Source organism: Arvicola amphibius, chromosome 3 (assembly GCF_903992535.2).
Source record: "Arvicola amphibius chromosome 3, mArvAmp1.2, whole genome shotgun sequence".
NCBI classification, from domain to species: domain Eukaryota; kingdom Metazoa; phylum Chordata; class Mammalia; order Rodentia; family Cricetidae; genus Arvicola; species Arvicola amphibius.
Window position 1 is genome coordinate 158,889,808 of NC_052049.1, and position 72,089 is coordinate 158,961,896.

The window sequence follows — 72,089 nt, forward strand, 5'->3', positions numbered from 1 at the left end:
TCACGGCAAGAACCTAGAAGCAGGAATGGATGTAGAGAGGAATGCCACTTACTGGCTTGCTTTCCCAGATGGCACCCCCATCATAGGCTGGACTCTCTTACATCTATTAGCCGGCAAGTATATATTCCACAGACATGCTCATCTGACAAACTGAAGAAGAAAAATTCCTCAACTGAAATTTCCTCTTCACAGATACGTCTAAGTCCGTGTCAAGTTTACAAAAGCTACCCAGCACTGTGGTTCATAGGATTTCATCCCACTCTTAGCTATTGTTTAGCAAAGCATCCTTTCAAATGTGCAATTTTCTCAATGATTTAGCCCATAAATAGCACAAGAAATAAATAATAAACACGTGCTGTTAAACATAAATTGACTCTGGTATGTTTTGCCTATATATTTAATGCATATTTATTATAATAATTACCCTATTTTCATGAGAACTTTGCTCCTGGGGTACTGAAACTCAGGGAAGCTATTTTTAATGCTAGAAAAAGGAAGAACGTGTGCTGCACAAAACAACTGGTCTAACTGGCTGCCTCTGAACTGCAGCTGCCCTGGCTCTGCGTGGTACAGATTCAGCCAGTGAAGTCAGCTCTATACAGAGATACTGGGCTAGAGGCTGCAGTAACTGAAGGGCTCGTTGCAGTGTTTTGGTGATATTTGTGAAGATGGAGACAGATGTTGAGAGGAAAAAGTAGCCACAAGGTAAATATAACTCAAATAATGACCCAATGAAAGACATTGAAACGACTAAGGTGTTCTTATTTCGGTAGTTTGAAGTCTCTGGAGATTCATATATTTTGTTCATCTCTTCATTTGCTTCGTGTCTCCAGCCCTCCCCCTTCTTTCTCCTCTCTCTCTCTCTCTCTCTCTCTCTCTCTCTCTCTCTCTCTCTCTCTCTCTCTCTCTTTCTCTCTCTCTTCTCTCTCTCTCAAAAATTTTATATAAACCAGAGGTCTCAAAATGCTCTCTTTCCTTTTAGACACTCAGAATAGCATCAGAGATGATAAAATTTTCATTGTGCATAGCAGGGAGTATTAGAACAAGGCCATGCAGACAGATTTATGTTCAAACAGCATCGCACCTGAGTCTTGCTGATGTAAATGTACAAGACTGAGACAATGTAAAGAGCAATAAGCCAGGTAAATGTCTGCTTCTTCTGTGGGATTTGCAATCTACTGGCAGGAGATGATTTATCCACATGGACAAACTAAGACACTGAGCACAGGTCTTCCAATTCAATCTTTTTTTACTTCATCCAAGTCAATGTGAACTCTAGGTAAATGGGGTGAAGAACCACATCAGATCTATTCTGCTGAATGCCTAGGGTTCTTTTCTTTCTGGTCCTTTGAATTGTTATCGTTTGTTTTTCCATTAGAAAGAAAACAGATTGAAACATTTCTTACTGTCAGCAAAGAAGCGTGATACAATTTACTATTCTCATTACTCACAAATGAATATTGCAATAGCTTTTACTCTCCTGTTGGAAAGTAACAGAAAAGGGGGAGGGTGGAATTTAACGTCTGAGTGTGAAACAATTAATTGTCCATCTCATTTGAAGACACATCATTGATACTAATTAAATGGTTTTTCAGAAGGGGAAGGAGTAGTGTCATTTTATTTTCAGAAGGTAGAAATTGACTTTTAATTGTCAGAAATAAGTAGATTATTGAATTCTGTTGTGATAGTGCATTAAGGTACACATTCCCCATGGTGGGGCCATGTCATTAGATGTCTGTATTCTTCATGATTCCATGAACACAGTGATGTTAATGAGTGTTTCTAAATGCATACATTAACAAAATGCTGTGTCAAAAGAGCAGGTTTGAGTAAATAGTAAATAAATGCACTCAGGTGTGATGTTTATTCACAACTGTGTAAATGAATAGTAGTGTTAATGATAAGAAACATCGGTTTACATGAAAAGGTTGTTTTTTTAAATTTTTTCAAAATTCATGGATAGCTCTGTACCTTACAATTCTGGGAAAAAACCAACAATGATATTTCCCCATATCTGTTTTTCCTTTAACTTATTTATTTATTTTTATTTACTTTTTTATATCCTGTTTGGTTCCATAATGTAATTGCCCACATGGAAAAAAATTAAAGATTAGATTTATGAGTAGAAATGCACGACTCAGGTACTGCTGAGGAGATGCTGACGGTTTCATCTCTTGGGAGATTAAGGTGCTTGTCACCAACTCCCACAAGTTGTCCTTTGACCTTTATTATGCCATAGTACACACACACACACACACACAATAATCAAATCAATAAAATGAATAAATCTAAAGATTGACAGCAGGCCACATAAGTGAGGGTATGTAGGGGCCCAGTTATTGTTTAGAACTTCCTTTTATGGGGTTTGAGAGGAAGAATAGCTGGTTGCTAGGTAATAGAATTTGCATGGGTCCTCATTTTAACTGATAGAAAACAGGTGCCCACTACACTTATGTATGTTTTTGTTCCCATAACGAGTCTTATTTTAGTCATATCCATATGCAGTTATGCATAGCATGGTAAATAAAAGGTTGTCATCAGATGTCCACTTGAGGACATAATTTTGCTTCATTGTTGTTTTGTTGCTTGTTTTCCTGCCAGCTCATTATTTGATTTTCCTATCTGGCAGTATTTCTTCGTTATTATTGTGGGTTTTTTTGTTGTTGTTGTTGTTGCCATTGCTGTTTTTGTTAGACATGGTCATCTTGTAATAGCTCTGCTTAAAAGAATCAAAATTGAGAATGAGAAAACACATCACCATAGCAAGAGAAGCCACTGCCCCTGGTGGAGGGTGTGGCCATCTTGAACTATCATGGGGACCTTGGTTCTACTATGAATACAGCACTCTTAAAACTGGTAGGCATTGAAGGTGAAATTTGGGCAGCAATTCCTCCAGAAGGAGACTAGCTGCAAAGCCCAAAGCAACAGTTGTTGATTATTAGGACACTTTGAACCATTGGCATATTTGAAACAACTGAATTTCACAAAAGAGAGGCCAGTGCATCTCCTTGAGGACGAATATGAATCCAAAAAGAGCATAGAAGGGAGCGCTGAGGCAAGGGAGGGGAATCTGAAAAGAAACAAACAAGATTGGACCCGTGACTGGCCACGAAGAGAGAATGCACAAGAAAAGAAATAGGCAGGGCACACTGCAAAGAGCCATACCACATTTGAGCAGGTAGAAATGTCAGGTTGCCAAGCATGGTATAAAGAGCTCAGTTGTTGGTCACGTGACCGTATGCAATTGCAGGGACGGTGTGCCCTCTACAGGTCAAATATTTAATCCTGGGTTTCTTTTCATTTCAAAGTTGATACTCTTTAAAATAGTCTAAATGACTGTTCAGTTATGATCACAATTTAAAACACTTTGTCAGATAGTGTAAATTAATTTCTTTATATTAACTTTTTTTGCAAATGCCAATAAAATTTATGAAGTTTGATTTTTAAAAAAATGTACAAATAAAGCTTTTCTGTGGAACAGCTTAAATAAGATAATTAGATTCAGGCTCAGACTTAACAAGCCAAATAAAACAACAAAAAGTAGCCTATCAAGTAAGAAAATCTATGCTTGTAATATGGACCCTATTAAACTTTATTTTTTTTTTTTTTTGTCGCTATACCTTCTGAGGCAACTGTATGACTTAGAGCAGATGGTGCCCTAACATATCCAGTGCTATAGCACTGAGGCTGACAAGGTGAACAAAGTCCCACGTCCTCCTAGGATGCTGCGCTCACAACCACAAGCTGACTCTTGAATCTTCATTTTCAGTACCCGATGAGTCAAGTGTCTGTAGGCTTTGCTTAGCTCCATCAATGTCCTAAAATTTTGTGTTTCCCAGTCCCCGTGATTGATCACATTTCATTCACAACTAAAAATGAAGAATTATTTACGTGCATAAGAGCTTGGGGATCTATCCTCTTCTGGTTTCTTGTTTGTTTTGTGGAGTATGGGTCAGACAAAAATTACATGACAAAATGAGGAAAAATGTGGCTCTAACGTTTGAACAGATCAGGAATTGTATTTCCATCTATGACAGCCTTCCAGGGTATAGGATGACTTACACAGCCTCTGACTCTGAGAATGTAACAGACCACATCTGACTCCAGAACACATCACACACCTAGGTGACTGCACGACGATATAAATGCTGTGCTTTCTTTTCTCTTTGCTATCTAAGTAACTCTTTTAGCTACCAAGCTATATGGCTTCTTCCAAGTAGGTCTTTTACCTAGGGTGATGGCTTCATCTCCTCCTGTTGTCCGAACAGATAAAATCAAACACTCTAGAACCAACGAGGCGCTGTGCCTCTGTTGTCTGTAAGCTGACATGAAACGGACAGCAAGTGCGGGAGCGTTATTCCTTCTGTTCTCTCCGTGTTGAAACAGGAAAAGACTTTCCAGCTGCCTGCCTTTGAAGGGTACTCAGACTGCCATGGCCTCTAAAGGTAAGGGTGAACATAGCCAGCGTCTAAATTTGGCCTCGTATATGTTATAACGACAAGTGCATGGATATTGGAGCATTATAACCGGTCTGGTTGGTACTTTAAAAAGCTGTTATTTATTGCTCTTGAACACTGGAATTTGAATTACTTGAAGGTTTACTTTGTCCTAACTGAAAACACACACCCCATACTTTTAGCCAAAAGAATGTAAAAAGTCTGGCTGTGAAATGTGTTTTTGTTGCTGTAAACGCAAACCTAGCAATTTAATAAGAAAAGCTGTAAAGCAACTTTGAGAGTAAGGAGGTTTAATTTAAACATAGAAATGGGATGGAATTCTAAGTCTAAATGAATCTGAAGGAAGGATTCCACAACATCTAAAAAATGTTATCCAAACATTCATAAGTGCTCATTTGTTGTTCAAAACCACGAGGCACTCAGCCCAGTGAAGAATAGAACATCAGTGAAGCCTTAACTTGATGCAGCAGAACTAAACATCTGTGCTTTATAAACTTAAAATATTTTTAAAATACTCTGGTAGTAAATTCAGCATAAAAAATCAATCAAAATGATCAAAATATCCAATTAAGCATAAAGATCTATTAGGGACATTAGGAGAAAAGGGTGCAATTCACTTAGAACCTTAAAACTATTGAAATATGTGTTTTAATTGGGACAGATTTCAAAAGGTGAGAGATAAGGTTTTATCAGGGCTAATAATATACAATCACAGTAAGTTATTTCTAAAAATAAAATTTTAATCCACTTGTATTCAATTATCAAAACAAAGCACCATTAAGCTCTATAAGGAAAAGTTTCAGAATGAGTAAGTTTGATTTGTAAAACTTAGGGAAGTATTTAAAACTAGTCACAAGTGTAACCTCCCCTAAATTATTTGTATAGATGACTCAATCCAAATAATGTGAGTCCATTCTTGTTTCCTTCGTGAACACATCACTGGCATCTATTAAACAAATTAAGTAGTCTTTATATTTTTCATTCTTATTTAATGTGGGTCTGGGAATCCCTGAGAAAGCTTGTAAACAGATGAGAAACTTCATCAGAAAGAGAAAAATCGTGACTTGTAACGCATGTGTGCAGAACAGTCTCTATGCGGACGACAAATAAACACAAACCGCGACAAACATTATTGAAGACTGAGACTATCACCGGCCAAACACCTCTCGTTGTATAAATTAAGAGCAGCGACGGAGCGGCCTGGAAGGAAAGAGTTGCAGAGTGTGTAAATTATTTATGGTTTAGTTATACATTTTTAAAAGAGTAGATAGAAATTCAAAGCCCGATACCAATTCAAAGGAGATTTCTATTCATCTGGTGGTCCGGGTCTTTGAAGAAAATGTGACCGGAAAGCAAGATTATGATTAATCTGCCAAAAAGATGTGATGTTCGTTAATGAAAAAGCAGCACTAAACCTAGAGACAAAGTTTAAGACAAAAACAAACATCCCTCTGGCCAATTGAAAACATTTAGCCCACGGTTTGGATAAAACATTTTTTTATAAAATCAAAGAGACAGGAAGATATTTTTTAAACAGAAAATCTTGTTTGAGAAAATCTAATTTTTACTCAAAAAAAATGTATGAGGGCATGTTTTTCAAAAATGTTTAAAGCTATGACCATAACTCCATAGTGGTCTTTGGCCTATGAAACTGTATTGTCCAGTAGCATCTTCTGAGAGACTCAGGGTTAACGGGACATTTCATAGACAAGTCCAAGGAAGCATGAGCTCGATGCCATAGAGCCAAAGAAATGTGTATCATTTGAAACCTCTTCACGTGGTAAAAACAAAGACAAGGAAAGGCATCCTCTGAGCCTGCTGTAGGGTCAGACACCTGGGAGCCCAGGCCAGAGACCTGCAGCCCCTGTCCAGGCATTTAATAACCTACTGTGGTGTGTGGAAGCAGCAGAGTTTACAAGATAAACTTGAAGTCACTGACCAATCTTTTTTTAAAAAAAAGAAAATGACAGTAAGAGATAATGCAATATTCTAGTAACTTTTGTTGTTAATTAAACATGCTTTTATTGTGGAATTTTGCATGTTCACAATAAGGACCAAAAAAGGGGGGTATGTTGTTGTTGTTGTTATTGTTGTTTTAACAAAGAGAAACTCATGAGACCATCACCAAGAGTAAGAGATGGAATGCTTCCAGCAGCTGACGGTGCTCGCTTTCTGGCCCATAACCACACATCTCCATGCCCACATGCGCTACTAACATGCATTTTGTTTGTGACCTAGTGTTTTCTAGATCATTATTTTGTCAGTAGTTTGCTGTTGGTTTCGTTTTCTGCAAAGCGATGATGACAGTTGATATTGGCACTAATGCTGGACAAGGTGTTTGTTGAATTCAGTTTTCCAGCCCTTGCTCTTGTCATCAATAGCTCCGCTTTGATTTTAAGACAGTTTAACATAGTCTTCCTGGTTTTTGGGGGTGCCCCCTGGAGTTCCCTTGCAGGGTCTTTTCCTAAGAATAAGAGCAGCTACCCTCTTCCTTTGTGTCTGCTCCTGAGGTCAGAACAGTTCTGGATCCTTGGCGAAAAGCAACTGCAGCCTCATCACCTACAAGTTCTACTATAGAGGGGCCAAAGGACAAGTTTCTTCGTTTGTTTAATTCTCAAGCAAGCCCTGTAGGGATGTCAAATGCCACGGACAAATGCAAACTAAGTAACCCACATCAATATTAATATAAACCCAGCCAGTTCCTACAACCTTAGGGGTAAATAAATAAATGAGTCATCTGGCAATTGCCCCTCATTAACACTTCCGGTATGCACAAGCTTAACAAGCTTGTCATTACTAGAATCAATTTATTCCTCTGTCCAAAGGGCCATTTGTCTGTGTTCCTTCATCCCTGCTCCCACTTGGGTTTTCTTAATGATAAGATAAGCTTATTACCTTAGAAAGGAGCCTAGTGCATTTTTAAACTGTGTGATTACAAGATACAGAAAAATACCTCAAACAACAAGAAATTTTTTATAAAACTGGGTATCATTGTCAAAATAAAACCTTTATAATTTATATTAAGTATTTATACAGCACCCCAGTTTTACTATATGCTCAATGACAGCAATCACTGAAATTTTATGCAACTGCTATAAATTTCTTCTTTGTATCAATCCAGAACCAATTCCTTCGTCTCATTCATGTGCATGTTACTTAACAACATTTCAGTCTGTCCATGATGGACCACAAAGAGCATGGTACATAAAATGTTGCTACTCAATAATATTAGAGACTTAACTTTTTTTTTCCTTTGTTTCTTTTTTTTTATTAAAGATTTCCATCTCCTTCCCTCCTCCTCCCCCTTCCCTCCCCTCTCCTCCACCCATACCCCCACTCCACCCCTCTCCAAGACAAAGAGCCATCAGGGTTCCCTTCACTATGTTAAAACATACTCCATGACCTTCACACATCAAGGAAATTACCTAATGATTGATATATTCTCAGAAAATGTTAATGTTGTTAAACAATGTGATACTTAACTGTGCTTGCTTTCATGATGAACCCTACTACAGTTTTAAAAAGAAAACTTGGCCATTCACTTTCTTGTGAATCAACAGCTAAGATAATGCAACACAACACTGAAAAACAACTCAAATTTATTCACATATTTTTCTTTAAAAAAAAGAACCTTGACACTCTATGAGGATGAGAATCATGAACACCAGTGTCTATGGGAAAAAAACTTAGCATCTAATGAGGGAAATAACACAATGACATTTATGAGAATGAAATAGGGAAACCAGTAGAAAGCTATCGTTTAGAATTTTAAATAAAGATTCTCCTGTCTGGGGCGGATGCATAACATCACATAGACTAATACACAATAAATAAGAAACTCACAGAGTCCAATGTGAGATGGCTGAAATAGAAGCAAATGGACTCAGCAGTAATAGTGATAGCAGTGACCTAACAAAGTGACCTTTATATGATTATACTAAAACACTCACAGATAAATCATGAGCTTCTTTAAGCTTACTCAGTTTAACAGTGGGTTTTCAGAGGACATCCTCATACTATTAGGACTATTAGCTTTACCTAAGACCTCATCAAAATGCAACTTTGCAAACCTTCCACCCCAATCTCTGAATCAATAGCTGGAGAGAGGCCCAACACCTATTTTGATAGGTCCCCACTCCAGGTGGTTCTGTTGAAGGCTGAAATACGAGAGTCATTCAATTAAACTGGGCTACAATACTATGACTATTAAATTGGGCAGAGTAACTTCATAAAGTACAAGGCAGCCCCATAATATTCAAAGAAAGGAAACTCTGACTTTAATCCCAGCACTTGGGAAGCTGAAACAGATGGATCTCTTTGAGTTCACGGCCAACCTGGTCTATAGAGCAAGTTGTAGAATAGGCTCCAAAGCTATAGAGAAACCCTGTCTACAAACAAACAAACAAACAAACAAATAAATAAATAAATAAATAAATAAATGGTAATGAAAACTTTGAGGAAAAAAATTCAAGTCTAGGCTATGAGTACAGGCTAACAGGTGTTACCTTGCACTTATACACAAACATATTTATACATGCAATGTATCTCCAATTATTTAAGTCAAGTCATTTAACTTACTCTCACAACTACCAACAGTCTTCTATGTTCCTTTTTCTCTGGCTGAGAAGTCAAGGGGTGGTGGAATGGAGTAATGAAAACAAAGCAAAGTGCACTAACATGAGAGAGGCATCAATCAAGGAGCAACCTCAATCTAAATCAAAAAGAGAAAAGAAAGGGAGGAAAGGAGGGAGGGAGGGAGGGAGGGAGGGAGGGAGGGAGGGAGGGAGGGAGGGAGGGAGGGAGGGAGGGAGGGAAAGAAGGAGGGGAGGGAGGGAGGGAGGGAGGGAGGGAGGGAGGCAGAAGATTACTTACAAGCAAAAGCAACCTAAATTTTAGCACACATAAAGATATTCATCTCTTGCAGATTCCCCGAATCAAAAGGCTGGGAGACTGCCTGGTTTTCTTCCAGGATCTACAGACCCAGATCAACACTGTTGGGCAGCTGCTTCCCATCCCAGGAAACAAGCAAGGCAGCAGCCTGATGACCCTCAGCCAAGTCGTTTCCTGCCAACAGCCAGTCTCCCCCCTGGTCTAGAATATTTAAGCCAGGTTTGCATGCCTTTCCATTTCTACTCTTGTGTTCCCTTTAAAGGCAATTCAAACTCAGTTTCTTGTTGTTCAACCAATAGTTTAATGGAATGCAGAACGCATTATAAATCATAAAGTTATAAAGTAGTGACTTTATATCTGTTATGTAGATGGGATTTTCTTCGACACTATTGCCACCTATCCTTATTTACTTGACAGAGTAATGAGACTAGAGCTTTGACTTTGCCGTTTCGCATGTTTGTCTACTTTCTGTTCATTGCTCAAGGTGTGGAGGCATTCTCAAGGAATTATTAGACTAGGCCACCTATGGCTATTAATTAGACATGTATTGAGCACTTGGAAATTCAAGGTACATAAGAAGCACAAAACCTACCCCCATCACTCAAACATTTTATTAGTTAATGATCAAACAAAAAACGTTGATTAAAAAGTACAAAGCAAGGCATGAAAGCCAGGAAAACACACATCTTTAAGGGAGAAGGCAGTCGTGGAGACTTCGGCAAGGAGTTGAGACTTTTCAGCTGCTCTCAAAAGCGATGTGAAAATCCAAGGGAAAACAATTGACCAAGGCCACATTACTCTCTTCCGATGTTCCTGAGTCTCCAGGCCAACCTGTTTGAATGATATCACACCATTAGGTACTGTTGCGGTTCGAGCTGAGGCACTTCAAGTCTTATAAAACTTTGTCATGAGACACATAAATAGAAATTGTTGTTCATATGTGAATGTATTATTGTTGTTTTAACACATCACCCTACACAAGATAAGAAAGACTCTAACACTAATATTGCGATGTCAGTACATCTGCTACCACGCTCCCTTGTTTGGCATTCCTTCAAACATAAAGTCTATCTCTTTTATCAAAATCAAATCTCTGTGTTAATTCCCTTAAGGAACAAGAGATTTCTGCTATGCCTGATAGGGTTTAAGCTGCATGCAGCATATGTTCCTGGGAAAATGTTTAGAATTGCAGATGCCGTCCCCAGAAACCCACTGGCAGACAAATGTTCTACAGAGACTGGCGAGCTCAGGGAGCTACAGAAAGGAGCAGGAAAAGCTAACCTACCATCTTCCATCTTCCATCTGCAGAAAGGATCAGCTGGAAGAGCTGGCTAGAGTTGATTAACTGCTGCAAGCTGTTTGGGAGTGTTGTCAGGCAAGGTTTTTGCCAAATATAAAAGTGATATACCAGCGCCAGAGGGCTGAGGTTTGATGATCACATATGGTCATCGCATATTCTTCTTCCACCCATGAAAGATGACATACCGTGGCCAGATGCTTGACGTGAATACATGTTCTAACCTTCAATAAACAGGCAGAAGAACTCAGGAGCTTCAGTTTCAAATGCAGTGCATTTTCTAAAAACATACCTCTGCCAATATTTTTTTCAGAAAACAAAATGTGCCATAAATTGTCAACATTTTTTTCCTAAAGGAAATGACTTACTCATTTTGTACTAAAAGAATATGGGTTCACTTTAAGCTCTGTACATATAAAAAGATATGTGGGGATTTGAAAAGTATTTCATGTAAGTCTGTAGGAGAATGCCTGTTAAATAACTTTGTGTGTGCTCTTTTTCCTTTTATTGAAAATACGCTTTTTCTTTACATCCTATATCTTGATTCCATTTTCCCCATCCTCTTCTTCTCCAGGTCTTACCCCACCTTCCCTCTCTTCCAGATCCGCTCCTTTTCTGCCTTTCATTAGAAAATAAACAGGCTTCCTAGGGACAGCAATATAATTATAATACAGTATGATATAATACATAATGAGATTAAAAATCCCTACCACATTGGAACTGGACAAAACAGACAGAAGGGAAAGAGCTCTAGGGAAGGCACAGGAAACATAAACCCACTCGTTCACACATTTGGGAATCCCAGAAAAACACTGAATAAGTTTATAACACTTTGTAAGCCATAATTTGCATATAAAAATTTGTTGTGTTAAAAGGGGAGAAGGAAAACAAAACACACACACACACACACATATATAATAAAAACTAAAAATATATAACTTTTTAAAAAGGGAAAGTCCTGACATTACAATGTGAGTCAAGGAACCTTCAAAGATGCTATTGAGTTCATTTTCTGTTGGCCATCTATTGCTGGGCATGCAGCCTACCCTAAGAATAGTTTGTTTTCCCAGTGATACTCCATTGGAGAAACCAGATTTTCATTTGCAAGTGACTATCAGTTGGAGATAGCTTCTGGGTTAGGGAAGGGGCATGTGTCTAGTTCTCCTTTCAGCCCTGGGGCACCATCTGGTGCAGATACTGTGTGTGCTGCCTCGGTCTCTGTGAGTTCATATGGTTTTGAGGATGTTGATTTAGAAGGCCTTGGTTTCTTGGTGTCATCTCCTCTTGCTCTTAAACTCTTTCTACCTCATCTTCAGTAGGGTTTCCTGAGCCCTGAGGAGAGGGATTTGATGGAGACCATTCAGGGTTGAGTGTTCCAAGATCTCTCATTCTACATAATGTTTGTTTGTGAGTCTCTTCTGTATTTGTTCCCATCTGTTGCAGGAGGAAGTTTCTCTGATGATGACTGAGTAAGGAACTGATCTAGGAGTATAGATCCCCGGGATATCTAGTCTCAAGTTGTTGGTTACCTAGGCAGTGTCTGGTGTGGTTCAGCTCATGGGCTAGGCCTTAAGTCAAATCAGATATTGGTTGGTTATTTCTGCAGGCTTTGTGGTACCATTTCACCAGCATATTTTAAAGGCAGAAAAAGCTTGTAGATCAAAGGGCTTGTGGTTGGACTGGTGCTTATATATCTACTTTGATAGAGTGCAGAGTGCCTGTCTGTATCTAAGGTGCTAGCACATAGAAGTGAAGGATCTGTGTATTTCACTTAAGTCTGTATAAGAATGTCTGCTAAACAACTTTGCATGTGATAACTTTCAACTGAAAGACATACAAATTAGTTAAAACTATGAATATTTGGAAATACTGCATAATTCAAGAAATAAACCAGGAAAATATAAGAAAAACCTTTCTATATTAAAAACTAAAAGTTTATTTAAACTATTATTATATGATTTGTGAATAAAGTCTTCCATCTAACTCTCAAGAACATTGTGTTAAACAATTTGAAACTAAATATATGTATATATAGTAGGATCTGAGAAACTAGTAGATACTTTCTAGATAGATCTACACATTGACAGTAATGACTAATATTTATTCTTCTAGTGTCGTAGTATAAATATTAAAATTTGTTCAGTTATCAACAAAAGGGTAAAATCACACACAAACATTCTATTCATTTTTAAATTCATTCAATGAAATAAATACTTGTAATCTTTAATTTTAAATTTTAATTTTAAGTTATAATATTAAAAACTGTCATGTTTCATTGACTCATTATTTTAAAACCACTTTATTTGTCCTGGTATCTGGAGTATATTTTAATCTGTTTAAAATTTCTACTGATTCCTAGTACATCAGCCAGCAGGAGACAATGGAAAGGGTCCATTTAGGACAGTTTATTAGTGGCTCAGGACTATTCAAAGGAAAGTATAATAACCAGATCAGCATTGTCAAAGGAAGGATGCGTGCCCACAGAAAGAGATTAGTTCACTTCTTATTACACAGGATGACAAAGATGAGAGCGAGGAAAACAGGGAGCAGTGGTGTTATAAGTTAAGGTGTCACTGTGGAATTGCTTCCTTTGTCCCTAAAGTTTGGTTAGCCATGACAGTGAAGTAGGACTGGTGGCTAGCCACATGCTGTGTTACTAGAGCCGGTTCCCTAACTTCTTGGAATGTCCATCCAATACACATTTTCATTTATTCTTAATGATCCAATAAGACAATATACTAAAATCTATAGTTCAACAAATACTTCATGTGCATCACTCAGTTAACATCTGGGAATTAGAGATACAGTCTCCCTTTTCATTCTATAGTAGATCTCTATGGCTTCAAAATTTAAGACTAGAGTTGGATCCATGACACCAATATTCAAAGATCATAAACTCAGACATCTTATCCCTAATCTTAGTGTTTCAGTCCTAATTTGATTCTTCTCAGAGCTAATAGCCACAAACTTTCTGAAGGTCTTTCCCCATTTTTTCCCAACAAAGGAAATCTCCATTTTCTGCAAGAAAGCAAAAGTTATGTGATACACTCAAAATCTCACTCCACGTCAAAATGCTTTACCATGATTGTTAATATAATTTTAGAAAACTTCAAGTCATGAAATGACATCTATAAAAAATATTTGCAATTTTAAAAAAGAGGTTACATTGTACTTTTTCATTATCAGTAAAACAAGAGGAAATGTTTCTCTCACCTCAGGATATACAAGGATAACGAAAGAGCGAGTACAGCTTCAAGTTTTCTGGAGTTGTAGAATTACAAGCAATACCAAAGTTGATGAAAAAAATACCTTGGCTTAAAGAATCCTGCGGGGGAATGGAGAGATGGCTCAGTGGTTAAGAGCACTGACTGCTCTTCTCAAGGACCTGGGTTCAATTCCCAGCACCCACATGGCAGCTCACAACTGTCTGAAAATCCAGTTCCAGGGGATCTGACACCTTCACACCAATGCACATAAAATAAAGTTAAATAAACAATAAAAAATTTTTTAAAAAAAAGAATCCTGCAGAGTTTACATGCATGAATAGGGCATACTGTGACAATAATGTTGATTGGATTAGAAATGAAGCATTAGAAACGTGGCGATCAGCAATGCAGTCAAGGCTTGTGATTTAGCTTTAGTAGGTCTATGAGCTGATTCAACTAAAAATACAAAACCCGAGGCTGTTCTAAATCACATATTACATATTTCCTTTGCAAAGGTCGTATATGGGCTGACAAGATGGCCAGGGGGTAAAGGTCACCTACTGCAAGCCTGGCAACATGACTTGCATCTCCAGAGTGCACACAAAGTAGAAGAAAAGAAACAAGCCCTAAAATGTATCCTCTCGCTACTGTAGGGGTGCTGTGGTATGTACAACATACATCACGCACACAAACACACACGATAACAAATAAATCTGTAAACTGCTCATTTTTTTTTGCTTAATTTCTTTTTAATTACCTAGCCCAAATGCTGTGGCGGGTATTTGGTAACAGAACACTTATTCCGCTTCAGTTGACGTTCTGTCGGTGTCTGAAAATTTTCTGTCTTCCCTAGCCTGAAGGAAAATAAAAATAAGAGCTATTTATAAAATGTCATCTTCCAACTTAAACAGATATTTCCTCCTTGAGAGGTGCATGGTGCCATCTGAAGAAGTCAGTGGATAAATAGGCACTGGAAGAAGCTGGATGCCCATCCTGTGGCTTCATTTCCTCACAAAAAAATTTGGGGACATTTTAAAAATGTCTTCAATATTACTATTCAGAGGTTATTTTTAAAACGTCCTTAAAATAATGTTTCTCATTTTCAGAAAGTTAGCATAACCAGTCGTTTTTCTTGTTCTTGGCAAATCTGACTTGGAATTTTAAGAGTTCTATAAATTATTAGTTGGACAATAACATTTGGTGAAGACAGGCCATGCATCCTGTAAGTGAAACATAGCCTCATAGAGGAAAAATAGGGTGATTATTTGAGTAACAAATTCTTCCTTATCAAATTTGTTCTTTAATTGAAATATAGTACAAATATGTTTGTTCATAGATTCAAAATAAAAGTTAAATAATTTTCTTCTCAGAATTTGCTTTGATTCCTGTGGTTAAGTCTTTGCCTTATAAATTGTGAATGTTTGGAATGTTTTAATGAAAATGACAGATTTCATGCTGCATAGTAAGGGCTATGGCAGAATGGTTTCACTTTCTGTCTATCATCCTTTGCAGCTGGACCTGATAATCATCCATCAGCAGGTGGAACTTCTCGGGAGTAAGTACATCAGAGTTTGCATTTATTAAAACTTCTGAAAAGGCTTTACTCTTCAAAAGAAAGTGTTATAAACAATGGATAGAAAGATCGAATGATTGCTTAACCTATTTTTAAAACAAAATTAAACTTATTGGTTTAAGCACAACTAAAGTATAAAAGTAAGTCCTTCATAACAGTGACATCCACATTCTAATAAAATTAGTCTTAAAGTGACAAGCAGTAATTAATATCCCATTGAAATTTCCTAACATTCTGAGAAGGGATATCACAGTTGAGAGCATATTAAAATTTAATCAACACAAATGCTATCATTTTATTCCTTCACAATCAACTCAATAAAATAGGCACACAGCTTATCAGTAGATAGATGTAAGGATAATTAACAATTTCAAATTACTTGAGTGTTTTCTGTTTATAAGATTTTATTTACTTCAAAATATGGCAGAATTGAAAAAGTTGGCCAGTACCACTACTGTGAATGCTAAAATAAAATTTAGATACAGTAAAAAAAAGTATTACTGTAAATTGTCCAAATAACTTGCAGAAGAACAATAAGGTTATTATTTGAGCAATGATTTCTTTCTTACACAATGTTATTTGGTTGAAAGGTGTCACAACATGTGTGTTCATAGTTCTAGAATAAAAATTAGTTATTAGTTTTGTTCTTGGCTCTTGCTCTGACATCTGAACATGGAAAGAGATGTGTATGAAGATGAGACTATCAGTTCAGTATTTCTGCAGCAACTCTACGTTCTCTTAATACTCCTTGACTTCTGACAAGTGGTGATGCCAATCAAAGCATGCCTTCATATGATGTGTTTTCCGATAGTGATACTCGGTACTGAGACTTCTAACAAATACGAGATCAAAAACAGCTTGGGACAAAGAATTTACTTTGCAGTGGAGGAGAGCATCTGTTTTAATCGTAATGTGTGTTCCACGCTGAGAGCCTGCACCCTGAGGATCACAGACAACTCGGGTCGAGAGGTGATTACAGTGAACAGGCCCCTAAGGTGTAACAGCTGCTGGTGCCCTTGCTACCTACAAGAGGTTGGTCACCGCCCCTAAGCATCTTTCCTTTTTAAGATTATTCCTTTAAGTGACATTCATCTGGAGCTATGAGACAGTCAACATAACCGTTGTTTGAATTTATATCTTCCCTTTTAGGATAAGGAAAACATGAAGATTTGTTGAGGTACTTTTTCCATTTGTAACCCAAAACTACAATAGCTAGCATTAGATTAAATGCTAAATGGAGTTCATGCTTCCTGTAAAAATGAGACATGACCTCCTGAACTAGTGTATTAAGCAAGCAATTGCAATATCTACAGGTTCCCACTACACAAATACAGTCATCTTCTCTAAGAGTAGCAATGCCCAAGAGGTGCTATGACACTTAACCTTTTCTAGATGCCATCTTCCCTGGGTGTTATTCTCCTCAGAATTACATTTACCAACCCACAGTATGCAATAGAGTGATGTTATTTAATTGTTTTGTTTTAGAATATAATGTCATTGTCATTGTTAATAAAGTTGTAACGATAATTTTTATTGATGTAGAAAACTACTCGATTTGATATGATGTCTCTGTACTCTAATATTACTTCATCCTCTATTCAGCAGATTATATATATGTGTGCGTATGTGTGTTTTGAGATCTAAGATATTAAATATATAATATTTATTTCTATATATTACACATGTTTATGTATGTTTATACATAAATGTCATATATTTATATATGTTTGGCAAGGTTGATTCATAGGGAGTTAAGGTACTGTGGGAAAGAGTGAATTTGTGTGCTTTTATTATATGTGTCATATGCATGACTATGACATGTATGCCATATGCATGACATATGCCATATATGACTATATGCGTCACATATATATGAATATATATGTATATCTTGTTTCCTTCTAAAGAAGCATTTCCTATTGCCCCCATTTTAAAGTATCTTACAAAAGGATTCTACTTGGCTTACACTCAAATGCTGAAATAATGTCAGAAATAAAAAATGTGAACACTCAACAACTGGTAAAAAGAGGTTAAAAATGGATCTGTGCTATGGATACAACTGAGAAGTAGTAATTGAGTTTGTCCATGCTAAAAAAGTTATGATTCCATAACAGATACTATGTAGATGTAAATTGGGATTCTTCTGTGACTGATGAACAACAACCTTAGGAAAATGTCATTTGTTACGATTTTCTCTTACAGCTAGAAATTCAAGCCCCTCCTGGTACTATAGTTGGTTATGTTGCACAAAAGTGGGACCCCTTTCAACCCACATTCACTATCCAAAATGCAAACCAGGAAGATATTTTGAAAATTGTTGGTCCTTGTGCAACCTGTGGCTGTTTTGGCGATGTGGACTTTGAGGTATGAATGACAAAGAAAGTTTTACTTAGGTCCTGATTTCTTGCAACATAATTCAATTTATAAAACATCCAAATCATGGGGCTGGAGGGATAGTTCAGTGGTTAAGAGCACTAACTGTTCTTCCAAAGGACTAGTGTTCATTTCCCAGCACCTACATGGCAGTTCACAAATGTCTATAACTTTAGTTCCAAGGGATTTGGTATCCTCACCCAGACATACATGCAGGCAAAACTTAATGTACATTAAGCAAAAATTCCAAATCATGATAGGCAGTTGTGGCAAATGCCTTTAATTCTAGACCTTAGGAGGCAGAGGCAGGTGGATCTCTGTGAGTTCGAGGTCAACCTGGTCAACAGAGTGAGTTCAAGGACAGCCAGGACTGTTTCACAGAGAAGCCTTGTCTTGAAAAACAAAAAACAAAAAACTCCAAATCATAATGTATCACTTAAATACATTTTAAGAACTGCATATTAGTGTAATACTTTAATAAATCATGTTTCCATGTCAATAATAACTAATAGACATTAGTCCAGAGATTCTAAGTCCATGGACTTTTAGCCAAAACAATGCTATGACAATATACTGATTGGCCATTTTATCTGTCATAGATAACTACACATGTAATTCAAAGAAATTTTTTTTTTTGGGTTTTTCGAGACAGGGTTTCCCTGTAGTTTCTAGAGCCTGTTCTGGAACTAGCTCTTGTAGACCAGGCTGGCCTCGAACTCAGAGATCCGCCTGCCTCTGCCTCCCGAGTGCTGGGATTAAAGGCATGCGCCACCACCGCCCGGCAAGAAATTTTAACAAATATAAATGAGAATTATAAAATTAGAATTCTTGTCATATTTGCCAAATATAGTAGATATCTATTGTAGTTCCTTACCTAAAACAGTAAATGTCTTGTTATTTTTAACTTCAGCCTCTGAGCTGTTGAACATCAACATATATATATATATATATATATATATATATATATATATATATATATATATATACACACACACAGAGAGAGAGAGAGAGAGAGAGAGATTGTGCTTTTTAGATACCCAATATGTTCAATATTTTGTGACTGTTAAAATTCTTGGTAACCCTATATTTGATGAGGTTGATTCATAGGGAGTTAAGAGCACATGGGCAACAGAGGGCATATGTGCATTTTGATCATCAAAATCACCTATGCCCTTTCCTGTTGGCCTGCTTGATGGAAATTTAGCCCCATTCAGGTCTCATTTCAGAAGCGTCCTGCACTAGAGTGTCACTATATAAAGCTATATTTGTAAGACTGTATAATAATCCACTCTCCAATTTCTGGAACTGAATACTTTAAAATGAGCCATTGAAAATTCAACCTGTAACTACATATGCTCTTAATAGATTATTGTACACATACATTATATGAGAGAAAACCATTCGGTTTTAAAGTATCTACTTTTCTTTATTTGTATATGTCTCTTTTCCAGACTTCTGGAGGAACCTATACACACCAAGAAAACAGACTTTGTTAAGTGACTTGTCCTAGATCCAGAATTGTGAAGGGGTGTGATTTTTTTGTTGTTGTTTTGTTGTTTTTTTCAAGACAGGGTTTCTCTGTGTAGCCCTGGCTGTCCTGGAACTAGCTCTGTAGACCAGGATAGCCTCTAACTCATAGAGATTCACATGCCTCAACCTCCCAAGTGTTAGGATTAAAGGTGTGTACCACCACCTCCTGGCTACATGACTTCTTAATAATATGAAGTGAGTTAAAACACCAGGGTTTAGTTTCCATGCTATAGCTACATCCTAAGAAACCTTCCCTATTTTCAATTTTCTATCTCCATAGAGAAAGGGAAGGTCCATATTAAATAAATGTATCATCACAATAAACAGGATAAAGAAATAAATATTTGATGAATCAGATGTGGATCCCTTACTCAGTGGGCGTGATAGATTTCAATGTCAGACTCACCCCACTCTCCTGTTTACACACTAGCTCAAAGTGATTTCTAATACTTATAGTTGGTTAGAAGGGAATGTGTTGACAAACGTCAGAATGTAACTTAAAAGCGTAGTTTGACAATGCATTATGTTTAAAAGCTTTAATAATTACAGAATTAATAAATATTTAAAATTTATGAATTATACCTAGAAAATATTGAGTGCATCCAAATAGAAATTTTCAATATCTCTGTGTGGCACACACACACACACACACACACACACACACACACAGTATTGTCCATATACATACTTTATGATGGCCAATTCAGGTTTAAAATCTGAACACAGGTACCTTCATACTTAGCTACATAACTAAGAGATGTACCTGCTGCCATCTTGTGGTTGTGTAGCCTTGATTAGTTACTCCATCTACATAGAAAACGAAAAGGAAAGCAAACTAGATTGATCTACAAACTGTGGCAGTCTGAAATCCTTGAACACTCTGGAGGTGAGTATTCACACCTGTGCTGATACACAGGCGCAAACACCATAGAGCTACTTTTTTGGGGTGGTGAACAATACAGCGGCTCAAATTCACCGTGAAGGAAACAGGCTGAGAGACGGCCACCGTTCTCTTTTTTATCTGCAAAACTCATAGCTCTTATTTTTCTTTTCAAAGGTGCAAACTGTTGACGAAAAGATTCCAATTGGGAAGATTTCCAAGTACTGGTCCGGATTTGTCAATGACGTGTTCACAAACGCTGACAACTTTGGGATACATGTGCCTGCAGATCTCGATGTGACACTCAAAGCAGCAATGATCGGTGCTTGCTTTCTCTTTGTAAGTTTGGTCTAAGCTGCACGGATGAATTCTGTCCTTACGTGCCAACCTCTAAAGAGCTAATCCTCCTCAACCCAGTTTTGACCCACAGAACATGCTTTTTACACAGAAGGCAGTTTAAGATAGGATCATCATCCTTTGGAAATCAGAATTTAGAGCTTTACATTTTGCTCAGGCTGATAACACAAGAGTCAAGTAACATCTTTGCCAAAATGCTTGACTAGCTCCTGCCTCGGGTCTCCCCCTATCATGAATATTTAGAACTCACAGAAACCTGCAGGCTTTTTTTTATAACATAAGCCAACATCTTCCCTCTTCCTTTTGTTGTTGCACAGAATTTAAGATCTCAAACCTAATGATTACATCGATTGATGATGCTGTTGAATAAACTCAGCCCATTTATTGTGTCTTCACTAAAGATGCTTATAAACAACATTAACTAAAAGTAATTCATTCCATAGTTATATTTTCAGTGGACACAGGGTATTAAGTATAAACTAGGTAATATATATATATATATATATATATATATACATAAAGAGAGATATATGTCAGAATTAGTTCTTCAAAATCTCTTGAGAAATAGGCTTAACTGTTTCCTACCATTAGTAGTTGGTCCCTATCTTTATCTACAAATCAAAGTAATTCCAGTTAATTTTTCCAACCATAAAAATATTAATTCATAGTACTTCATCACTTTCTGTTTACTCTTACTATTTTTGGTCATTCCACATATCAGCAGTAAACTTTCAACACACACACACGACATACATGCACACAAAACAATTACTCACAGAAGCATACACTTATACACACAGAGAGAAAGAAAAAAACACATTCTCAGACAAACACACATTCACATACCCTTTCTCTTGTTCATTAGATCGATGATCAAGTTGTTCACTTTATTTCTATATTAAAAACAGTTCATCTGTGATCTTCTTTATTGACCTACTTGGCAGACAGACTGGTGGCAAAATGGTCCTGATAAACAATAGATGGTTTTTGGATCTCCCTTGTTGATTTTCCTTTTTATTCACTTTCTGAACCCTTCTAAATATTTGTGCTTTGACAAGTGTGTTTTCCGTCCTTGACTCACATTCTTTGGGAGATTAATATGATATAAGCAGGTTGTTTAGATCCCATCAATATGTAGTACATCATACATTCTCTGTGTGGCACAAAAGATTGTGGAATCTCAGATTTCACCTTGGTGCACCAGGGTCAGTTCTTGAACATGATGTCTAATCAGTCCTCTGTGCTCAATAAACTCAAATGAAGACTGATCTAGATAGTTCCCCAGTTGTATGAATGGGTAATGCTCCAACAACTAAGAAAGACACATACTTAACTGACAATAGAAAGAACTCTCATCCACTTCTTGGACCTCATGATAACTCCGTGATCTTGCTAGTATATGTTTTGAGACAGCTTCTTAGATGTGTCACCAAGGTAGGTCATAAACACTGCAAAGGTGATGACTGTTATCATTTCTTCCTCTGCCGTATTCTGTTTACAACTGAATTTTACAGTCTTGATAATCCCCCAAAATTTCGATTGATGATATTAGGATTACTTAGATAAGGATTTAAGTTCCTTACAATATGAAAATTCAACATTTGAGAATCACGAAACTTAAAACATTATAGTTTTTTTCTTCCAATAAATCATGAACTGCTGAAACACCATTAGGAACGTCACTGACTCACATAATCAAAACTGGCATGTCAAGCTCTTGATCCTAATTGTTGCCTCTTTTATAAATTCACTCATATTCACTTTATTTGTTTGTAGGATTTTATGTTCTTTGAACACTCACTTGCTGGATTATAGCAAGCATGATGTTGAAAACAATAAAATATGCAGAATGCATTTCAGTAAGTAAAAGGCAAGTTTAGATGATTTCCTTCCTTTGAAGATGTCTAGGTTTGACACTCTCTAATTCTTTTTCATTTTCTTCTAGATGTCCCTTGGGCTCTGAATTTAATTTCTGAATGGCTTGAATATTCTAATTTTTATAACTAAATGTTAATTATTATATTTATTAAAACACAGTATAATGATACAATTACCTGGTTGTGAATGTATGATAGCTAAATACACAATTACTAGTATGAATACAAGGTTACTTTGAGAGATTTCCATTCTCTTTTTATCCTTTTGAAGTTACCGCAATGGTAAGCATGAAAGATGAGAGCTAAGGCTTGCAGCATCACTGATGGGAATTCAATGTTTAGAAAACGCTTTGAAGTATCTCTGGTACTAAGGGTGGTTACTAATCAAAGGGCTTGAATTTCTAAAATATCTCTTCAAAAGTAGTTCCTTTTGACTTTCTTAATTTTATTTCTTTTTAAAATTTTTGCACGTAGTCTTAACAAGTTAAAGTATAAGCATTATTTTATAATGCATTTTTCACATTTTTGAGAGAGAATCTCATGCATCTCAGACTAGGTTAATTTTCTTATTACAGTAAAAATATTTTATTTATACTGGAAAAGTTAGAGATCAAGTAAATGATATGTGTAAAGATTTGGAGGAAGATCGATAGCTTCTATTTCTTGAAGTTGCAGAGGTACAATTATATTCTGTAAGGCAATTAACTAAAGTACTGAGCAGACTCATTTCAGAGATTTAAACAGTCATAGAGATAGACTCTAAATTAGCAAAAGCAGTCTTATCAACAAGTGTTTACGAAGTTTCTGCCAGTTATAAGATCAGAGACTTCAAAATGAAGAATGGACAGCTCAGGAATTAAAAACAAACAAACCAAACCAAAAGAGTCAGACCTGGATCCGTGCAGCAGTGCAGAGAAAAGAAAGCATAGCAAATGCCACTGATTCAGGATGTGCATGGTGCTGAGTAGCAGTTCTGATTCCTGTACTCTACTTATCCATATGCTTCCAAAGCCCTTCACTTCCTGAACATCCCAAAACACGGCATCAACTGGGAACCAAATCTTCAAATACATGAGCCTATATGAGACATTCTCATCCAAACCACCACCTGAGTCCAAGGCCATACTTGGCTGCAAAATCATGCCTCATCTCAACCTCATACCCCCCAAAATAAAAACAAAAAAAATCTTAATTGAACCAATGTTCTGATGTTTAGTAATTTTATGAACAATAGCTCACATTGCCTTGCAAATGTACATACTTTTGCAAAAAAACAGTCTTTGACTAAATAAGTTATTGCTAGTTTTAATTGTTATCTATTGGGATGATAAGGTATTAGTCAGCTCTCTCCTAAAAGGGCCAGAGTTTTGTATTTCCAGGCCCAGGAAGAAAGATAATTCAGGATAAATAAACAGACATAAGTAGAGCTGTTAACTTGAACATAGAGGAAAAGAAGTCAGCAAGAGATAAGAGCATTTAGAAAAGAGAATTCATTCCATTTGAAAAAGAAAGTGCCAAGTCTGTGAGTCAAACATGCTGGACAAGCTTGATAAATACAGAAAGACTGACTGGAGTGGGGTCATCAAGAGGAAGTCCAGTGCCAATAGATTTTAACAGAGTGTTCTTTGTGAGCCAGAGAACCTTGAAACAAAATGCTTAAAGCTTCCTGTAAGTCACCAGTACTTCTCTATGAAAGAGAAATTTGAACTGGTGCTGTGACAGGCACCTACAATCTTTCTACTTGGAAAACAAGAGAATCTGAAGTCTGAGGCCAGTGTATCACAGAAAACTCAAGATGAGACATGTCAATCACCAAAGCAGTTATCATGATAGATAGGGAGATGCAATCACACAGTGCTAAAGGTGGGGCACAGTGCAGTGATGGAGAACTCCCGTAGCATATGCAAGGATCTGAGTGTGGTCACGAGGACTGAAGATGAAAAATGAAACTAAGAAGGAAGAATATTCGCTAGACAATCTGAAAAACCACGTGACATATTAACAGCTCTCTAAAATTTTGACTCACTTGAAACTCAGTTAGTATGCATATAGATCTTTATATTTGTAATTTTTACTACCAAAACAACAAACTTTTAATGCCTTCATAACTTGACAGAATTACTATTTTATTTACTTTATTACTTTACATACATTGTTTTTTTCCTATATGCATAGCTATACACCACCTCAGTGTTTGATGCCTATGGAGGTCAGAAAAGAGCATCAGATTTCATGGAATTGACATTACAAACTGTTGTGAGATGCAGTGTGGTTGTCTGGAGCTGAACTTAGGTCCTCTGGAAGATCAGTTCATGTTCTTAACCTCTGAGACATCTCTCCAGTTTTTAAACATTTCTATTTCAGTAGTTTTATATCATTATTTTTCTGTTAAAATTAGAGAGTCTGGAACTATTGTTTATAATATTTAACTTTTCAATTTACATATTTTTTCTTTCAATAAAAATTTAAATTTTTGAGTTCTTTGTATATTTAGGTTATATTTAGGAAGTGGTCTCCTGAGACAATGCGTTCAAGTATACTTTCCACTTTCTCTTCTGTGAAGATCAGTGTGGTTGGTTTTATGTTGAGATCTTTGATCCATTTGGACTTGAATTTTGTGCATGGCAATAGATATAGATCTATTTTCATTCTTTTACATGTTGCTATCTATCTATTCTTCAACTCCATCAAAGACTCCAAAAGGATATAATATTACCTAAGTAAACAAGAAATAAGCAACTTCCAAACTCTAGAAATGACAGAGACATCTCGCTGCCTGGACAGTCACCCAAAGTTCTTTTGTACTGTTGGGGCATCCATCTTCGGCCTACAGGCCCATAAATATCCATCAGACATTTCTATGCAGCAGGAAATTTCGAAGGCAGTTCATTCACTATCTGCTGTGTCCTTCAGAATGTATTGCAGACTCTTTCTTGAATCAGGAACCCCGAAAGATCATCTCATATTTAGTCCTCTCTCTGTGGGTTCTTCGTGTCCAGTTCATGCCAACAGTCCAGGCAAGAGCAGTTTCTTGCCCAAGTGGCTATCAAACTCCATAAGGATCCTCTTCGATGCCCATCTTCCTCTTGAAGTTGGTGCTGCCAGGAGCTGATGTGTCTCATTGTCATGAAAAGCCTTAAGTTATTAAAACATCTAAAATGCGATATTCTGTAGTCTTTGAAAGATATGAAGAATGCCTATGTAACTTAAATAAATCTCTATATAGCTAGAAAATCTAACTAACATAACTACAAGTTTTACTAATATTGATAACTATCCATTAACAACCTATATACATTACATTTTTAAGTGAACTACACAATCACAATACATTAATCAGTATCAGAAATACATATACATATAACAAAATTGACCTTAAATTTAAATCACTAAAGCTAAATCCATATCAATGCAAATTACTCATCTCCATATTATATCCCCCTTTAAATGTAAAAGAACACTTATAAACAATATTTGGGAATATGGGCGCAGTTATTTCTCTCCAAACTGCTTCCTGCTGAATGGGGGCGCTGTTAATCAGATCTTCATGGTGTAACGTGTGCCAGGTTCATCTCAGTCATCAGTTGGGTGAAGTAATTTTCTGAAGGTGTTCACTGCAACCTTTCAGGAGGGCGTGGTCTATCATACCATATTGGGATAGATGCAATCCATAGGGTCTTATTTTCTGTAAAAACAAAAGAAGAATCTCTTTTCCAAAGTATTATATCCTTAGATCCAAATTCTGAAGTCAAGGTATTTTCAAAATACCTATGTTGTATTAGTTCAGCAGCATTTACAAACAAATATCTTTTAGCAGCTGTTGCTTCTTCCTCAGCATTCAAACAATTCAAAGAGAGCATAATAGCATACAGTATCAAGATTCTCTGTGTATTTTCCATCTTATACGACTTTATTTTAACCTCTATTTCTTTTATTTTTACTTTTATTTTTTGAGACAGGTTCTCTGTATATCTTTGTCCTGGAATTACTCTTTGGACCAGGCTGTCCTTGAACTCACAGAGATCCACTGTCTCTGCTTCCCAAGTGCTGGGATTAAAGGTGTGTGCTACAACACCTTGAACTGTCTGTCTCTGCCTCCCACGCATTGGGATTAAAGGTGTGTCCTGCCACACCTTGAAGTCACAGAGGTCAATCTACCTTTGCCTCTCGAGTGTTGGGATTAAAGGTGTGTACTATCACACCCAACTACTTTCTTTCTTCCTTTTTACCCTAAGAACTTTAACCTTTAGCTTGAGTATATTTTTAACACACTGTAAAACATTTAGAGGTTTTCTTTGTCTTTGAATCTTTCTTTACTGTATATTTCTCTTTTTCTGACCACATGAGTCTTTAATTTACCAAACAATATCAGTAGGACTAAAGCCGTGACTTTGGCGGCTGGATCCAGCCCATTCCTTGGCTTTCCAGCCTCATGGCAGAGGTACCAGCTGTAGCCATGTTTATCATCACAACTCTGTGGCGGTTCAAGGTCCCTGCCAGCAAGCAAGCTGCAACAGTGTTAAACAACACCCCAAAGCTCCGTAGTCAGGACTGCCTGCTTGAAAGAGTCAGAGTTTGCCCTGGCAGGATGGCCCAGAAAGCTGGCATTTTAAAACGGCACAGCTTTTTTTCCTGCTACGGCTAAAAAACAAAAAACACACGTTCAGCTTTTCATCAACACCATTTAAGTGTTTCGTGGCAGGACCTCTTAAAAGAGCTGCACGGTTTTGCAGCTAAAGCTGAGTCAGGAAGCCTCTCTTAGATGAGAGCGCATGCTAGTCTCTAGCAAGCAGAGCCAGACCCGAGAAATTGCTGCTATCAAGAAAACATGCTTTACTCTATTCTTTCCCAAGCTTTCTCAAGCTTTCTGCGGATTAGATTATCCACGTGGGCGCCATTTTGTAGTGATGAGCTGTGGGCCGGATTCCCTCCGCCCTGCTCCCTCATGCTTAGCTTTACACGTGAAATAACATCACACAAATTGTATTCTTTTAAATACTGCCTGGCCCATTATTTTCAGCCTCTTACTCACATCTTGACTAACCCATATCTAATAATCTGTGTAGCACCACAAAGTGGTGCCTTACCAGGTAGATTCTAGCGTATGTCCATCTTGGGCTGGAGCTTCATCGCGTCTCTCTCTGAGGAGAGGCAAGGCAGTCTGGCTAACTTAGGAGAGGCGTGGCATCTTACTGATCCTTCTACCTCACTTCCTCTTCCTGTTCTGTCTACTCCACCCACCTAAGGGGCGGTCTATCAAATGGGCCAGGCAGTTTCTTTATTAGCCAATGAAATCAACTCAAACAGAAGACTCTCCCACATCAGCTATCCAGTTATGTCAGCTCCATTTGTTGAATATACTTTCTTTTTTCCATTTTATAGTTTTGCATCTTTGTCAAAACTCAGGTGTTCATAGGTGTGTGGATTGATATTCAGGTCTTCGGTGCAGTTCCATTGGCCCTGGTGGCTGTTTTCAGTACTGCAAATCTGTAATAAGAGTTTGAAGTCAGGGACTGTGATACTTCCAGAAGTTCCTTTATTGTACAAAATTGTGTTGGTGAGCGGTTGATAGAATTAACCAGACTAGCTTTAATATAAAATATTCAGCTTTAATACAGGAAAGAAAGGGGGACTTACAAAGCCAGGGTTCCAGCGGAGCACAGGAAAACAAAGAGAGAAAAACAAACGCACACAGATGTTTTATAGACTATTTGTGCTCCCCCCAGGGACACACCCCATAGACAAGGTGATTGGCTGAGCTTCCCCATCAGAATTGTTTTGGCTATCCTGGGTTTTTTGCTTTTCTATATGAAGTTGAGTATTGTTCTTTCGAGGTCTGCAAAGAAAAATTTGCTGGGATTTTGATGGGCATTTCTTTGAATCTGTAGGTTGCTTTTTGTTTTGTTTTTTTTTTGGGGGGGGGGTGTTGTTGTTGTTGTTTGGTATGCATATAGGAGGCTAAAGGACAATCTTGCAATGTTTCTCAGGAGCTGTTCACCTTGGTTTTTGACACAGGGCCTCTCATTAGCCTGGAACTCACAAATTAAACTATGCTTCCTGTCCAGTGAGCCCCAGGTCACAAACTCTCTTGACTTCCTTAGCAATGGCATTATGACTGCCTTCCAGTATGCAGAGAATTTTATGTGAAATGATAGAAACTAGACTCAACTCTTGGTGCTTGCACAGTAAAAACTGAACTGTCTTCAGTGCCTAACATTTGATTTTGAATCCTTGAATCCCTTTTTATTACATTTTTTTGATTTATTAAATTTGTGTTTTGACCATTCTGTTCTTTGGTGCAATGTGTTGATTACTTTCCAGACTTACCCTCACTTGCCTCCTCCGTCAGTCTCATCCTCTCTCTACCAATCCCTTTACCGTATTGTGTTTATGATTTGCTATGAGACCTGGTGTGTTGATAACCAGGGTCATCTGTGTGACTGTTTGGAACTGTATGTTAGAGCCTGGCTGGGTCACAGTAGTTATGCAACTGATGGCAGTTTCTCCCACAATCAATGACTAGTTCAGTGGAGTAAACAGGACCCTATGTCCCTCCTTCATTCATGATTGACTGTTGACAGGTCCACTTCTGTGCAGATGCAATACCAACAAGAACAGTTGCACTGAGTTCATTATTGGGATGGCTCTAATGTGGCCTTTCTACCCTTTCTTCAGAACTATCTTCCAGCTCTTAGACATTTGTTCCATGTAGCTTTCTCAAAAAATGTTGCTTGAGCCTTAGAGAAGGTGGTATGAATGCATTGTTTGTGGCTAAGCATTCTACTTTTGCTCATTCTCAGCTTCTTGATCAGACATGTGTGACTTTGCCCTCACTGCCTTTCACCATAGAAAGGCTTCTCTGATTCAAGCTGAAAGTAACGTTAATCTATGTCTATAAATACAAATAGTTAGGAGGCAGTTTAGTTTGACACCGTGTCTATTTAACTAAGCAACCCTAGAAGATTATTCTTAAGGTGTGGAATTTTCACCTTTTATTAGGACTTGCATTGCAAAAACAGAGTCCATCCAGTGGACTCCAGTCAGAGAACAGTTGGTTACACATAATAGTCAGGGATCTTTTGCATAATTAGACACATCTTGCCTGGCAGGCAGGTACTGTAGTGAGTAAAATTTACAATTAGTTTGAAAAGTTTACATCTACTGGTGCCTTTCCCACCCCCACCCCCAGGAGCCTGCATGCCACCTTCTCGATTTATGAAACTTAATTAGCATGAAGAAATCTTCCATCTCATCCAGATGAGTCTCTCTGTGCCTTTATTTCTCTAATGACTCCTTCTTCTTTCAATAGTGTATTGTTTAATCTCCATGAGCTTGTGTCTTTTTAAAGATTATTTTTCTGTTGACTTGGAGATTTATTCTATTGTGGCCAGAATTACTGCAATTTTTCTCCATTTGTTGAGATTTATTTTGTGTCCCAATATATGATCTATTTTAAGGAAATTTCCTTGAACTACTTAGAAGAATGTGTACTCTGTAGTGTTTAGGTAAAATATTCTAGAGGTATTCATTAGGTACACTTAATTTCTGATGTCATCTATTATGTCTCTCTTTTTAAATCTTGTCTGGATGGCCTGTCAGTTAGTAAAAGTGGAGTGCTGATGTTACTGAATGATGCTCTGTTGAGGTTAATATGTAGCATGCTGCCTAGTAATATTTGTTTTGTGAAATTGCTTGCACTTGAGTTTGGTATTTAAGAATGTAATATCCTCTTGATGGATTGTGCAGAACAGAATAAAATGACTTTCTTTATCTCTACTCATTAGTTTGGGTTTTACCTTTATTTTATAAGAGTCTGATACTGCAATGCCTTTTTTTTTTCCATCTTCTATTTGTTTGGAATTATTCTTCCCATCCTTTTTATCTAAAGTAGTGTTTCCCCTTGCAAGTAAAGTAGGTTTCCTGTAGACAGCGAAAAGGTGGCTCATGTCTTTAAATCCATTTGGTTAGTGTTGACTGAGGTTTCTGTCCTGCCTGGTTTCCATAGTCGTTAAGTCCCAAGGAAATCACACAGAGGTTTACGTTAGTTATAAACTGATTGGCCCATTAGCTCAGGCTTCTTATTAAATCTTATAATTTATATTAGCCCATTATTCTTGTCTGTGTTAGCCACGTGGCTTGGTACCTTTTTTCAGTGAGGCAGTCATATCTTGCTTCTTCTGTGCCCAGGTCACGGCTGTGGAGTAATGGGCTTCCTTCTTCCCAGAATTTTCCTGTTCTCATTGTCCTGCCTCTAATTCCTGTCTAGTTGTCCCACCTATACTTTCTGCCTGGCTACTGGCCAATCAACATTTATTTAAAATATAATTGACAGAATACAGACCATTCTCCCACACCAGGTTAGCCTGTATCTTTTAATAGAGGAGTTAAAGCCACTAATATTTAAAGTTATTATTGAAAGTTTTCCATTGATTGCTGTCATTTTATTGCTTCTGTGGTGTTAGTTTTCCTAGTCCTAATTTGCACACTAGTAACTGTGGTATCATTTGTTTTCTTCCTGTAGCCTCGTGGATATGGGGACAATTCCCTTCAGTCTGAGGAATCCCTTTCAGTGGTCTCTGCAGGGGTGGTTTTGTGGAGATAAATTTCTTTGACTGATTTTGTAAGTTTTTCTTTTCGCTTCAATATGACAGATAGTATTGCCAAGTATAACATACTAGTTTGACATATGTGATCTAAGACTTGAAAAACATTGCTATAAGCTCTTCTGACTTTTAAAGTTTCCATTGTGGGAAAACAGCTGATATTATTATAGATTTGCCCCAAACGTGACTTGTCACTTGTCTCTTGTAGCTTTCAGTACTCTTTATTTGTTCTATATATTTAACATTTTCATTATTAAATGGTATGGAAAGATTTTTCCTGGTCCTATTTCGTGTTCTGTTTGCCTCTTGTACTTATAAGGACATATCTTGCCCTAGATTTAGAGAATTTTATTCTGTTAACTTTTTGAAGATATGCTGTATGCATTAACCAGGAATTTTCCTTCCTCTTCGAACCCTATAATTCATATCATCTTAAAGATCCTGCATATTACTTGGTGGAGTTTTTTCTAAAAATTACCCCTTTTAAATTGTATGATCCAATTCTTCTGCCTTATCTTCCAGCCATAATATTCTGTCTTCTACATAATCCTTCTGTTGGTGAGGCTTTCCACGTACATTTTTAAAATATACTTACTGAATTTTTCATTTCAAGTAAACTTCAATTTAGGTTTTTTTCTGTATTTCTGTTTACTGAATTCACTCTTCATATCCTGAATTCACTCTTCATATCCTGAATTATCTTTATTGTATATTACACCATTTGTGTTTTCTTGGACTTAAGCAGAGTTTATCCTGTCCTGCTTAGGTTCACTCAGGGGTTTACTAATGTCCTCATTGAACTTGAGCTCTTCGAACCTGCTTATACTTGTTCTCTAAACCTGCATCTTGAGGACCATCTACATTGTCTGGCTGAGGAATATTGCTGTAGGATTGATCATCTTTTAGGGAATATATTGTCTTGGTTTTTTGTATTTCCTGTGGTTTTTACAGAGGGAGCTGGAAAACTAGAGTTGGGTTGTTGATGAGTATCCTGCTTACATGTGCTGGGTGGTGGTGTCATTTTCTTTTTGCTGTTACCCTAACTTGACTGGTTTTGGAGAAGGTAGGGGTTGGTTGAAATTCAATCTTTTGGTCCCTCAATGTTTGTAAGTGAAAAGACTAGGATGATTTCAGAAACTATTTGAGTCCCTGGGGTTTTACTGGCTTCGTGTACAGCATTTGAACAAAATCCTGGGGCCAGACAATGGCGGGCTTTGTTTGATATCATTGGTGCACACATAAGGTTTCCTTGGGCAAGGCCCCAGGATAAACAATGGGAGAAACTGGGGCATGTGACTGAGGTATTGCAGCTGCTTAGGATGTTTTAGAACAGTAAGGATGGGTGGACCCAAGGATTTCTTTCTATCTAGACCCACCTTTGTGGTTGCTCGGCAACCCTCTAGGGCAGGGGTATGGGTATAAGTGCCAAAGGGTCTCATTCTTATTAGGAGCTGCTGCCTATGTGGATGCGTGAGCAGGATTCAGGAAGTGGGTGGCTAAGCAAAGCTGGGCCAATAATTTTACGTGTGTGTGTGTGTGTGTGTGTGTGTGTGTGTGTGTGGTCCTAGGATAAGGTCAAGGAGTTTCACAACTGCTTTTTAGAACCTATGGCTTACCTTGTAAGAAAAAAAAATAATGCTCTTAAATAAAAATTGTCTGAAAAAATTACACAAATTTTGTGTGTTACTTATTATATGACTTTTTTTGTACTGAAATCACATGAAGACTACTCAGTCATGAGTATTACGGCTCCTTCTAACTGCAGGTGATGTGTGAAATTACACTTCTCCTGGAGATCACAGCACAGAGACATGATGTGAGGAAAAAGTGAGGGGGACAAACTACTGGGCATCACTGCCTCTGGCAGGTTGACAGCCCTTAACCCACTTGAAGTCACATTTAGAGATCTAGATGTTGCAGATATAAATAAAAACTAAATTGATTGCAGTCTCCTTAAAGAACAGGAGGAAACTGCAGAGGTTTCGTTTACTGAGCCATTGCTTTGTGGCTGGCCGTTATTGTTGGTGTCATAATATCCAAATCCACTTCCTGGGAAGTCTCTGTCTGTAAATATCTGCTTTTAGGTCATATACCCTGGACTACCAGAGATTTAAAGCTTTAACATTTGGTTTCATAAATACATAAAAAGCTAGCATTAATGAACATTTTAGAATACAAGACTTTTTACACATTTCTCATCTGAATTTTGTGAAAAAGAAAAGTCACTAAAGCTCACATGTTTGAGTGAAGAAATCAATCTAGGTAGCAGATGTTAAGTCACCTGCCCGTGCTAAGTAATCACAGATCTGATCAACTTGTGTCTATTTTTTAGGATGAGAATATGAGGGGGCAGAAAACGGAGGAGGGTGGGGGCTTTTAAGCACAGAATGAGAATCTGGACGTGCAGGGAAAGAGCATCTTCATCTTCATTTCCTTGAAAGAAGCGGTAGTCTCTTCCACTCTGCCCGCCATTCTTTTTTTATTAGCATATTTATTTTTTCTAAAGCAAAACTGCAGACAGTATAAAAATTCCAACTATTGACATGCTGCAACCTTACTATGTACATATCAGATTTTCTCCTCCAGATTCTTCCAATTATCCCCACCTCAATCTGCACCTTTCCAGTCAGAGCTTGTGTCTCTGATTTAACATACCAACTCTTTTCCTCAGGGATCACTTCCCATGTTTCTATCAGTTTTCCGGCATAGGATTATAATTGGAAACCAGGTGAAAGAAAATTGGTACAACCCAAGACCTGGTTCATCATATCCAATCATCTATTTTCAACACCAAGTACATTCCTACCAGTTCTTGTTTGGCAGACCCCCCCCACCCCCATCCAGGAACAGCACCACTGAAAGTGCAAGACAATGGAATTCAGCCAAGTATTTGGAAGTAGAAACTTAGCACCAGGAGAAGATGGAAGGCTTTCAGCCACATTTGATCACCTCTGCATTAGACAGGAAGTGGGTTGTCCAACAGCAATATACACAGTAAACACATACACCAAAACAGCCTAGTTCACCAAGGCATATATTATATTTAAGAAAAAAAAATAAAAGCCTTAGCTGTTGCCTACAATCTTTATTGAAGTTATACAAACAGAATCCCCAAAAGTGAAAAAATACATTATGTACAAAACCGCTTTCCCTTGGGAGAAAGGTTCTGTTCCCTCTTAACATGCAGTGCCTTCAACTGTAGCTGTAGTGCCTTCAACTGTAGCTGCAGACTCCACTGTCCCTTCTGCTGCTGCTGCGCTTTTAGCCTGATTCTCAGCCTCAGCCTCCATGTTTTCTGAAACTTCCTGTCCACTGGGGACAGCATCCCCACTGCTTCCTTTCAGCTCTGGCTCCTGCTTGGCTTTCTTTGCATCATCTTTCCGGGGGCTCTGCTTGCCATTCTTATTTGGAAAAGCAACACGAACAATGCACTTAGAATCTTCCCTTTGAGGACAGTGTGTTTGTATTGTCCCCTTAGCAGTGGGCTTTGGCGTGACTCCTCCATAAACTGGAGTTCCGCAGCCTGTGAGACCAGCTCCCAGCGCTGCACCCAGGGTGCCAAAAGAATGCCGTCAAAGCAGTGGGAATGTAAGGAACTATTCTGTGGTCTTTAAGAATAAGTTTCTATCCATCTGTGGGACAGGGGTGGCGGGGGAATCTCTTCTCTCCTCCCCTCCCCTTTCTTCTCTCCCTCCCTCCCTCCCCCCACCGCGCGCCCACACCAAACCTTAAGTACAATTACTTGGTTACTGCCGAGATGTGAGTGAAATTATTGCACCTTTCGGAATTAGTTAGTCCTCATGGGGGAGACACTATGGTCCTATTCAGCTGTATTCTTCCAAGCCCCATGTCAAAAGTACATGGGGACTTACCTTCAATTTATGGCAGGCAACGGAAGGCTAGAGGAATAACCTATATTGTCTGGGAAGTCTCTTGGATTACCTTGACCAACAACTCAAACGGTGGTTCCACAGGCCTAAGCTTGGTATTTTTGTTAGATAGTCTATGACTCTCAGGGTAAGCGTTATCATCCCAAGTGCTGTGTACACACACACACACACACACACACACACACACACACAGGATCTGAAGGTCGTGCACTCTTTATTTCCAGCTCTCGTTCTCTCGAGACTCTTTGTTCATACAGTTTTTAATACATTCAATACAACAAACTTCAGACAATTTAAAGTGGGGTTACAAAAGCTGTTTCTCAGGGTCACAATGCGTTCCTTGAGTAAACGCTAAGGGAATAAGGGACGAACGGAGAGTGCTTGTTAGCTGTCAGATTGGTGGGGTAAAAGAGAATTCTGGCTAAGGTGTTACCTCTAACAGAGACAGGTTACCAGAGTTACAAGGGAGAAAAGCTCAACTATAGGGGAATCGCAGAAGGGGCCGGGTACTAACCTATATTTCTTAGCTGTGATTAACAGTATAAGCTAACCTTTTAGATTAATAAAGCCTGAAGGTGTGTTGCCCTAACCCCAACGCCACTGTCAGTGTGGCACAGCTGAAAGCAGTTTGTGGGCGACCTATGGGAATGGGGGAGCCCAGTGAGTAACCATGACAACCAGCGTAGAGCAAGGGGCAAAAGAATGTATCAGCACGTTCGGCAGAAAGGCTGACAATGAGAAAACGTCCCAAATCCAAAAATATATTTTCTTATCCTGTATGTAGCCCAGAGGGTAATGAAGAAATTAAAGGAGGGAAATTTGTAACTTTTTATTCGAGGCTGTGAGGCCAGGCTCTTCTGGCACTCCCCGACCGTCTGTGAAGTCTCTCCCACAGTGACTGGTATAAAGCTGTTTCCCTCGGGACCTGGTTAATTGGTTAATTGCTTTCACTTGTTACACATATAAATTTCAAGACTTACACATAAGCGGTTTGTTGTCTGAGCCTAGGATCCTGTATCATAAATTGAGGTTAGAAGTTATTGCAAGGTGTTAATTGCATAAGGAATTTCGCCAGTTCCAATGTCTTGCACAGTTATTAACTGGACCTAGCTACAGAAACTGGCAAGGGATTTAGTTTCCCTGCCCGCCTCCCCACACTGTGTCCGCCCCCTCCCCACCTAAAAGACTTTGGTTCAACAAACCAGACATCTGTACCTCCGTCCCTGAGTAATATCTGTGAAAGGTCTAGCTTGCAATCCATACACAGAGAGACACCCAGCCTAGCTAATTTGTTCTTACTTGCCTTGCCATCTAGCTAATGATGGAAAACAGGCTCCTAAGTTTCTTACCATTTCATGGAACGAGGGCTAAACTCTAAAGGCGTCTTTTATTCACCAGAAGTACACAATAAAGGCGGAAGTCATCCTTCTGTCAATTTACAGGAACAGCAGTGCCCAATAAATGAGAAACACACTGCCAGCAGTTGTGGGATTTATCTGCGCATGCTTGTGTCCTTCCACACTGGAGGAAGCAACCAATGCATAAACTAGAAAAGTCCTCTTTGTTAAAAAAAAATGCTTTTAGACAAGAATAATATTTATATTTAGCCAATAGTAGTAGATTTGAAGAATGATTCCTGATGTCCGTAAGTTATGAATGCTCCTTTTGTTTATCATCTTCCTGACTCTCAAAATTAATTTAGCATAACTAAGTAATCAGTAAATATAAGCTGAGTATTTCACTACTGAGACTTCATTCTCCAGTACTCTGTGCATTTCAGGCTGTCTTTAAATACCTTGAATGGTAGCAATAGAAAATTCAGAGGAAGGATAAAAAGAATGAAACAGTTCTTACTTTTAAACCCATGGCACTTATTTAAAACCCAATAATGTAAGGGAGGTAAAGGTAATGGTTTTAGTAATTTTTCCATGCTGCAGATGGCAGCAACACTTCACATTACCATGGTCACACTGTCGCTAGGCCGGGGGAATCTGGGAAAAGCACATTTCTATTAGCGATTCACTTTGTGCTCTCTGTAATCTGTGAAAGCATGCAGGTTTTGGCAGTGGGAGGGTGAACTTTGATGTTCATTTCCTTATCAACAGAGAAGCAGGCCGTCTTTCTAGCTGCATGATGCACACCACAGAGGTTTTGGACTTTCTGTTTTCAGGGAATAGATGCAATAAAATTCCAATCAACCTTGTAAGTGCACATATTCCCTATTTTTCCATGAAAACTGATGAGCATTAGTCCAACAAGTAAAGTGAGAACAACCGTAACCATCAAGCTCAGGAGCTGGGTGTGATCACCCCTGTGATCCCAGGGAGTGAGGCAGGGAAGGTGCAGAAAGTTCAAGGCCAGCTTGTTGGATATAGTGAGTAAACCCCAAAGCAGCCTGAGCACCACAGCAAGGGTCTATGTTTTAAAAAAAAAATCAAGCATAAAACTAGAAATAGGTCTCAAAATCTTATTTCCGATTGTCTAGTGATTTAAACAACCTTAAGCAAAAATCTAAAGTTCCCAAGACTTTTGCCAGAAGCCTATGCAGAATGGCATTGTGACTGCATCAAGACTGGGCAACTCCTACATCAGGTCAGACCTCTTCCCCGGTATGATTCAATCATCAAGCTAGCATTAGGAGGTCTGCTAGCGAATTGATGTAAAAATAAGCATTTAAGATCGTGAACTAGTATGAGCACAAAACCATGATGCATGCTCCCTGCAGAACCAGCTGTGACATAAGAAGGGAAAGGGAAATTAAAATAGAGAGAAATGGCGCTATCCTGGACAGGTGATTTTCAACGAAGGATGTATTTAAGCACATAGATGTTTTCTTAAATGCCATTGCCCAGGCCTCTTTGTGGATGAGTTAAATTTCAGTTTGTGCATCTATTTTCTTGTCACTGTATACTTTTACAAAAACAATCTATCTAAAAATTCTAGAATAAGCAATAGTAGCTACCTATGCAATGTTGATAAAAAAGTCAATTTAGTTTGAGTCCACATTTACCATTCTAAAGCTTCAGTAAATAGGCTTTTAGTGGATTCATGATACTCAGGGATCTGTGTGAAGATGCAGCAATTGCAAACTAACCATACTATTAGCGATGTCACCTCATGCCCTAGAATCCTTCCAGTATTTCAAAGCATTTCTGCAGATACTAATGTCCTGAGCTTGAGCTCACAGGAACTCAGAGGGTTTCAGTCATCTGTAACGCTAGAGGTGAGCAGGTTGATGCCTCCCTTATACATAGAAAACTTAGAAATTAATAATTAACCAGAAATTAAACAACTTTATTCTGGCTTATGTTATGCTGTAAATAGATAAAACTTGTAGATAATGGTGACACATGACATACACCTTTAATACTAGAACTTGGGAGGCAGAAGAGCAGATCTCCAAATGCAAGGATAGCCTGGGCTGCAGAGCAAGTTCCAGGACAGCCAGAGCTACACAGGCAAAAACTCTCTAGAAAGAAAAAAAAAAGAACATATACATAAATATAAATGATAGAAAACATCTACAACTTATGAGACTAAAGCAAGTTGAGCTATAAAAATGTTCAGAACCACAATTTGCTTGCAAAACCATAAAAATTTGCATAGAAAAATGGAGGGAGAGATGGAAACAGAGAGGAGAGAGAGCAGAAAAGTATGGGGGGGGATCTAAACTCCTTTTTGTAGAAGTTAGCCATCTAAAAGAAAGAGATATTTATTTTCTTCAGCTATACATTTAACAGATTGACAGGTAAGACACAGGTCCACTACAAAGTATTTGAATGTGTAATTTACACCTGAACAAGCCTCCCTAGAGCTAACAGTGCTGCTGTAATGATCTCACAGAAATATTATGATCCCAGATCTAATTTCAAAAAAAAAAAAAGGTTTATGTAGCTTAGATTTTGTTGTGTTTTAGGTTTTTGCTTTTGTTTTGTTTGTTTTTCAGGAAAAAATTCCTGGGGCTATATTTCTGAACTTGAGTTGGCAAAATGAGTCTAAAGAGTAAAACTGGTCCTTGTCCATCCAAGTCAGAAGAAATAGATGCAGGAGCACAGATAGGAAGACACTTCTTGGGGATTCTTGGCACAACTCTCAATGCCACAAGAGAGCTAATGACCCTCACAATCTCTCAGAATTCTCATGGGAGAACTCTTGAGAATTTGAACACTTTGTTTCAGAACACAAACTTAGCGATTGTTTCTTCGCCTTCTAGCTAAGAACAAACGTTGTGTATTTTGGTTGGTTAATGCATTTTCAGATGGCATCTTGTCAAAATTAACTTACAAACTAGCTGTAGTCATTATCTACATGACATGCAGAGAGCAATGAGGTGAGTAAATAGCACGAGAAGGTCAAACTGCCTGTTTGCCACAGCAGAAACACAGCTACACATGTATCCGCAAGCCACATAAAAATGTGTGCACTGGGATTAAAAGGATGACAGCCAAAATACCTCTACCCTCCAGATCTTAGACTACTCTAAAAATAACTGCTTCTTCAGCTTTGCTCCATCTTACAGAAAAATAAGCAGGCATTATAGAAAACGACATCAATATCCCCCCCTCTCTCTCTCTCTCTCTCTCTCTCTCGCTTGTTTGGTTCTGTTTTGCTTTCAAGGTTTTTGGCTTTTTGTTGTTTTTGTTTTTGTTTTGTTTGTGAGACAGGGTTTCTCTGTGTAACAATGTTGGCTGTTCAGGAACTCTCTTAATAGATGAGGCTGGCCTCGAGCTCACAGAGAATGTTCCTCTGCCTTCTACGTTCTGGAATTAAAGGCATGCACCACCACCGCCTGGCCTTCTATTTTTAAACATGAGTAAACTAAGTACCATTATAATATCTATGTACACATATATACACATATACACCCGTACAGACACATGCACACACATATATATGTATGCATACATCAACATGCATGTACATGTACACACACAAGTGCACGCACACACATACACTTATATACATACTGTGATGGTTAATCTTTGTTGTCAACCTGAATATATCTGGAATTAATTAAAGCCCAAGCATCTGGGCACACCTGTGAGGGATTTTTCTTCTTTGGATTACTTGGACTATAAAATCTACCCTAAAGCTGGAGTATTTGCGATTAGAAGATCCAACCTAAATCTGGGTCACACCCTCTAGTGGCAGCCCATGTAGTTGGCAGGCCACATTAAAGGACATGCAGGAAAGAAATGCTGAGCTGCTTCTCCAGCACAACTTTTTACATTTTATCAGATTTAATTAAAAATAACGACAGCATTTTCTCCATCTCTCTCCTGCCACCAATCTCTCCTATACTTCTCCATGTCCCTCTCAAAATGGTAGTCCTTTTCATATATATATATATATATATATATATATATATATATATTCATATATATTCATATATATTCATATGTACATACATGCACAAACATACATCTGTACAACCTTCTGAGTCCTTTTAGTGTGGCTTGTATGTGTATGTCTCTATGGTTGACCACTTGGTAACAGCCCCTTAAGTTGCTCATCCCTGTGGAGGACTAATTGTTCCCTCTCTTAGCAGTTGTAAATTGTTTGTATCTTATTATCTTGGAGTGAGCCCCATGAGATTTTCCACATCCATATTAGCATGGCAGCTGGTGTTGTCATTGTTCAGGTCTTGCTCAGGCAGCCATATTGTTGAGATTTCATGGGTGCAGCTTCCCTATCATATATCAAAGATTTATTTCACAGCAGACTTTCAATCCTCTGGCTCTTACAACATTTCTGCCCTCTCTTTAGCAATGCACCCTGAGCCTTAGGTAATAGAGTTTGAGTTACTGAGGTATCAGCTGGGGCCAGGCAACCCTAGGTCAGTGTTTCTTCTGTATTTCGACAAGTTGTGCTTTCTGTGATGTTCTCCTTCTGCTGTAAAAACAAGCTTTGTTGATGAGTGATAAGATCTACACTCATCTCTAGGTATAAAGATTTTAATACACTCAGGAATTTCGATTGTTAAAGAGATTGTCTGTAATAGGTTGTCTTCTAGGTTCCATGACTTGACTAGCCCCATGTAGTATGATTTGCCTCCTGTGAAGCAAACCTTTGGAGGAGGCAGCTGCTTGTTCATCCCGGCCTCCCAGAACCAAAATAATACACAGAAACTGTATTATTTAAAACACTGCTTGGCCCATTAGCTCTAACTTCTTGTTGGTTAACTCTTACATATTAATTTAACCCATTTCTATTAATCTGTGTATCACATCAAGGTTGTGGCCTACCATCAAAGTTCCAGCTTGTCTATCTCTGGCAGTGGATCCATGCTCTCTCTCTCTCTCTCTCTCTCTCTCTCTCTCTCTCTCTCTCTCTCTCTCTCTCTCTCTCTCTCCGCCTTCTTCCTCCCAGCATGCCATGTTTTCCCCACCTACCTAAATTCTGTTCTACCCTATCAGGCCAAGCCATTTTCTTTATTCATTAACCAATGAAAGCAACACATAGACAGAAGGACCTCCCACACCAAACCTTAAGTACAATTACTTGGTTACTGCCAAGATGTGAGTGAAATTATTGCACCTTTTGGAATATCTTGCCATGCTGATCATTACTGTGGTTTATAGGAATCAAAGCTGGGTAAGACTATTTAATGATTTTCTCCTTTGGCAACTTACATAGCACCTTCCAGTACTATTAAAGTTAGTCCTCATGGAGGAGACACTATGGTCCTATTCAGCTGTATTCTTCCAAGCCCCATGTCAAAAGTACATGGGGACTTACCTTCAATTTATGGCAGGCAACGGAAGGCTAGAGGAACAACTTATATTGTCTGGGAAGTCTCTTGGATTACCTTGACCAACAACTCAAACGGTGGTTCCACAGGCCTAAGCTTGGTATTTTTGTTAGATAGTCTATGACTCTCAGGGTAAGCATTATCATCCCAAGTGCTGTGTACACACACACACACACACACACACACACACACACACACAAACACACACACACAAACACACACAAACACACACACGTTGACAGAGGTTTCTGTCCCACCAGGTCCCATAGTCATTCAGTCCCATAGAAATACACAGAGGTCTACATCAATTATAAACTGATCTGCCTAGTAGCTACAGCTTCTTATTAACTCTTATAAATTATATTAGCCCATAATTCTTATCTGTGTTAGCCTCGTGGCTTGGTACCTTTTTCGGCGAGGCAGTCACATTTTGCTTCCTCTGTGTCTGGATGACGACTGCAGACTAAATCCTTCCTCTCCCCAGAATTCTCCTGTTCTCATTGCCCTGCCTCTACTCCCTGCCTGGGTCACCCCACCTATACTTCCTGCCTAACTACTAACCAATCGACATTTTATTAAACAAGCACAAGAAACAAATCTTCACAGGGTAAAACCATTATCCCACAGTACTTCTGCCCCACTTTTATTTCAAAACAAGAACTCTGAATTGAATCTCACTTGTCTATTATCCATTATCCATACTTGTAACCAACACTCTAAACAAAGAAAAAAAATCCATAATCCATTTTTTGGGGAATGCGGGTTTAGTTTTCCAGGCTACTTCTGGCTGATTGGGAATGCTGATAATCTCACAGGCATTTGAAGAGAATTTAGAGTTACAGTCAAGTCCTGACTGGAAAATTCTGTGAGGCTTGGTCATCTCAGCTAGCAGTCTTGAAAATGTTCTAGATGTAGAACTCAGAGGAAACTCCAACAGAGGTCCTCTGAAACATTGGATCATCTGGGCCCTCTGCTCCAATTGGAAATTTCTTAGGGGGTCTTCCTTGATCAAACTTCACTTTTCTTAGCCCATAATAAATTCACAGCCTCTCATTTCCTGTGGAAACAAAAACAAAACCTCTTCTCCAAAGTAACATATCTTTTGACTTAAATTTTGAAATAAAAGCATTTTCAAAATATGTATGTTGGCTTAATCCAGAAATATTTAGAATCAAATGTCTTTTAGCAGCTATTGCTCCTTCCTCAGCACTATACAGCATCCAGATTATGTGGCTTTATTTTAAATTCTATTTATTTTATTTTGTGGCTTTTTGAGACTAGGTTTCTCTGTGTATCTTTGGCCATCCTGGTACTCACTCTGTAGATAAGTTTTTCCTAGAACTCGCAGAGATCAACCTGCTCCAAAGTTACAGAGAAACCCTGTCTTGAAAAAGAAAAAAGAAGAAGAAAAGTTAGAGGCTATAATTTTCCCATTTTATTTATGAGACTATAAAATTTTTAAATCTAATACCAAGACCTATCAATTCTTTTCTTAAGTATTAATTTTACTATATCTGAAACAAATGAAAATATGGTAACATATATGCTTTGAAAATGTTATCAACAGAAGAATGGATAAAGAAAAGGTGGTATGTATTCATGATACAGTTTTATTTAGCCAAAAAATAAGAACAAAATGCAGTTGTTTTATAGGAAATTAATACATTTTAAGTATTTGTTGTATTCTTATTTTTGGTATGAGTGTTTGTCTGTGTGTGTGCCACACGTGTGAGGTTCCCTACTGAGGCCAGAAAAGGGCACCATTGGATTGTCTGAAGCCATGGTGACAGGACTTGTGGTAGGCAGGACTGACTATAGGTGTTCTGGGTAGGGAGTTCTTCGAAAAACAATAAGAATCCTTAAGCTATGGGTCGTCACTTCACCCCTACAATGGATAATTTAGTAATTTAATCAAAATGACAAAGATGCAGAAAAGCAAATATTACATGTTTTCTCTTATTTATGGATCTTATAATTTTTGATACACATAAACCACACACAAACACACATACACAGAGAGAGACACACACACACACCATCTGACATGAAAGTAAAAATTGGAATGGTTAGTGGAAACAGCCTGAGACATATTTTAATGCTACTTTCTTTTCCCTGACTACTGCCACATCTTTGCAAACCAGATGACACAGGAAGATCTGAAAACATTTATCTCAGATATTCACCTGTAGCTATAACAAATGAATAACTATATTTGATTCTCTACTTTCAGAGAAACATCTGGAATCAGCTACAATTTTTGAAGTTGGAATGAATCCCTTTTGCATTATGATACAGCTACAATCCTTTGAGGGACCAAGGAATGGAATGTAGTAGTTTGAAAGAAAATGGCTTCCAAAGGAAGTGGCACTATTAGGAGATGTGGCTGTGTTGGAGTGGGTGTGATCTTGTTGAAGGAAGTATGTCACTGTGGAGGCAGGCTTCCAAGTCTCATGCTCAAGCCACACCCAGTGTCTGAGATCACTTCCTGTTGCCTGTGCAAAATATAGAACTCTCAGCTCCCTCTCCAGCACCATGTCTGCCTGCATGCTGCCTTGCTTCTGCCATGACAATAATGGACTAAATCTCTGAACTATAAGCAAGTCACTCTATTAAATGTTTTCCTTTGTAAGAGTTACCATGGTGTCTTCACAGCAACAGAAACCCTAAGAAAAAATGGTCAACACGTAAATATCTCTGTAGAATACTTCAATCACTCAGACAGCAAATGGGGTAGATGCTGCGGCTGTGGAAGTCTTGAAAATCACTACCCAGCTGCTGGGGAGATGGATCAGTCAGAAAAGTGCTTACTATTAAAACATATAAACCTAAGTTTGGATCATTTACATCCACATAAAAAGCCAAGTGTCACAGCACATACCTGTTACACCCGTGATAAAAAGGCAGGCAGAAGGATTCCTCAGGCTAGCTGGCGAGCAAATCTAGCCTAATCAGTGAGCTCCAGGTTCAATGAGAGACCCTGTCTCACAAAAGAAAAAAGAGAACAATTTAGGAGTGGACCTTGGGTCTCTTTGTAACACACACACACACACACAAGCACGCGCGCGCTGTGTATGATGCAGATATGGATTCCTATGCTTTGTACATTTCTATATAATTGGAAAAGCAAAAACAGAATTTGCAGCTCAACTGTGTCAAAGTGGAGAGATACAGTAAAACCTCCAAATAGAAACTCGAAATCCTAGCATTAAACTTTTTTTTTTTTTCTTTTTTCTTTTTTTGGTTTTTCGAGACAGGGTTTCTCTGCAGCTTTTTTAGAGCCTGTCCTGGAACTAGCTCTTGTAGACCAGGCTGGCCTCGAACTCACAGAGATCTGCCTGCCTCTGCCTCCCGAGTGCTGGGATTAAAGGCGTGCGCCACCACCGCCCGGCCTAGCATTAAACTTTTGAATTTAATTTCAAAGCTCAGACACCAGTATCTAGATTTTGAATACACACAGCTTAACTTGCTTTACTTGAATTCAAACGTCCTCCAGACCCATATTTGTGAACGTTTTTCTGCACTCCTTAATGTCGTCACGTTTTTCTATGTGTCCAAATTCCTTGCTTTGTTTAATGATGACAGGCTTTCTCTCTCAAAGCTACCCTCTCGTTTTCAATCCATCTACATTACCTTTTCCATTCTCTTCATGTCGGTAAATACAATGATAAGCTTATTGTTGAAACCACCCTGTTCTATTGTGTGGAATCCCTGCTCAACTTCTCCTTTCCTCCACTGTTGCTGGACTGAGCTGACTGAGAAGCCGCTGTCACTGTGTTTCTTTCTGGGTTTCTTTTCAAGCTGTCTCCATTGGGCATAGAACACTTTGTCTTGCATGCAATTAATTTCAGTTCTGTTTATTTTTTTGTAAAATAATTGAGCAAGTGCTTAGTGAGGTTGTCTAAAAATAATCCTTAACAGTTTAATAGAAGATATGTCAACAGTAAAAGAAAAAAAAGAAGGTTTTTACTTAAGCAAAAGTTCCAGTAATAGCTTGGAAATCAAAGATTTCCTGAGGGAACGGACCAAAAAAAATGTCTGTCTATGACGAAGGGTGGCTATGGTACTGTGTGTTCCAGTGCTCCTGTTTCCTGTAGGTGACAAACAGTACAGTTATAAATTCAAGCATTAGTATTGTGCCAAAGCTTAGGCCGTCTGGGAAAGGATGACGAAAAGAGTATAGAGTTCGTGTTCTCTGAAGAATCAGTTAACAGATGGGACAGGAAGAAGAGGAGGGAAGGGAGGGGAGCGTGGGTCGGAATGTACTGTATGAGGAAAGAAAAAAAAATCAGTAGCAATTTACATCACCAGCAAAGGAAATGTGAGCTCTGTTCTGAGTCACTTGGGTGCCTCAGAGCACTGATCTATAAAACTGACGCAATGGTTGTAAACTCCTCCCAGGACTTTCCTGAAGATTAGGTTAACCACCAAAATAGCTCTGTGCTTAGAGTAACTCTTGGGACTCAATGAAACCTATGAACAAACCAGCTTCTACTTCCTCTGTCTTCTAAAGTGGGTAAGCAATGATAGAAAAACAGAGGCAGCATTTCATCTATGAGAAAAAAGCTTCACGGTAATTAGAATTCTCTAGCCTTTCAGGATTGAAAGACTCTAAGTGTTAACTTAGAGGCCTTTGCTGTGATCTTCTTATAGGGGACATCCTCATCTTTCACTGTGAACTTGTAGGAGACATCCTTATCTTTCGCTGTGAGCTTTTTATAGGGGACATCCTCATTCTTCTGTGTGAGCTTCTTATAGGGGACATCCTCATCCTTCAGTGTGAGCTTCTTATAGGGGACATCCCCATCTTTCAGTGTGAACTTGTAGGGAACATCCTCATCCTTCAGTGTGAGCTTGTAGGAAACATCCTCATCCTTCAGCGTGAGCTTCTTGTAGGGGACGTCCTCATCCTTCAGTGTGAGCTTCTTGTAGGGGACATCCTCATCCTTCTGTGTGAGCTTCTTGTAGGGGACATTCTCATCCTTCAGTGTGAGCATATAGAGGACATCCTCATCATTCACTGTGAGCTTATAGGGGACATTCTCACTTTGGGAAGAAGTCACGTTATATCTCCCTCCAGGCAGAAAGCAGAAATGCTGATGTTTGGAATGTGGCTGTCACCAAGAATGGCAGAGTGCTTGCAAGCTCCTGCTGAACATCTGTCATTCTTAGTTGGGTAGGTACAGTACTATATCTTCTTCCCACGTGGAATGGTTGGAATTACTCATACACTCATCACAATGCCATTAATTTGGCACATACATGTGCTCCTTGGAATTTCAGATCCTTGCTATATGATACTAAAGTTATAATTCTTTGTAAAGAATAGCAAGCTCTGAGAGCTGATAATGAAAGTTGAAAGGTCACTGAGATCTGGGAGCCAAGAGCCAACCACAGGAAGTCTCAGGCTCTCTCAAACATGGCACTCACTTCAGCTTTCTAAAAGATACTTCATTTATGGAGATGAAGCAGAGGCCTGGAATAACAGGGTGTATATTGCCTGAAATGTTCTAAACATTTACAACAGAAAGCCAGCATGAATAATGAACTAATGACACTTTTGCTTAGAAAATCTACCAAGAGAGGTTTAAGGAAACCAATGTGCTGTTGCTCTTCATTCTGTGTTGTGTACGCTTAGCTTAGTAAAAAGAAAAATGTGGAGAATTTGCTGGATAGCAGACATACCAGCATTCTACACAGCACTGAGAAAGTGACCTCCTGAAGTTGAGCAGCTTCTGTAAAGCAAAGGACATTGTCACTAAGACACAAAGGCAGCCTACTGACTGGGAAAAGATCTTCACCAACCCTGCAACTGACAAAGGTCTGATCTCTAAAATATATAAGGAACTCAAGAGACTAGACGGTAAAATGCCAACTAACCCAATTAAAAAATGGGGCGATGAACTGAACAGAGAATTCTCAACAGAAGAAGTTCGAATGGCCAAAAGACACTTAAGGTCATGCTCAACCTCCCTAGCTATCAGGGAAATGCAAATCAAAACAACTTTGAGATATCATCTTACACCTGTCAGATTGGCTAAAATCCAAAACACCAATAATAACCTTTGCTGGAGAGGTTGTGGGGTAAGGGGCACACTCATCCATTGCTGGTGGGAATGCAAACTTGTGCAACCACTTGGAAAGCAGTGTGGCGGTTTCTCAGGAAATTCGGGATCAACCTACCCCAGGACCCAGCAATTCCACTATTGGGAATCTACCCAAGAGATGCCCAATCATACAACAAAAGCATATGCTCATCTATGTTCATAGCAGCATTATTTGTAATAGCCAGATCCTGGAGACAGCCTAGATGCCCTTCAGTGGAAGAATGGATGAAGAAACTGTGGAATATATACATGCTAGAATACTACTCAGCGGTAAAAAACAATGACATCTTGAATTTTGCAGGCAAATGGATGGAAATAGAAAACACTATTCTGAGTGAGGTAACCCAGACCCATAAAGATGAACATGGGATGTACTCACTCATATTCGGTTTCTAGCCATGATTAAAGGACATCGAGCCTATAAGTTTGGGATCCTTGAGAAGATAATAAGAAGGTGAACTCCCAAAAAAGATATAGTAATCCTCCTGGATATTGGAAGTAGACACGATCGCCAGGCAAAATTGGGAACTTGAGGGTTGGGCAAGACTGGGCCAAGGGAAGATGGGGAGAGAAAAGTGTGACGGGGAGAGCGGGGGGAGCTCGGAGGAATGGGGTGCTTGGGATATAGGAAGGGTGGATATGAGAGCAGGGAAGCATATATCTTAATTTAAGGAGCTACCTGAGGGTTGTCAGGAGACTTGACCCTAGAGGGGTTCCCAGGTTTCCAGGGAGACGCCCCCAGTTAGTTCCTTGGGCAGCTGAGGAGAGGGAGCCTGAAAAGGCCAGTTCCTATAGCCATACTGATGAATTTCTTGCATATCACCATAGAACCTCCACCTGACGATAGATGAAGAAAATGACAGAGCCCCACCTTGGAGCACCGGACTGAGCTCCCAAGGTCCTGATGAGGAGCAGAAGGAGAGAGAACATGAGAAAGAAAGTCAGGACCGTGAGGGAACCTCCAGCTGGCGACAGATGGGGAAGGTGACTGAGCCCCACATTGGAGCACTGGACTGAGCTCCCAAGGTCCCCGATGAGGAGCAGAAGGAGCGAGAACATGAGGGAGAAAGTCAGGAACGAGAGGGGTGCGTTCACTCATGGAGACGGTGGGACAGAACTAATGGGAGATCACCAACTCCAGTTGGAATGGGACTGATGGATCATGCGACCAAACCCGTCTCTCTGAGTGTGGCCAACAGCGGGGGCTGACTGAGAAGCAAAGGACAATGGCTCTGGGCTCTGATTGTTCTTCATGGACGGGCTCTGTGGGAGCCTTCTCAGCTTGGTCGATCACCTTCCTGGACCTGGGGGGAGTTGGGAGGACCTTGGTCTTAGCATAGAGTGGGGAACCCTGATGGCTCCTTGGCCTTGAGAGGGAGGGAGGGGAGGTATGGGTGGAGGGGAGGGGAGGGAAGGGGGAGAAGGAGGGGAGAGAAGGGGGAGAAGGAGGGGAGGGAGGGGGGAGGAGGAGGGAAGGAGATGGAAATTTTTAAATATAAAAAAATATAAACCATGAGAAAAAAAAGAAAATTAAATATTACATAAAATGCAAAATGTTTTCAATAAACACTAAGTTAAAAAAACAGAAAACACACACACACACACACACACACACACACAGTGTTTATGGAAACTATCAGTGAAAAACTTGGAAAACACGAGCCATCCATCAACAGCCTGAAAGTTTAGACCTATTTTGACATTTGTAAGATGATAAAGCCTTAAAATACAAGATGTCAAAGAAATTATTAGTACCATTTTTTTATGTTTTCAAGAAATCCTGAAATGTTTCAATTGATCAAAATGAGTGAATGGTGGCCACTCTGAATAAATGGACCATGAATTTCAATGGAAGTCACAGTCAAAATGATTAAGAGTTTTACCTTCTCAAGGAGAGCTAAAGGTGTATTAAAGTGATTGCTTTTAACTTGGTTTAGCAATAGGAGTTCTATATACTTATTCAAGTGTCCTAGCTGTCTGGTTTGCATAAAGTATATCATTGTCAAAAGCTGGACAGTTTTGAACATTTAAAACAATTGTGTTTACACAATTTCACACCTCTAAATATAGTATAGGAAACCCTGGTACTAAAAATAAATAAATAAACAAAAGACAAACTTTCCCATAATTTTTGAAAGTTAGTAGAGTTGAAAATGGAAGAAAGCGTGTTTGTGCATGTGTGAAATCACCATAGAGCAATAGATTTAAGACATTGAGGGTTCTTGCACCCAGCCTGGGCCCTGCTCCCAAGAGAATCGCTGGCAGCCTTGAGTTGCCAGCAAAGGGCATTCACAGAGCCTTTGACAACATTTCCCCACCCACACAACAGCACAGTTCTTGATAAAAAGAACCTTAATTAGTGTTTGGTTAGTGAAAGTCGACCTTAACTTCCGCCAAACACATATGCCGATGACCTCTTTATCTTTACCTCAGTGAGTTAAACATATCTCACACGTGCATTGATCTGAGTGACTCACTGGTGGGTGTATGTTTAAGACTTGTGTGATTCTGAACACCAGGAAATAAAAGCTACTTGCATGGTTCAATGTCGAAAACCCTCCTAGGAGTTGCATATGTAGTTATTGATATAGTTATATACAGGCAACACAGAAAAGCAATTTGGAAATTTTATAGATTCCACTTTAAAAAGAAAGCATCTGGAATTAGCATGGAGCTCACTAGGGAGAGTGATTACATGGTATATTTTAGGCCTGGAGTTCAATTCCCAGAACTCCATAGGCAAGTTCAGGCCGGCAATCCCAGCTCTGGGGAGCAGGGACAGAAGGATTAGAGAAATGCAAAGCTATCTTTGGCTACATAGGGAGCTGGAGGCCACTCTAATTCTAAGATCCTATATAAAAACAAAAACAAACAACGCCATCAAAACTTGGCTTACTTAAAGTTAAGACATTATCTCCTAGCAAATAATTTTTAAATCACAATAACAATAAAGTACAAAATAAGTAAAGAAATTAGTAAAGCAGAAAGAGGGGGAAATGCTCAACTTTATCGTCTACAATGGCTAGATTCAATATGTTTAATATATTAACAACAATACAGCACAAAGATAGTACCTCAACTGAGACACTTTAGCCATTGGATAACAATTAGATTCTACAGGTATTTTTTCAAATCATTCAATTTCCCGGCAGATGGAAATGTATGTGCATTTCACAACTCTGAAAGAGTTTTAATCATAAAGAGTGCAGGTTGTATGCTGGGGTATATCTCTGTAGTAATAACTCACCTAGCCACAGCCACAGGAGGTTCTGATCACAGCCGGTTATAACATTGTTTCTATTTTGCAGGTTATTTTCTTTCTAGGCTGTCTGTGTAACTGAGCTTTTTCCCATGGATGAAACCACTCACTTAATATTGAAAACTGTCTTTCTAAACGTAATCTTAATGAGAAAAAAAAGAGTTAAAAATAAGTAAAAGAAGCAGTAAATCAAATAATATTTCCATATTATATTCTGATTTATGTCACACTAATAATGAGTACTCGATAGATGTCAGGAAATACATTATGGAATGCATCAAATCCAATACTGGTGACACTGTTATTCACACTTAGGAGATGGCCAAGGCAGGCACTGAGGCAGAGTGGCAGGGCTTGGAAACGTTATTATCTTCCCAGAGTTTATAGTTTAGTCAATACCGCCAATTCATGTGCTGTATTTGGTCATATATGGTGACTTCCTAATGTATCAAATTGGAGCCTGGCCTTACACATGAATATGAGCACAGGTTCTGATGTATGTCTAATGTCACCAACTCTGAGAGATTGACCAGTTTGATTATAAGTTGGCAAAGACTTGACAAGGCCGTCTACCTGCCATGGCCCAATGCAGATGCAATGTCTCCACTGCCAGAGGTGCCTTCACTGTGCCTTTGCTTGTCTGGACGGCCTGCTCTGGGAGCCTGGGAAAAGCTAATACAGCTCAGGGGAGGCATCTAGCTACATTTATCTCATGGCAAAATTATTTTCTCATTGTAAAACATGGAGTCAATGGATATTTTGTTATAGAGTATGCCTCTTAGACAAGTGTAAACTAATGCTCTCAAAAGGAGAGGATGGAGAGATAAGAAGAGGAGGAAAGGGGGAAGAGGAGGAGAAAAAGGCTGAATCTGTTAAAGATACTACAAGACAGAACATCGAAGTTATGAGATATTGAAATGTTGAGGCGAGAAGAGTGAAAGATCCCAAGGGATGGAGGTCACCAGGAAAGTAAGGTTTTCTAAACCAACTATGCAGGGCTCTTCTGAACGCATGGAGATTGAAGCAATAAGCACAGGACTGACACAGGTCTGCACCAGGTCCTCTGTCTATACATTACAGTATTCAGCTTAGTATTTTATGGGACTTTTGAGTGTGTGAATGACTGTACTTCTGATTCTTGTGTCTTCTCATGGGCTCTTTTCCTTCTGTTGGTTTGCCTCGTCCAAATTCAATGTGTTGGTTTTGTATTAGCATATTATATTTTATTTTGGCATGTTGCATTGCTATCTCTTAGAAGCCTGTTCTTTTCTAACGAAAGACAGAAAAGGAATGGATTTGGATGGAAGGGGAGTTGGGGAGAAATAGGAGGAGAAGAGAGAGGAGAAACTATATCAGGGTATAATATATGAGAAAATAATCTATTTTTAATAAAAGGGACAAAAGAAGGACATGAATTTGGGTAGGAGAGAGGCGGTATTGTAGGAGGAGTAACGCATCAATATGTATCATGACCAAATACATGATACTGCATGTACAACATTTTCAATAAATGAATAAAAATGTTACATTTTACACATCAAAGACAAAAATATCAAAAGACAGTAAATAATTTTAAAAAGAAAAACACAAAGAAATGCAAACTTTAGATAAATTCTCTTGGGCACACTTTGAGTTCCAGTAATCTACCACCCACCCTTGCGTCTGACCTAACATCCTATAACTCTCAAAATCTTAAACTCTATTCTTAGTAGATCACTAGCTTTCACTATACAAAAGCTGAGACTGTCATCTGAAACCCACAGTACAACCTTCCCCCACTCCCTGTGACCCCCCAAACCTGTGGCTTCTACCATTGTATTTGGTGAATGCTTTGATTTTTTTACTTTCTTTGTTCTGCAACTATTAAAATCTCCTGTAATCACATCCAGAGTGAAACAGGGTATTTGGAGGAACCGAATGTGTGTATAGGGATATGGTCACTCATTTCTGGCTACAGAATAAATTATCTCTATTCCCTTAGAGGTACAAACTGTGTGGTTTTTGTCTACACAAGCATGTGAAAATTCAAGTAAATTGAGCCACTTGCTTGCTGGGATCACATAACTGGATGCTACTCTCCATAATTTGTTGTGGGATATTTTTACACTGTGTGAAGGTGTATTGCTGTGATTGGTGTAATAAAAAGTTGAATGGCCAATAGCAGGCCAAGAAAGGAAGAAGTGGAGGAATTGAGGGGCAGGAGAAGTTAGGAGACAGGGAGAGGAAACAGGAGGTGCAAAATAGAAGAGAGGTAACACCACTTGATAGAATGTAAATTAATATAAATGGGTTAATTTAAGTTGAAAGAGCCAGTTAGGAAAAAGGTTAAGCTAAGGCCGAGCTTTAATAATGAACAAGAAGTCTCCACGTCATTATTTGGGAGCTGGATGGTGGGACAGAAAAAGACTTGTTACAATAACTGGATGCATTTATGTTAGCAAAGCAGGAAGTAAGATATTATCATCTTTTCATTCTTTTCTTTTTTCTTTTCTGGTTTTTCAAGACAGGGTTTCTCTGTGTGACACTCCTGGATGATCTGGAGTTTGCTTTTGTAGACCAGGCTATCCTCGAACTCACTGAAATCCCACCTGCCTCCCAAGTGCTGGGATTAAAGGCATGGGCCACCACCCTCTGTTTAGATATTCTCATTTTAAGAGAATTGGCCCGGAGAGTAGTAAACAAGCCTCAATCCCTTCAGCTGTGGTCATATCTTCAACTCTCTGTAAAATGTACATAAGCACTAAAATTAGGATAAAATGTAACCCAAAGAAAACAGAATTATATTGCTTGACCTGAATATTTCAAGCAAGGGATTTCTCATAAGTACAGCCTCAGAAATCTAACAAACACATTAAGAGCTAATTTACTGTAGAAAAAGTGTATTACCAAGGACCTGAAAATGTGTTTGGAAATTAGACATATTTTAAAGCAATGCAGACACATTTTGTTTTCTGTCTTCACCCCTGCCCTGCTTCCCAGCGTTAGCCTCTTGAGACTCTGTCCATTCAGCACTGTGGCAAAGGAAGAGAGTTTCCAATTATGCTCCATCAGTAACCAGTAGCATCTGGGCTCTCATTGTTATCAAGATAATATTCACATTTAATGCTTTGGGCGATTACATTAACAGATTCCTTGTCGAACTCATCTAGTTTTCTAACTAAATTTAGGTCATTGCAGGATGGAAGAAATTATGGAAACAGTGCTCAGGGCTGTCCAGGGGGAACACCTTCTGTGGTTCTGATGTTATCAGGCTCTGAAAAAGACAGACACTTAGACCATCTCCATAAGACATGCCTAAGAGGTTCTCAGACATTACATCTATTAAAGCTGATCAAATCAAGTTGGCCTATCTCCAGTAACAGAAAATTTTCTGCACCCTGATAAGCCCCTCTGCTGATGCAGCAATCCAAATCAGACCAAATCGAATTGAATTAGAGAAAAGCCAGGTTTAATGCATAAAACGTTCCCAGATGCTTTTCCAGTCTCCCAGAGAGGAGACCGAAAGGAAGACTGGAAAACCATGTCTCTTTTTGGGGGGGCAGTTTAAATGCCCCATGAGAGTGGTCTTGGGCATCTCTGGGGGAGGAGTTATCATTTGGAGGAGTTTCTGAGAAGTGGTAGATTTTGGAAAAAAATGGGTAAGGGAGCTTGGAGTGAGTGAGGCTTCCACCTGAACATTCCAGACTCTGCATATATGGATGCCAGGGTCTAGAGTGAAGTTTTTACCAGAACAGTAACACTTTAGAAATTTGAGAAGTAAATATAAAATAGACTAACTTTCATTTAATAAAGTAGCACCAATTTAACCAATTTAAACACTTTTCACTAAGAAGAAAACAAACAAAACCAACATCTGGGCTGTGGGTGTGGCTCAGTGTAAGAGGACCTGCTTAACACACAGAGGAATTGCAAGAGAATGCATCCGAGAGAGATGTTCAGCCCTGGAATTTTTCAGCATTCAAATATATCCTAATATTTTTCAAAGAAAATTTTACTTCAATACAAAAATCTCTAAATTTTGGTTTTAGAATTAAAAACGCAATCAGAAAGCTCACATTTATTATTCAGTATAAAATAGGCTTAGGTAATATTAGATTATGAATATGAATCTTATATTTAAAAATAATCTTAAAAAGCACACCATCTCTAGTAGAGGGATCAGTTATTGATTGATTGGTATGTGGGAGCACTAAACTATATTAATTTAATATTTTTATCGAAGTGACAATAGCCTATTCTAACAAGTAAGTAGCAAGGCTTCAATGAGCTTTCTCTGTAGTAGAAAAAAGCATTGATTTGACCCTTTACTTAAGAGGACATGTCTAGAAAAAAAAGGACATGTCTTATCTTTGCTAGTGACACTAAGCATAGTAACATGACTTTAGACACTCAGGCATCCTTTTCTGCTAAGTAGTTACTATTTCCAGAGACAAAAGCAGGTAATCCCCAGTATATCCTAGTTTGATGCAAACTCTTCCAATCTTAAATCAGACCTGAGCCTCCCTTACAGAAGTCTCTGTGGTTTGATTCATTCTGAGCTCCAGTGCTGTTTCTTATACCGGACAGATCTGGGGCTCTTCCCCTTCCTAAAGTTTGCCCTTATGCTGGATGGATTTCTCTGCTTGCAATTTCTAAGATGAAGAGGTTTCCCTAGCTAAATTCTGGTGTATTCAAGCTAAGGCCACTGGAGGAAGTGAGGAGTCACTTAACTGGGTTGCTCAGTCCCAAGTTCAACGACTGAAGAATTAGCCAGCATTTAGGGCACCTTAGTTCAACCTATATCAGCTTGCTGAACTGTTTGACTAAAGAGTTGCAATTGTACCCAGCACAAGATTTAAGGCTCTTCCTTACTGAACTGGGGCTCAAGGGAATGTAGGCCTGAATAGAACACAGGCAGAGGAAAAACGACAGGGTCCTGGTCAACCCAGTTCTCAAGATTTGGGGCTCGAACTGGGGTCCATACTGTTGGCTCAGTGGATTCTTCTGGCTTAAGAATTCACTTAAGATTGGATTGGACTAACATACTGGTTCTTCTTAGGCCTCCAGATGAGAGTAAGCAAAGTATAAAACTTCTCCATCTCCATAATCACAGGATGATAATCACTTACAATGAATCCTCTCTGTAGAAATACATATATCCTAGTGAGCAGGATTTTCTGGAGGACCCTGAAGAATATATCTGATATCTAAATATTGCAATCGGCAGAAAGAAGACCCCAAATTGCCCATAGAACTTTAACAAGATGTCTATATTTCCAAATTAAAAATTTGGGCTTGGGAAAGATGGCTCAGAGATTAGAAGCTTGTACTGACTGCTCTTGCAGATGAGCCAAGTTTCGTTCCAGGCACCCACACCCACATCTAATGGCTTACAATCACCTGTAGCTCTAATTCCATGGGATCCAAAGTTCTCTGGCTTCCACATCACCTGCTCTCTCTCTCTCTCTCTCTCTCTCTCTCTCTCTCTCTCTCTCTCTCACACACACACACACACACACACACAAATAAATAATAAATAAGTAAATATTTTTAAATTGTTTAGTTCTATGGACATAGAGAAGTGTTCCTTCTTTGAGAGGCATTGACATACAATTATTGTTAACAGCCTTAAAAATGCTTATAATTATAATCACTTTTAAGTAAACTTGGTTAGCAACAATGGTATTTATATTTTCTGAAGTCATTGTCTATATTTCATGTTTTTCTCTTTTATTCTCTAAACACCTAAAATACAGATTCCATCTCACCATTTCTGTAAGATTGTGACCTTATTTTTATAGTAATTAGCAGCTACTAAATCATGAACAGGATGTTCAGGAAATCTGTAAAAAACATCTGTTCATTCTTATAATTTCTTGCTTCCCTCTAAACCTAATGATAATTATATTTCAGGAAGTGATTGGCCATTTTTTAAAAGAAGTAGGCATACTTAGGCCTTAAATTCATTTTGCTTGCTTTTGTTGATTTGCATTTTGAGTGAATGTGGAATGGTGATGTGAGGCTCCTCTCTGTGGGCTATGAATATGTTTTATTACCATTAGTTAATAAAGAAGCTGTTTCGGGCAACAATTTAGCACAGTAAAGCCAGGTGAGAATTGGAAACAGAGATATAGAGTAGGCAGAGTTTAGTAGATGTCGTGCAGCTGCTGAAGGAGAAGAATACCACAGGAAACTTACCCGTAGGCCACAGCCTTGTGGTGATACACAGAATAATAGAAATAGCTTAATTTAAGATGCAAGAGCCATCTTGAAATATGCCTGAGACGTTAGCTAAACAATGTTGTAATTGACATAGTTTCTGTGTGATTATTCGGGTCTGGGTGATTATTCGGGGAACAAATGAGCAGTCTCCATTTACAAAATGACATGTGCAAAGTAAAAACTTGATAAAATCACAATAGGCTCCTGCAGGCATGAAAATATAGCTGCTGTCTCCCCCACAGCAGCCAGATGAAGCAACACACTTCTCTTACCACACCTAATTACTAAGGAACGCTATGCCTGGAGAAAAAAATAAAAAGCCACTGGGGTAGAAAGTACATGGTGAGCTTCTACCTTCTTCACACCCGTGATATCCAGTCACAGGATTGAGTCATGGCAAAGCATTACACAGGGTTATTCCTTTATTCATTCTTTTCCCCTATGCAACTGGAGAGGTCGGGACACAATAAACTAGACATTGTGGTCAAGACAGCTATGTGCGGGCCTCCTCCACTGTTACAGGTGTAGCTTGCTTAATTCACACTTCTTTTGTTCCCTTCAAGTTTACAGCTTTCATCATTATGGTAAATCACTTCCTCATTGAGTCTCAGAAAAGCAGGCTTTTCTCCTGTCCACACCCTTCCTTGTTCACATCTTCCCTCTTACAGTTAGACGTATAGGAGCCAAAGTCTTTAAGGATGAGGGTGTCCCAAGTTTCAATGCCCCATGTCCCACTGTGACATTTTAGAGTACTGAGTAGTCTGTTAGGTGGGCACAATTTCTGAATCAAGTGCTGACTCCTCACTCCAAAAAAGAAAAAACAAAAACCCAACGTGACCAGAGTATCTTAAAAACAAAGTTGCCCTGACTTTGATATCCTACAAGAATGCAAATTCAGTCAGTCTGGCTCTTCACCAAATCTCCTTTGTAATGCATTTGGAATTTGGGCATGGTCAATTGTTTAAGGTAGAAACGTCCCTGTGACAAGTCTCCTTTCCCTCTCACGATTTACTTAGTCACCAACAACCACTTATTTTTGTTTATCAGTGTATATTAATTTTACAAGATAAATTTTCGTTGTGATATTTTCATAAATGCTCTGATTATATTCATGTTTGCCCACTTTTTTTCAAATTTTACTAGTATCATCTCAGTATCTCAGTTTAGCCTCACACTGTTTAGGTCTTGAAATGTCAATAAAATAATCTCTTCTCATGCTCATTTTTCTACTCCAACAAATACTAGGTCCTTCACATAGACTATTCTTTATATATAAGGACTTAATAGTGTCTCTCTTGTCCTTAAAATTAGATCACACCATCTTCTACCTCCCATGATAAAATTAAATGTTTTCTTTACAAGACTTTAGACCCAACAGCTCCTTTCCAACTTTTCCAGCATTAGATTAGATAATGCTAGCAGCTATAACTTATTTTCCTCATATATGTGTTGTTCTTTAAAAAAAAATGCTACAGAGTCCCAGGCGGCAGCTGTAGGCAAGCAGCAAATGCTATAAAGTCCCAAATGGTGGTAGCAGGCCATGTGGCGGCAGACAGTGGGCCCTGCAAGCAGCCAGTCCCAGGCAGAGAAGGCTGCCGGTCTTAGAGCTGTGGCCTGAGCAGTGGCGGCGGCCCATGTGGTGGCCGGCAGTGGGCTCTGGGGGCAGCCAGTCCCAGGCAGAAATGGCTGCGGGTCCCCAAGCAGTGGCTGGTCCCAGGCAGGGAGACACATGGCCGGTGGGCAGAAGACAGAGACATGGGTAGACATGACATGCAGAGTGAGGTTGAATATTTATTCAGGGGGGTTATGAAGGGGGAAGGGAGAGAGAGAGAGAGAGAGAGAGAGAGAGAGAGAGAGAGAGAGAGAGAGAGAGAGAGAGAGAGAGAGAGAGAGAGAAGGGGAGGGGAGGGGAGGGGAGGGGAGGGAGGGGAGGGGAGGGGAGAGGGGGGGGGAAGCAGAGGGGCGAGAGGCAGAAGCGAAGCTGCCTCTCCGAGAGGAAAATGGAAAAATGGAAAAGGGAGTGAGCTCAGGCTGGAAGCTGAAGATCAGCCTGCCTCAGCGGATGGGAGAGGGAGTGGGCGTGGCTTGTCTCTTAAAGGGACAGGGACCAAAACCATAACAACATGGTTATCAAGATGTACCAAGAAGGTACATCTACTTTTTAGATTCCTGTCTTGGAAGTAACAGATTTGCTTCTGTTTCATAGATGACACCAGTACTATTTCAATTACACCCTGAAACAAGGAAATATATTTCTAGGGTTTACAACCATTGCTCAGTAACAATTGCATTCTGTTAGAAGAGGGAACATGAGTTTCGGTCTCTGTTGCAAGCTGAGGAATCTCTGCCAATACCATACCTTCTGCTAAGCTATATATATATATATATATATATATATATATATATATATATATGTTTATATATTAGTTTTCTTCAGTTACACCACTGTGTCTCTTCACATCAGTATTGCCTTCTGCTCATGGCTACTTCCTACTTTTTCCTTTAAAATTTAGTTGAGCCATCTATTATAGAAAGCTAGCATTCCTCTTCTTCCATAATAAATAACTTCTTTGTATAATATATATGATCTCATTGTAATAAATGTCTGGATAATCTTGATGTACTTTACATTATTATTTTAAAATGTCAAATTTTCATTTTGCAATAGGACCTCAAACACATTGAATTAAATATCTAGCATTTGAAATTTTTTTTTTAATTACAAACTTCAGGAAATAGTTTTCTTAAGTAAAAAGACCTAAGAGTTATAAGTACATATACTTAAATACTTGGTTGCTCATTTATTTAAGAGGAGTTTTTGTTTTAGTTTTAGTGGAAATTCCCAGAGGATGGTACATTTTTTTTAACTGCTCAGTAGGAAACTTTCTTTTTTTTCTTTCTGAGAAGACTCCACACTGCATTTCCATGCTTTTCTTGTAATCTATGTGACCCTTTACCCTCATTCAGGATACAGGATGCAAATAGAAGTGATAAGTGTTATCAGTTCATTGTATGGTTCCCCAAACCTCTGTGTGTGGCTAAGCCATTTTTCTTCTTTTGTAAATAGAACATATAAAGCCTCAACCAGCCTGGAAAGCTGTATACTAAAGAGTCTAGACCCTGGGTTTTAGAATACTGCTAGGTATCCACATGCAGCACCAAACAGGGACATGTCCATTCAGTGGTTACCTGTTCAACATTTTATTTTTGATCTCCTGTTATTCATGAGGAATGAATTCTAGAGACACAACATTTAAATCATTCACTAAGGTTAGTTTTTCCAAGTAAAAACCTCAGGTGGATGTGAGGCACAAAGACATCAAGAGGAGAAAGAAAACTCAAGTGAGTCAATACTCTGCAGCTGCATCCCATGAAGCCCTGCCTCACATAGTCCCCTGTGGCAGAGACAGTCTCAGAGCTACTGATAACAGCAGTTAGCCTAGGAAAACACCACACACAAGGGCACTAAGAAGGCTTGTAGACAGATTGTGATAATGATTTCAGCACCGTTAGCTTTACCCATAAATAAATTTCAACTGCTTAGGCTTAAAAAAAAAAAAGACCCACAAATAACTATAACCAAATTATAAAACTGAAATGAAATGAACGTTTTTATGCAGAAGGGGACAGTAGTAAAGACCCTTCTTTGGCCTGAGTATGAAATCAGGTATAGAATAATTCTGAATATTCTGAGTTCATAACAGCAAGTCAATTCAAACCACGAATTACCTTGAGCTATGTAAATTCAGGGCCCATTTGACAAGAACTGGTGTGCCACACTCTCGGGGTCCTTTCATATGTGAGCTTCACCTTTCTCAAGACTTGCTCTTTTATGGCTCACACTAACATGGAAATGCCTTGCATCATTGCTTTCTATGAAAGGACAATATATCCTAAACACACATGTTTATGTGTGTCCAGAAATATATACACATACACGAGTAGTTAGCCTTGCCCAAGATGATTTCCGGATTTTTTTTAAGTTGAATATACTTAGAAATGCACCAGTCACAGGCAAGGAAGGATGAGCTCACTAATCAAAATTCACCTGCGAACCTCTTCCATCTTTCATAAACACAGTGCCCCAGAGAATACCGAATGAGTCATAACACGTGAGGCAGAAGAAAGGTACCTCCCAAGTCACAGGGAAATTTCTTAGACACGTACCACACCGGGCACAGTGAATCAGAAACTTTGAAAGCACTGCCATCAATTGTAGTTTTAACCAGGTAATTCTTCTCAGGCTGTAACTGGAGAACCACCGTTGTACTCTACAAAAGCAGACGCTGATTTTCCCATGAGCAAGCAACCGTTCAGACCAGCCCCGGAATGTTTTCAAGGTAAGGACAGTAATTTTCTACAGACTGTAAGAAAACGAAAGTAACACCAAAAGGCACCAAACAATTGTAAAAGCCTTAAGGCTTTTTTAAAAGACGAGAAAAATGCTGCTAGGGAAAGATTTCAACAACCTTGAGAATGCCATCAGGGAGGATGGAACAGATGTGGTAACCGATTTACCGCTTAAGAAAAGATGCAAAGCAGGAAAGTAACTTGACTTCCTGCATAGGAACCCCCTCCCCCATAGGTGGAGAGGTTGAGAGAGCAGTGCAAAGAAAGTTCCCAGAAGAGGCCACTCCCCCGGTAAAGAATGACCCTCCCTTCCAAGGCCATCAAAATCCCACTTCCTTTTAGCACCCACCAGCTGCTTGTGGGCGGGGCGGGGAAGGTGGACTGCCTGGCCTCAGCGCAGAGCTGGAGAATTCTGGAGTGCAGGCTGCGGGCAGGCCCCTCAGTCCCTCCGCGAGGTTTCTGGGACGGCTGCGCCACTAGCAAGGGGCTGGGACTCAGGACTACTAGGACACGCTGTCCACATCCCTGACTTCAGCTTCCCCGGCTGCCAAATAAAAGGAGCCTCAGGTGAGCCCAGCATTCTGTGCCACCCAGGACGGAGTTCGCGATCTGTGTGCGTCTAGGAGCAGGGTACCAGAATGGGGCGCGGGAGGTTTGGGGGGCGAGGGCTGAGCAGGAGCAAGGGCTGGGGACCCTTTGTATGGTCTGGAAACTGGAGGAAGTAGCCAAAAGACCTGGACTAGAGACCTCGGAAGTGGAGAGAGAACTCAGCCAGAGGCCGCGCTGTCTCCACCGTTGCTCAGGGAACCAAACTGGTGTAATTTCCTTGAAAGTCCCCACAGGACTTTCTTCAGCTTAGCACACTGCTTTACAGTCCAGAGCAGCCCTGAATCACGGCCTGAAGCTGGGCTCACTTGCAGCTCGGCAGTAGCGCTCTTGTCCAGTTGTCCAACGTGATGAGTCCACGATGGATTCCCATTGCAGAAAAGGAAAGGAAAAAAAAAAAAAACAAGAATCGTTCACCTGCTGGCTCTTTAACCAAAGTGTTCCCTTGGATTATGGCTAGAACCCAAACTGTGCATAGCATTCTAGAATACGGAAGTAGGGAATACAAAGGGAGTAAGGAACAGAGGGGGCAAAACCACTAGCTGCGCATTCAGGCTTCTATTACACCATAGCCTTGAACTGTGACCCAGTTTCTTCATGTATACTAGCTCTTCTCCGAAATTGTTAACTAAAACAAGACTTAAAAATGTGTCACTTTTAAAATCCCATCACTTGGGGCTAAGTAGAATCTCTGAGTTCCAGGCCTGCCCTGTCTACAGAGCAAGTTTCAGGACAACTAGGGCTAGACAAGAGAAACCCTGACTGGAGAAAAACAGAACAAACAAAGTATAGAGAGAGGGGGGGGGGGCGAAGGAAGATAGGAAGGAAGGAAGGAAGGAAGGAAGGAAGGAAGGAAGGAAGGAAGGAAGAAGGAAAAGGAAGGAAGGAAGGAAGGAAGGAAGATAGTCCTTCCTTCTTCCTTCCTTCCTTCCCGCCCCCCTCCCCCCCCAATAACAAGAGTTTCAGTCACTTTGGCATCAGTTAATAAGTTGCATAAAGAAATAAGAATCTAGTAAAAACCAGCATTCATTCTATCAAATACTTGGCAAAGTCCCCACACAGACAACTCTCTCCCTGGTTCCTGTGTGGATTGATTTCTGTAATCTGTTCCTGGAAGTTGGGTCTGATCACCTCGCAGTTCCAAGACAATTCTGCTTTCTTCCGGCTTAGCGAGCTAAATGGTTAATTGCACCGAAGCTTAATGGAAATCATGCCAGGCAGGCTGGGGCGCTTCCTTCTTTAGTCAACAGAACTTTATATCTGGTTGCTATCGACAACTGGGCCACTTTGAAGAAAGAACAAACAGGGAAATAAAGGGGTGGCAAGAGACACAAGAGTCTCTGAGTCTGGTCAGAGAGCATCAGACTCCTTGAAGGAGTTTACTTCAAGGTGGGTACACACCTGGGTGACTGTCTCTTGTGCCCCTATCATCGTCATCTCTAAAGAGGGGTCCTCCTCTGCTCTGTAATTCCCAGATCATTCATTCCCCTGAATGAAGGGAGTCTAGCTTCAGAATTTCTGCTTGTCTCCTCCCACCTGTCTGTAGTGCCCACTGCACACACCCACACCCATAACTCCATGGCCTGGCTGATGATAGTTTCCTTTGAATGTGACTTTGATCTATCTCGAGGGCTCCACTGCCACTCCTATGTAAATCTGTGCCCTGCTAAACCTTTCTAATAACGCCATTATTTTCTTTCAGGGCACTCTCGATTTTCTACAGGATATAGTTAGTTCTCTTCTTAGTCCCTAGGTTTGCTGGTGAAGTGTTTGTATAAAGCTTTGCATTGTCTATAGTATAGACATATAGACTTCATACTGTCTATATAGACAGTATATATGCTATATGTCTAGTACAGACACTATAAACTCTATACTGTCCATAAATTTTGAAAAGTTTCTGTACTCTGCCAAACCTCTCAGCCAACGCAACAATTCAAAATCAGACCAAATGAAACCGAATTAGAAAAAGCTCAGGTTTAATGGGTAAACCGCTCCCGGATGAAAAGGGGAAGAGAGTCTGAAAAACCACGTGTTTGTTTTCTGGGGGACAAGCCCTGTTTGGGGGACCTTCTGAGATGAGGCATGGTTTGGGGAGAGAGGGATGGGGGAAGAGGACTGAGGTGGAGCTTCCACCAGAACAAATACCCCCACTTTGAAACCACAGGATATTCACAAAGTGAATACTTCTTCAGGAAATATTTATATAAGTATATATGCATGTGTGTACACATCACACTCTTGTAGTATAGCACTAAATAAAAAAGGCTTGATAAAACCAGCCCTAATTAGTGTGTGTCACCAAGGGTTCTTTTCATTTTCAAATTAAATTCTTGGAAAAAAGCTTACCTAGCCATGAAACTATTGACCACAAGAATAAACTGGAACCCAAGGCTTTGATATTTGCTAACAAATTTCAGTGCAAGTTGGAAGTCTTTTTCCTTTTTCTTTTTCAGAGAGCCAATGGCAAGAATACAAAGATGTGAAAAGTGAAAGAAACCATGTTAATTCAGCTAGTCAGGGAACTGAGTGGCTGGCATTAAACAACAGCTTTCCTTCCGTGGGCTTAGGTACTCCATTTATAAGTAAGCAAAAAAAAAAAAAAAAAAAATCTCAAATTAATGTAAAGCATTGGGCTTCCCAGAGGGGCATTTTGAAATCATACAGGAACCCAGTAAGCATAACTGGGTTTCCAGATGAATTTCTGCTTCTTTAAATTTACTTCTTATTTTGGTAGAACATTTGACAGCAACAGTTTCCGTGGGTTACAGCTGGTGTATAATCTATTTTCTTTCAAAGTTTACAGCGTTTCATTCAGAATTTAAACTTGTTTCCATTTCATGAGCATGAACTAGAGATGTGGATTTTGACAGGGAAACTTCCTGTTACAAGTGATATTGCATTGCTGTGAACAAGTTTACAGTCAGGGGTGTCCTGTCCCCAAATGCTCACCAATACCTTGAAGCACCCATTTGTGAAATATATGTGCATATTTATCGGCCTCAGTTTGACTGCCATCAAACCCACAATTTAACACATGAAATGTGTTTATGTTAAATGCTTTCCAAACCTTTCCAAACACATAAAGCCTACCTAAAAATTTAACTAAAAAAAGTACCTGAAAATTTTTTCACTTGTGGCTTATTGTGGTTCTGCCCTGCTGTTTGGACTACATTTGTTTTTTTTTGTTTTCTCACCATGAGATCTTATTCAACTGCTCAGCACTGAGATGCTAATGGTGGTTTTGAAGCTATGAGATGCTGCTGAATTTTGTCAGGACATATATTGACATTTAGGCTGGGGAGAAAATGTGAACTGGTTTATCTCCTACAAGGGATAATTTACAAAGAGGCATTGAAAGACCCCCGGTGTGGGGAGACTTGAGTGAGAGTCTCGGGATAACAGACCCCCCCCCCCCCAGTAACTCACGAGAGACCGACCGACCGTCTTTGCTACAGTCACAAGAGGTTTATTGACAGGTACCAGTGCACTGGGGCTGAAACTCATAACCCACGCAGGGAAGGAGTTCGACCCCGAGTAACTGGGAGAAGGGGTTTTTAAGTGAAGAAACCACAGCCTAGTAATCCGAAGTGGATAGGGAGGGCGTCATAGAAAATTCCCAAAATCCAGTGATGATCACAAGGGGGCAACTCCCTGTTTCTCAAGATTATAATCAGCTAGTTCCTGAAACAGAGTATTCCAAAAATACCAATAATCACAAGGGAGAAACTCCCTGTTTTTTAAGATTATTTTTAAGATTACAGTCTAATTTTATCTTCAGCTAGTTCCCAAAACAGTCATTGAACCGGCTAATCCTAGATTTCTGATTCTTTTCTCCCTGCTTAGATTTTTGGCTCTATTTTTTTCCTGCTAGGGGGTTCTGGATTTATCCAGGTCTTTCAGCATTATTCTTAGGCATTTAATAAGTAAATTCTAGTTAAATAACCTCAATATAATTTGTACTCTTTTTATAGGCTTGGCTAATGTTATAATATTCCAAAATGCTTTTAAAAGCAATAGGAATTTCAAGATCCCAAGAGACAGGGGTTTCTGTACCATGTACTGATTGTGAAAACATGATCACGAGTCCTCATGGTTTCCTCCTGTCCCAGGTGGGAATGTTTTACAATTATGAAAAGAAAAAAGAAAAAAAAAGAACAACCAGAAAGGAACTGAGGAGATGTCCTAGTAGATTAACACACTTGTTGGGCAAGCAGGAAGATTACAGGTGGGATCACGAGACTCTACAGAGAAACTCAGCAGGTGTGGCCACTGCCTGCAATCCCAGCCCAAGCAGGAAGCAGAGACAATGGCTCCCATAGTCTGGCTATGGAATTGGCCAGCTCCAGTTTAGTTTAGCAAAAGGCCTGGCTCAGCAAATTAAAGTGCAATTGAAGAAGATAACAGACCTCAACTTTGACCCTATAAATTATAGCCCATGCCTACACACATGCAAACATACATATACAATCGCATACATACCTCTTACACAATTAAAAGCAAAAACTGTTTTAATTAAAATTAATTATTTAAGAAACCCCAGAAAAGAAATTGGGATTTGTTATTATAATAAGAAAACAAAAATTAGAAATATTTTTATTTATATTTACTTTCATTTATATATATATATATATATATATATGATTCAATTTCCTATAAATGTGTCACATAATAGAGTTGCAGAGAAGAATTTAGTAATCCAGGTATTTCTTGAAGTTCTTTATTCATTCTGGAGAAATTGTAACTCCCTGGTGTGAGTTATACTTCCCCTTTGGGTACATCATAAATATTATTTTTTTTTTATTGAAACTTCAAAAAACATGAGCAGAGTTGGGCAGTGGTGGTGTATGCTTTTAATCCCAGCACTCAGGAGACAGAGGCAGGCGGATCTCTGTGAGTTTCAGGCCAGCCTGGTCTACAGAGCAAGTTCCAGAACAGCCAGGAAACTCTGTCTTGGTGCACGCGGGGGGGGGGGGGGGGTGGGGGGGGGGGGAGACACAAAACAAGAAAACAAGAACAGGAAACATCATTTAAAAGTCATCAGATCATCAGGTTGGAATAATGAGTGACATGCTTCAACTAGGAATACAGCTGCAGGCTATTTTCAAAGCTGTGTGGACGAAGCTCTGCTAAAGTGAAGGCAGAAGATCATTTCTACAGCTAAGGGGAGTAGTTCGGGTGAGCAGCCACAGGGAGATGCCTTCGTCCCTTAGACACATGAGGGACAGTCTTAGTGGCAGCCTACTATTTGCTCTAGATCCCAACATGTAATTTTAAATCTTGAAATGGTGTTAGCACCCAAGGTGAATAAGAATCCACATTTTATTGTGCAGAGATTTTTTTAATAAGTGGTTCTTCTCCCGATCATAGCTAAAGCCTCAAAATTATGAAATAAAATAATAAGAAGACATCAAAGAGAGACAAGAGAGCCCTGTTTGGGGATTTTTGCACAAGGAGGAAAAGACAAATGAACCCAAGAGTGTCCTCTTGGTTGGCTCATTATGCAGACAGAACCTTAAGTCACCACATTCTTAAGATCAACCTGACATGGCTCAGGAATTCCAGTCTTTCTAGCATGCCATTCTTTTCAGGCCTCATAGAAATTCCTAGACCAAAACAAACACATTCTGAGAAGGAATATTTTTAAACAAAGATCCCATAGTCAAGCTGACTGGATAGACTAGCAGTGAGAAACTTGATTCAGTAAATAAGGTAAAGTGCAACTGTGGAAGATACCGGGGTCAATTGCAGCCCATTAAACTCCAGTCCATGTCTACACACATGCAAATATGCATACACACAATGAAAAGAAAAATGTTTAACCTAAATTGTTAATTCAAACTTTAGCTGTTGAGCTGGTTTATGGCGAACACTGCGTGGTTTATGGAGAGGGAACTGTTCTTATTGTATATTTGAAATTCAAAACTATGAAAGGATTTTTTTTTCCAGTTCTAGGCTCTATTTACAAAATCTAAGAAACATGAGCAGGGTGGTGGAGGTGCATGCCTTTAATTCCAGCACTCAGGAGGCAAAGTCAGGCAGATCTCGAGACCAGCCTGGCCTACACAGGTAGCCCCAAGATGGCCAGGGCTACACAGAAAAGCCCTTTCTCAAAAGAACCAAATCAAACCAAAACAAACAGAAAAACCAATATGTAAGAAAGGTAAAGTTCTCTGACTGACAGCAAGATGAAAATGGCTAAAACCCACGATCACTTAAAGTTTGTACTTAGTTGAGGCTATAGGCTTTTGTAAGCTGAATTGTGTTAAAGAGTGTCTAAGAAACAGGGGACATGTTATAAGAGATGGCTCAATGGTTAATGCTAATCTTGCAAAGGATCAAAGTCTGGTTTCTGGCACCTCCGTAGAGTCTCACAACCACCAATACTCTAGTTCCAAAGGATCCATAGCCCTCTACTGACCGTTTCACAGCATCAGGTGCACACAGTGCACATACATACATGCGTGCAAAACCATTTTAAACACAGACAACAAGAACAAATAAATCTTAAAAATATAAATGAATGGTGCAGGTAAAAACTTTAAGGACATTTAACACTCAAGGATACCACCTATTTTCTACTCCAAGATTTATCTTTCTTTTAATTTGATATATCTGCTACTCTTGGCATATTTTATGAAAACTAATATTCCTTTCAATGCATAACCTTTCATAATGAAAATTTGATGTTGAGATAGATGATCATGGCATTCTGTGTGTATAGATTTCATATACATATACATGTATGTATATATATATATATATATATATATAAAGTAAGAATATATATTCACATAGTGGACTTTGAAAGATTAACGTAGCCTGATATAACATATAACCTTACACTCTATTGTAATTACATATGCTTATTAGTTTACTATTAGCCCTAGGATTAATTGGAGAAAAAAAACTTAAATACTTATATTTCTGCCCTTAAGGACTGATGAGAGCCACTGGAGCTGGCTACCGGTCAGTTAATACACAATCATGTTCCTATTGTTTAAAGTAAAAAGAGAAATTTAAATGGATAACACAAGTTTTTTTTGATTTATTCTAGAGTAAACCTATTGAGATTTACTTGATCACTGCTGGACTTCTTGCATATAAAGTACTTAAAATTGGTGTGGCAATACTTAGAAATAAGTATTTCATTAATATCTGAAATTTTAGCTGGGCAGTAGTGGTGCATGCCTTTAATTCCAGCACTCAGGAGGCATAGACAAGAGGATCTTTGTGAATTTGAAGCCAGCACAGGCTCCAAAGCTACAGAGAAACCCTTCTCAACAAACAAAAACAAAACAAAAAGATAGGATTTTTTTAACCTAAAATTGCCAGTGATAAACAATTTTGAAATGAAGTAAAAGTTGGCATTTGTTTCTTGAAAATACTGATTTAACTACTTATATAGTCACATTTATTGCTGCTTTATTGCTCAGAATTGCACAGTAAAGAAGCTAATAAAAGGGCAGCCGATACTGGAGTGTGCCAGACATGAGAAGGCATCAATTTAATTCAGGAGGATAAAAGTTTTGAGGAACAGAATTTTTGTCTGCTTTGCTTCCATTGTAATCAGTAAGCATGGAATTTTTGCCATTTAGAGTTACAGAATGTGGTACCTGGATAGTAGTGGATAAAGCTAAGATGGGATTCAATTACTGGGAACAGGACCAAGTATAAATTTTGATGTACTGCATGTTTCTTCAGTAGTCAAATGTGGGGTCATTAGGATTGTCAAGAATGCTGTCACCATGAGACTCTCAACCAGGTTCCTTAGTAAGAAGCAACTTTTAATCCACAGAACAGAATATTAAACCTTCTAAAATTTGGGGCTCAAGCAGGGCAGGTCCATAGATCCTGGATTTTAAACTCCACTCCTATGTCCTGGAATTCTCTCCTTCTACCTTGTTAGATGGTTCCTAGAGGTGAGCTCAGAGGTTCGTATGTGAGCCACCTGCTTCTTTTAGAAGCGCTGCTTGTGAAGGCTGCCCATTTAGCTCCGCTGCCTGTTGGGGGTGTCTTTCACAGTGTTCCTTCTTGGATCCTGTTTTCAAAGATCCTTAAAAATGTGTCCACCATCACGACCAGCCAAAAACTTCTGAAATTCTACTAAGAATGAGAGTATGGAGATGAGAATAAAACCCGAGAGCTTGAGTAAGCAGATGAGGCTAGACTAGATGCACTGGGAGGGCTGACCAGACCTGTGCCTGCAGAGATGAGGCTAGACTAGATGCACTGGGAGGGCTGACCAGACCTGTGCCTGCAGAGTTCATGAGCACCTTGGAGCAGTCACATCGTTCCTATAAATCTGTAGATAATGGACTAACATCAGATATTCTGTTTTCAAAACAGGTTAAACCATGGAAAAGCACAGTAAGTAATTCATGTTGAGTTTTCACTTTTCATAAAATCGTCTGATAAGACATTACTTGATAGTAATGTTTTATTCGGCTCTTGAAATTGCTCTTTGGGTTCGCTGCGACGCTGTTATCCTCAATGTATTAGTGTTCTCGCATGGAGAAGACAGGCACAAATGGGAGTGGTACCATTTAGTTAGTGACAGCAAGTCCACAGAGGAAGGTGTATGTTAGACATACAGATATGTACGTTGTGCAGAGCTTACTATGTCTTATCCAGAGGACTTTTCTGGGCTTTTGGACACAATTTGTATACATTAATGGTTATTCTAGTCATACTAACTAACATCAAAGAATAACATTTTTGATATCAGTTCATTCTCTAAAGTGTAGAGATGCATACTTTCATGATGTGTGTTTTATAATATACACATCCTTTAAGATTTAGTAATATTGATCATATTGATCTTCCTCTTTTTTCCCCTCTCAGGAAAGTTCCAAATAAATATATCAAGTCTACAGTATAAGATTTTGCCATATTTAAATTTTGAGAAGAAAAACATTACAGATCTTAAAAAATATTACTAGCCAAATCATTTTCTCAGAAATATTTTTCCCTTTCTCTTTCATCTTTGTTGAGACAGTCAAAATATATATTTCACCATAATCTAGTTTTGATGGGTATATTCCACAACTTTCATGACAGACCACTTGGTTTTCTTAATGAATTTTATAATGCCCTAAATTGTCATAAAACAAGACTAAAGCTGTTGAAATATAATTTGGTAGATTTGAGCTATTTTACAGGCTAGCAGTTCATTCAGCTTAGAGAAATTCATTTGATTGCTGGCACCATCACTTTTTTACTCAATATATTCATATAGTTATATGCATATTGGTACATTTGTGCCTGAAGAGAAGTGAAATGTATATGAATAAGTTTACATAACATACATACAGATCTATATATCCATAAAAGTAAAATATTTTTGTGATAGTTGTCTCACAGGTTTATGATTTTTTTCTAAGCTACCTAGGTTAAATTTGAAAAAAAACATAAAAGACATGCCATTCTTTCAATCTTGTGAATCCATTTTCACAGCGTGATTGAAGCAAAAGTCTCCTTCCATTAACACTTTTGCAGGCAGAACTCATATACAGAGTTTACTTTGCCCGTTTCAGTTCTATGTAATGGCATTTCATTTGTGTTTTAATAACTAAAGCTTGCCTGAAGATCAGAGAAGTAAAACATCCACACTGGTCAGCCTTACAGACCAGGCAGTGGTGACACACACCTTTAATCCCAGTAGCCATACTAGCTTGCCATAGAACGCAGGCAGTAGGACTGCATGCCCTTAATCTCAGAACTAGAGAGGATCTCAGTCTCAGTCTCATTCTGAGGCTTCCTGGAGGCAGGATCACCATTTTCGAACTTAGGTGGAGGTAAGAGCCAGTGGCTGGCTGCTTTGCTTTTCTGGTCTTCAGATTGAACCCCAATATCTCTCTCTGAGTTTTTTTTTAATTGTGCCTC

General features: G+C 39.0%; 2 protein-coding genes across 5 annotated transcripts in view; both read left to right on the forward strand.

Annotated features, from left to right (window-relative positions):
• Window positions 1-4,432: 4,432 nt before the first annotated feature.
• On the forward strand, window positions 4,433-22,378 carry Plscr5 (phospholipid scramblase family member 5). 2 transcript variants are annotated; one of them, XM_038323982.1, is made up of 7 exons: window positions 4,433-4,445; window positions 9,382-9,566; window positions 15,363-15,405; window positions 16,235-16,455; window positions 17,626-17,787; window positions 20,384-20,545; window positions 22,340-22,378. In XM_038323982.1, exons 1-7 carry the CDS (start codon window positions 4,433-4,435, stop codon window positions 22,376-22,378), a joined length of 825 nt encoding a protein of 274 aa, XP_038179910.1. The 2 variants fall into 2 exon arrangements, with proteins under 2 accessions (XP_038179910.1, XP_038179911.1); XM_038323983.1 differs by having other exon boundaries at window positions 9,382-9,530.
• Window positions 22,379-61,468: 39,090 nt separating this feature from the next.
• Window positions 61,469-72,089, forward strand: part of Plscr1 (phospholipid scramblase 1) — a 22,174-nt gene continuing 11,553 nt past the window's right edge. Inside the window, exons 1-2 of one of the 3 annotated variants that reach the window (XM_038322637.1) lie at window positions 61,469-61,588; window positions 70,554-70,574. In XM_038322637.1, coding sequence (XP_038178565.1) covers window positions 70,562-70,574 — 13 coding nt within the window. In that variant the 5' untranslated portion in view covers window positions 61,469-61,588; window positions 70,554-70,561. Of the gene's footprint in view, window positions 61,589-61,941; window positions 62,166-70,553; window positions 70,575-72,089 lie in introns of those variants that run through there. The other 2 variants (XM_038322636.1, XM_038322638.1) reach the window with 2 other exon arrangements.

What these genes read in the sequence shown, in the direction of transcription:
- Plscr5 (XM_038323982.1), top strand. An exon ending in GCCCTTGCTACCTACAAGAG is followed by an intron (nt 16,456 to 17,625) that starts GTTGGTCACCGC and finishes TTTCTCTTACAG; the next exon opens with CTAGAAATTCAAGCCCCTCC. An exon ending in TTGGCGATGTGGACTTTGAG is followed by an intron (nt 17,788 to 20,383) that starts GTATGAATGACA and finishes TTCTTTTCAAAG; the next exon opens with GTGCAAACTGTTGACGAAAA.